General features: G+C 44.6%; 1 long non-coding RNA gene across 3 annotated transcripts; it reads left to right on the top strand.

Annotated features, from left to right (window-relative positions):
* The first annotated feature begins 8,848 nt into the window (after nt 1-8,848).
* LOC123356984 lies at nt 8,849-56,598 on the top strand. Of its 3 annotated transcripts, none has more exons than XR_006575478.1 (5): nt 8,849-8,980; nt 49,753-49,835; nt 52,693-52,778; nt 54,077-54,208; nt 55,240-56,598. It is a non-coding gene; the product is annotated as an uncharacterized LOC123356984 (long non-coding RNA). The 3 variants fall into 3 exon arrangements; XR_006575477.1 differs by lacking the exon at nt 8,849-8,980 and adding an exon at nt 12,011-12,135; XR_006575479.1 differs by lacking the exons at nt 8,849-8,980; nt 49,753-49,835 and adding an exon at nt 12,035-12,135.
* Nucleotides 56,599-72,089: the final 15,491 nt, after the last annotated feature.

A 72,089-nucleotide genomic window follows, 5' to 3' on the forward strand; every position in this document is an offset into this window, starting at 1 on the left:
AAGCAGGGATGTGAGCTAATTACTGACAGTAAAATGACACAAGAAATCTACTCTCAGTGACTACAGCTCACTTCACTGCAATGGCAAGGAAATGCAGGCGCAACAACTGTTTGTCCTTGCTCTGACTAAAAGCGCCCGCGTGGGAATAGATCAATACATCCAAGGTGGAACAGAGGTGGGGGCTCTTTCTAAAGGTTAAAAGGGCAGTCTAGTTTCACAATAAAATTGACAAGTGTGACCATAAACAGGTTACAGAAATCCCTGATTTCTCCCCCATTGTAGGCGTGCAAGCTACTGGCTGTCCTGTAAAGGAGGGGCTGCACTGCAATGGGAGCGCCCGGAGGCGTTCTACCTGGGTGGGGTGGGGATGGAAACATCTGCAGTCACTAAATATGTTTGGTCACCAAGCTGTGTCACCTGCATCTCTCCTAGCTACAACCAGCCTTCTGTTGTATTCACATGCCAGTTCCTCTATGTCCTCTGAGTGTGTGCACCCACACCCATCACACTACCTAGCTGTGCTTGTATCAGTGCCTTCTGAGACAAACTGCACAACCCCAACCAGCTGGTGTATCAGCAGAGGCCAGTGTCCCAAGGATGCGCATGCAGAGCGGCACCAGCAACATGCAGGGCTGCCTTTATTACCTGGATTACGGCAGCTCCTAAAGGCCCAGGTCAGGACTGGGGACCACTTGTTCAAACACGCTGTAAGCTTTTTACGGCAGGGATCATCTGTCACTATCCACAAGCTGCAACAAGTAGATGGACCAGGCAGGCAGAAGGAATGGGGATGGAGGGGATAGAAATGGTAATAAGAGCCATACACACGGAGAAGTCCTAACACCCGGAGATCTGGGAGGCAGGGGGACTGGGTATCCTGGTTAGGGGTTGTATCAGCACAGAGCAGTGACAATCACAGTGACTTCGCTATAGGAACATGTTGCACTAGGGCTCCAGCAAGACCAAGCTCTGCCCGCTTCCATGGCTACTTACCAAGTAACCTTCCTGCACGGTCATCAACCATCTGAGAACCAGCTGGGCCATTAACGGGTTACAAATTGGATCAGCCAGCCACTTCTGCACCCGGAGGGAGTGCGCCTTGGAGTGGGGATGCCTCCACCCTGTGCTCCTTTTGCACCAGCTCATTCCCACTGCCTGGAGTGAGAGAGGGGCCATGGCTCCACCCCTGAGATGGGTGCTGCGGATGAGTTGTGATCCCCGGTCCTAGTTGACTAAGGCTACATCTACACTACCCGCCCGGGTCGACAGGTAGCGTTCGACTTCTCAGAGTTCGATATATCGCGTCTCATCTAGACGCGATATATCGAACTCCGAACGCGCTCCCGTCGACTCTGGAACTCCACCACCGCGAACGGCGGTGGCGGAGTCGACGGAGGAGCCGCGGACTTCGATCCCGCGGCGTCTGGACGGGTGAGTAGTTTGAACTAAGGTAGTTCGAGTTCAGCTACGCTATTCGCGTAGCTGAACTTGCGTACCTTAGTTCGACCCCTCCCCCCTAGTGTAGACCAGGCCTAAGAATTGGTTGACTAAGGACTGGTCTAGTTATTACTTAGTCCTGCCTGGAGTGAAGAGGATTGGACTAGATGACCTACTGAGGTCCCTTCCAATCCTACACGTCTATGATTCATTTCCTATTATTTTTTGTTACTCTGTCAGGTCCAATCCCCACCCTGAGCTGTTTGTTTGTCTCCTCCACCTGTTACGTGTCACTTCTTAGACTGTTAGCCATTTGGGGCCAGGCCTGTCATTTATTAGATGTCTGTACAGTGTCCAGTCCAACTGTGCCCTCTAGACTGGTGTCTCTAAGCCAAAGGTTCTCACAACAAAATTTTTGGTGGCCTCAGAGTGCAGCCACCAACTCTCGCTGGTGGCCACTCTGACCATTTCCCCCAAAATAATTAACTTTAGGAAAAACAAATATGCACATATACATGTCCAAATCATTGTAATTTATTTAGGTAGGATTTTTTGTGTGTGCAGATTTAATAATAAAAATAACATACAGTTGTCTCTATTCTTTACTGAACCTAAGCAGAATAGAAACACAAATAAGGTGCTTTGCATATTCTTGTCTTTTTTTTCCTGTTTCTTTTGCTTTTATGTTCTTGTTTTTTTAAGACTCGCTAGCTACTAAGTCTGTGAAAAGGGTTAGTAACAAACATACAAATATCACTTTTCACAGCAGACTTACTCAGCCCTGGGGACAAATTAAGCCCTGGATGGGGGAGGTGGGCTTGGAGGCAGTGGGGGCCAGGGACAATGGGCCACTGGGGGAGTCGGTAGAGGCCAGGATGATGGGGGGATGGTGAGCTTGGGGCCAGAGCCTACCACCGCACAGCCTGGGAAAGGAGCTCAAAGCCCTGTGGCTGGAGCCTGCCACCAGCTGTCCCAGAGCTGAAGCCCACCCCCAGGAAGGTGGGGAACTCACTGACTGCCTGCTTCTCCAGCTTGCGTGTCTCCAGAGGGAAGCAGGGCCCGACTACTGCTCGCAGCCATGGGGGGAGGGGCCGCTTCACCTCCCCCGCCATCACCGCCCAGGAGGGTGTGGTCACAAGAAAAGCCCCTGGTGGCCGCATTTAAGAAACGCTGCTCTAGGCACCACTGCTCACCCTTCTGCATGCGTGCTTCCCTTCCTGTCACAACCTAGCCCATAAGAACTACTGGTGCTAGGCAGGCTGGGTCTGGTGACCCATGGTGGGATTGGAATGTTGTTGGTTTAAGAGGAAAGTTTTGTGTCAGTGTCAATGTGAGACTCTACACAGAGAGACGTGTTCACATTGGCTTTTCTGCACCACTGAGGGGAGCTAATTTGCTCAATACTGCCTTTTTTTCTCATGCTGAACCATTCCTGAAATGTGCTGCTTCTTCAACAGATTGACTAGCCAAAATGTTCCAGAATGTTTTGTTGCTATTGTCTGAATGGCTCCTCCCTCTCTGTTTGTCTGTCCATGCACGGAAGTCTGGAAGAACGCATCTGAGTGAGCAGATCTTCATCTGTCTCTTGTGCATTGTCTCAAATGCGGAAGGCAGTAGGTTTTGGAAGTGATCCCAGAGTTTGTGCTCATCCACATGTCAGAGTTTCTGTAGGACTTGCTGCCGCGTTTCACTCATTGTTTCTGGAGCCTACTCTGGTACTGACTTGCCATTCTGCTCCTCTGCCCCTGACTCATCCAAAGAAGTGAGCTGTAGCCCACGAAAGCATATGCTGAAATACATTTGTTAGTCTCTAAGGTGCCACGAGTACTCCTGTTCTTTTTGCGGATACGGATTAACACGTCTGCTACTCTGAAACCTTACTATATTGTCCTTGCTCATTGTGATGCCGTGTTAAACAGTGTGGTGATTAAAAACTAGCTGGAAGACATAGGGGCTCAATCCTGATCTGCCAAAGCCAGTGGCAAAACTCCCATTGACTTCAATGGGATAATGACTGGGCCCATAAATTCCATGATGAGGCCTGTGACCAAGACATGACTCTTGTATGTTGCAGACATGCCTCACCTAACTGCTCCCCGGAGGTGGTGTGCCGTGCCATGATGACTAGTGCCCTGCCTGAAAATTACACCTGTTAAATTTCACGTGGACCCTGCTGTTCAATGGCACATAAATAAAAGATGTGAATTGCTGACTTTGACATTCTCTCCACCAAAAACTCTGACCTTGAGAAAACAACAAAGAGAAGCTGTTCTGAGAAGTTTTCCAGTGAAGGCTGACTTCATTTGTTCCATTTTTTTTAATTTTTAACTTTTTGGGTGATCATCTTAATTTTATTAGAACAATGTGCCTGAAGTCCATCCCTCCTGCCCCCCTCCTTTGGGTATAAGTATGTGTGAGATTCAGTTAACACTTCCTGGATGTTAGCAAGAGGGCAAAATTTAATTGCAGATCAACATTTTACAATATCTTATTTTTTTCCTGTGTTTTCTCTTAAGTGAGTTCCACCTGCCCAGAATTTTTCTGTATCCAAAATTCCAGCTAGAACTAATCTCTATATAATCTGTGTATCTTTTAATGGGCATACGAATGCCAGCTATGCAACTAAAAGGAGGACATTTTTCTGAACCCACAATTGCTTACTCAAAAATTACCAATTTTCACCTGAATCCAATTTTATTATCCCCAGTTTGGCCTAGCAGATAGCAGTGCATTGACCTGACTGCTAGTGATTGAAATGAAGCAACAGAACAAGTACTTCTCACTGGCTAGAAGTATGCAAAAGGGAAAAAGTAAAATAAAAAGCCAGATCTCTGTCCCTTCACAACTCAACAGCTCAGGTTTTTAGGAGTATCTGTATTACAATAGCACATAGAAGCATCAGCTGAGACTGGGGCCCCATTGTGCTAGGTGCTGTATTAATGCATAGTTAGAAACAGTCCTTGCCCCAAAATGCTGACAGTTGAAACAGGCAGGGGGGAGGGGCAGGGGAACAAAGGTACAGAGAGATGAAGTGACTTGCCCAAGGTCAAATAGCAGATCATGCTGTAGAGATGATATGTTTGATATGATATGGGATATTTAGAGATGCTCCCTCATAAGAGACAGTATTATGAATATAGGAATTTAGAGATGTGCCCTAGAAGCTTGTGTTGCGAACACTGTAGCTGTGTACAGCAGTTCACCACAGAAGCTCTCTAGTTTGTTTTATTAAAAGTTTTATTCCTTTCTCATCCACTGGTTTGTTGCTTAATGAACCCCAAGATCATTACAATGCAATCTTTGGGGTTTTCCTTGAAGCCCCAGTTGGCAACACTGGTTAGGGATTTCACAAGGGCCTGTGTAAGCCAGATTGGGGTCAGGTCATATGGGCGATGCGAACTGAAACCGACACTGCTGGTTATGAACCTGACCCATAAGGTGTCTATCCTAAATCCCCAAGAAAAATCCCATCTCCTCTCTCTTCCCCCATGTCCTTTCACTCCAGGCCTTGACACTCCTTTTCTGTTTTGGGGTGTCCATGCTCCTGTCCCCCAGGGCTTCCAAGGTCAGGTGGCCTCCTCTAGATCAGTGGCTCTCAATCTTTCCAGATTACTGTACCCCTTTCAGGAGTCTGATTTGTCTTGTGTACCCCTAGTTTCGCTTCACTTTAAAACTACTTGCTTACAAAATCAGACAAAAATACAAAAGTGTTACAGCACGCTATTACTGAAAAAAATGCGGTGTGTCTAATTTTTACCGTATAATTATACAATAAATCAACTGGGGGTATAAATTTTATACTTACATTTCAGTGCATAGTATATAGAGCAATGTAAACAAGTCATTGTATGAAATTTTAGTTTGTACTGAACCCGCTGGTACTTTTCATGTAGCCTGTTTTAAAATTAGTCAAATATTTAGATGAGTTGCTGTACCCCTTGGAAGACCTCCGCGAACCCCCCGGGGGATACATACCACCTCGCTGAGAACCACAGGTCTAGATCTTCAGGAAGTGCCAGGCAACTGTTTCTCCAGCAGTTCTCTGGTGTGGGACTTGCTAAGGGCAGCTGCTTTTCCCAGTTAATACCAGAACGCACAAGCGGGTCTGAGTCCATCCAGCAGAGGGAGCAATATATCCTAGTCACTACAATAGAATGTTGACTCACAACAAAAAAGCCAGCCAGCACAGTGATTGGGTGCAGTTATAAATGTAACTAACTCAGCCACAAAGACTCATACAGTTCAGAACTCACCACTCAGCCCCTTGGCTTTATTTAAACTAGCCTCCTACAGTTACCCTCTCGTACTGACTCAGTGAGAACGCACCCACTTCCTCTAGACCTGCCTTTATAACCTGGGCTGCAATCTGCTGGTTAAAAATCATACTTCACCACTTTTAGCAATAGCATTTCAATAGGAACCTGTCTTTTTCACTAGTTAACTGTGATAAAGGGTCAAGTATCAGAGGGGTAGCCGTGTTAGTCTGGTTCTGTAGAAGCAGCAAAGAATCCTGTGGCACCTTATAGACTAACAGGAGTACTTGTGGCACCTTAAAGACTAACAAAAAGACTAACAGACGTTTTGCAGCATGAGCTTTCGTGGGTGAATACCCACTTCTTCAGATGCATGTGATAAAGGGATGATTGCATGCCCCAGGTTTCAGAAGCACAGACAGTATCTTGTAAAGCAAAATAAAGGGAGCACTCCTCTCATCTGAAATGTCAGCGTTCTACATTCTTTTCTGTGTTGCAGCAAAGAAAGCAAAATAAATAAATCTCTGTTTGTCTAGAATGATAAGTTCATACAGTACTTTTATTGTAAGACTGTGTAATATATGTAAGTACCTGAGCATCAATGAATGAGCTGTCTGTTGTCTACTGGGTCGTCTTAGGTACAGTTTATAGTGTCTTTATCTATCTATATATTCTGTCCCACTACTTTGTTGCTTTCTGATTCCAGCCAACCTCTTCCCCTTCCCTGCTTCCCACTGCCCCTGGTAGCTGAGAGAGCAAACTGCTCCTTGTACTGCCTCATTATGGCATATTGTTAATAGTGATGAAAGAGGTGCAGCTTGCACAGCTCCTGGAGACAGAGCAGTCCACAAAATGCCTTTTCTTTGTCCACCTGCCTGATCTATAGGAGTTGGGCCTATCTATTCAGGTTCTTATACTGCACTCATCTCTGTGGTACCTCAGTGATCACCTTGTACTTTGCGTTGTTCATCCCGATGGAGATCTGTAAATGCCCACCCCTCCCCTATTTTCATTATTTTATCCTCCTATGCTCAAGCCCCTGTCAGGACTGTAATTCACAGCAGCCAAGAACAGGTAAAAGTGTTCCTTCATTTGCTATAGAGGTGAGGTGGCTATTCAGTGGCATGAGGCTCTCTCGCCATTCCCTAGTGCAACTCCTCCGCAGCAATCTCAGTACCTACCAGCCTTCCGAGTAAGACCCCACGAGCAATCCAGCAGCACTGCCACTCAGCTACTGGTCTTTGAGTCTTATTTCCCTTCAGTATAGGTATTAATTACAGTTAGCAGGAAAGGTGAGGTTCACTCAGTCCTATGCTGAGCACACCTGAGAAGTGATTTCAAGTGCAAGCTGCAGGTTGAAGGCTCCATGTAGGGACAGAGCCTGTGAAAATAATAACCACACTGAGCACTAACATAGCAGATCTCAAAGTGCTTTACAAAGGAGATCAGTATCCCCATTTTACAGCCGGGGAAGCTGAGGCTCAAGACCAGGAAGTGATTTGCCCAAGGTCACCCAGCAGGCATTGTTTCCCATTCCAGTGCGCTAGTCACTAGGCACCACTGCCTAGTGCAGTTGGTTGGAAATTTTGTGTCAAACCCCAAATGTCTGTCAAAAAGGTTTTTTGATGCAAAAAAATTTTCACAGAGTGTGTCAGCTTTCCTCAAGCTGTCTGATTTTTTCATCAGCAAACTGAATGTTGATCTAAAAAAATCAGCATTAGAGATTTAGGTCTTTCAACAGAAAGTCAAAATTTTCCACTGAAAATTTTGTGAAAAAAGAATTTTGTTTCCAACAAAATGTTCTGTGGGAACAACCCTCCATTTTCCAGCAAGCTCTGCCTGAGAGCAATGATTGCAAAAGGGTCTGTAAGGAGTTCGTGCAGCTGGCCTTCTCCCCCAGCCTCAGATGGTCCCAGCATTTCCATAACACATTCTATTGACCCCGTTCCTGGCATCCAGATCCCTTTCCAGAACTCTGCCTTCTTGGCTGGCAGCACCCACAGCTGCAGTTTATCTACCTGCTCACTTAGCATGGGCTGTTTTTCTTTAGAATTGTTTCATGCTGGAACACTGTGTATTTTAATTGTCAGTAATCAGGCAGGCTCTGGGATGCTGGTTCCCTCTCCCTCCTTAGCTCTAACTTTAGAGCATATGGTGGAATCGCTCTCTGGTGGCCACATTTTTGTTTGCTTGGGTTTTTTTTGGACCTTAGTAAAACTGAGTCTGAACCTGCAAAGGGCTGCAATGGTGCTTTCAACTCCTCCTGAAGTCAATGACAGTGCTCAGCACAAGATCGGGTCCTCCTGTATTCCTGCCACACACAGACTCAGCTGAAGCAAAGATTTTCTGTATTTCATCACTGCACCCAAGAGAAAGTGCCTCCTTGAGGGAGCAAGAGGAAAAGCAAAGAGCAATTTAAAGAAGCCTCATGGTATTCCTTCTCCCACACCTGCTGTTAGATTAATGACTAGGCTGACTCTTCTATTGGGAATCTTGCAGCAACATTGCTGCATTGTAGTATTTACATGATGTAACCTTTTAAATCAGTGCAGAAGAAACAAAGAAGGGTCCAAGAAATAACATGCTGAATCCCAGGGAGAGAATCAATATTAGCAATATGCTGATAAAGTTGTTTCCAGTAACACGAGGTAGGGGTGGGAACCGAAACGAAATCAAACAGCTGAACTCACTGTTGGCTCAGATTCCAGTCAGCTGGTGACAGGTGTGGTGTTGGGGAAGAAGTGGGTTGGAAACCTAATAGCAGTCAGATAACTAGTGTGGTGTAACTTGTTAAAGGACAACTGCCGTGAGTAGGGGCAATAATTTCACTTTTTTTAAGTACACCTATGAGCATATTAAAAACTCTGAGTCTGATCTGGCAAATCCTCCCTCATGTGGGTTGTTCTATTGGGCAAGATTCTCAGGATCAGCTGAGCTGCACTAGGAGCAGTACCAGGGTGGTAATGATCATTCTAAGCCACTTTGGTGGCCCCTGGATCCATTGGCTAGTGCAGCCCAGTCCCATCCCCAACATGAGTTAATGCATGCTGAAGGATGTTCTTACATACACCCACCTGTGCACAGCCCCAAGCGTTCGTTCTTCCAGCCAGGGACAGAGAGAGCCAGAGCATATTGTTGTATTAATTTTGAAGGAAGGGTCAAAAGGTGTTAATGTGACCCTCTTGTTGTCTAACATTAAACAGGGTTAAACAAGGTTTGGTATACAGAGACACCATTAAAAATCTTTTTAATCTTTTCTTAAAGAGACAGAGGAAAAAAAGGAAAAACAGGTAAAGCATTTGAAATTTAAAATATTAAGTAGGGTTTTATTTCTTGTTTTCTTTCCCTCTAGCTGAGGAGAGTTTTAAAAGGAACCTCCTCTCCCATTTGACCGTTTTTTAGCTGGAATTAACTATAGTAATAATTGTCCTTTTTAGGGAAAAGAGAAGCCAGTTGAGATGGGTTGGAACTGTTATTGCTGCAATCTGATTCCCTTCCCTAAAAGACAAAACAAAACAAACACACATGAGGGGAGAGAAAAGAAGAGCAGAGATAGAAACTTCTGTTTCCGGTTGTAGTCACTGCCTCACAGCCAGGCTCAGGCCTGGCACATAGTATTATTACTTCTCTGACTCCTGGAAACTTGTACAAACACCGGGCTGTTTAGGGCATTGCTGTTAGCTGTCTTTTTCTGGTTTCACTCTTAAAGCAGCTTTGCAAAATATAGTCTTGGCCAGCTAAAAGGAGAGAGGTAGGTCAAAAAAGAAATAAGTGAGAAAAGGACACAAAAGGGAGAGTAACAAAGTCTCACATTCCAGGTGGTGGTTGGGATTAATCTGGAGCTGGTTGAGCTGGCAATGCTGAGTCCCTTCCTTTAGCCTAGTCTGGTCAGGACACATTTTAGGATTAGGACACTGAAGGCCCAAAAGTCTCATGGTAGATTTTGGGGTGCCAGGAGACAGGGGGGGGGGCAGCCAGGATGGTAAAGCTTGCTGCAGCAGTTGTTGGCAGACAGTTGCTGCGTCTGCTAATTTTTCTCTGAAAGTCTTAAAAAAAACCCCAACAACCTCAAAAGGGAATGATGGGTGGAATAGCCCATCCCTAGTTATTTTGTTTACCAATAAGACCTAATATCCAGCACACCAATTTTGGTTTATTAATTTTTAGTCCCATATTCTTCTTGTTTACCAGGCATGATTTTAACAAAATCTTTTAATTAGATTCTTAGGCCTTTTTGTTTGTATTAATTCAGGTTTTTTGTTTTCCTTTTGCACCTTTTCCCATTAACATTTATTGTTATAGGTTATTGTGAGAGTTTATGAACTTCTGCTCACTTGAGTTTTACAATTAGGGTAAATTTCTAACCCCAGTTGTTACAACGTAATCCCTTTCTTTCACAAACCAATTCACCATAGGACATTGGTCCATAAAATTACAGTTCCTAAAATAAAAACCGTATTTTAATTTAAGCACATAGACACAAAGAAAAAGAAAATGGCATTTGGTTATATTTTAAGGTTTGCAAAATTTTTATTCTTAAATTGGGATTTACAAATTGTATGTGATTAGATGTTACAAAAATTGCAGTTAAACCTTCTAGATGTTAACAAGCGAAGGACTTACAACTGACTCTATTTGCTGCTAAAACAAACCCTGAGCTGCTGCTGTTATAAGTTTGTAAGATATTTAAAAACAAACCAGCTTTTATTACTTCTTTGGCTGTATGCCCAGAATGGGTAAAACTGGAAAAAAACCTTTACCCTTCTTTTTGCCATTCATACATTTAACGCAGTACCTTTGCACAAACTGTGACAATTTTACACATTAGTGGTTAAACTTGCTTACTTGGAGAATTTTTTAGCCCGCATGGCATTTTTACCTCACCATATTGCCCCCCCCCCCTTTTTTTTTTAAATAAAGAAGCAATAAGATGATGTTCCTTTGGAAGCACTTTTGCATTGATGAGCCATTTTCAATCCCCAAAGGCAGTAAAAATTTGCAGGTATTTTTAGTCTCTGACAGACCCTACCCAACTGTTTCACCACTGACATTTGTGTGGACTACATGGCCATTGTGGCAACTTAGCCCCCCATGGGGATTTAACCTGCAACACTAGCATCAGGCTGTTTTATGTGCACAAGGACAATGATAACAAAAATTGCTGACATCAAAAACAAAACGGAAAAAAATTGTAAAACAACAACATAATTGCAAAAACAAGAAGGAAAGAAAACATTGCAGAAACAAAACAGTTACCAAAAGTACAAAAAAGTTTGCAACAGCTTTTGGTTCAGGTGGTTTGAAACTTAATTTACAGTTAATGCAGGAGCAGCCCTGAATGAAGCTGGCATGTTGTTAACAAGGTTGGGAAGAAGGTTTACCCATGACATTATTTTAGTAAATGTCTGCTTTAGCAACTTAACCTTTAGGAACTTAAGTCTGCTTTAGCAACAATTTAAAACATTTTATTTTTACCATTTTTGCTTTTTCTTAAAAATACTTTTTTCTTAAACCTCTCAAAATTATTACCAGTTACAGAAATGACAAACCTTAAAACAAAGCAAAAGGAAGTTGCTACAAAAATAATAACTTTAAAACAATTGTTCAACTTATTTTTAAAGCAAAAAACAGTTTGCTTTGCATGCTTGTTCCAAACAAGCTTGACACATTTCAGGATTTTAAAACAAACGCTTGTTTTAAACCAACTTTGAAAATGATTGTTTGCTAAAATACCAACTCCTGCATATGTATTAACCCTTTAGACCCAGCCTGGGATGTCAGAAATGTTGTATTAATTTTGATGAGATATATGGGCCTAAACAGTCAAAGGTGTTAACATGATCCTCTGACTGTCCAGTATTAAACAGTGTTAAACAAGATTCAGGGTTAGGCATACAGAGATCTCAGCCTGCTTAGTACCATGGCAAATACACCATTAAAAATCTTTAAAACCTTTTTTTAAAGATACAGGAAAAAAGAAAACAGATAAAGCATTTGAAGTGTAAAGTATTAAGTCAGGCTTTTGTTTTAACAACATTCCTTATTTACTTTCCCCCATCTGGAGAGCTATCAAAAGGAAACCCTGTTATTTGACAGTCTTTTAGATGATATTAAGGATAATAATTGTCCTTTTTGGGGCTGTGACAGAGTGCTAACTGTAGCACCCTGGTCACTTAGGTAATTGCCTAACAGAGAAGATTACAGATTTAACTGGTGGCAATTAACCAGTTCTGGAGGAGATTGTTGATGATTGGGCTAATGAGCTTAATAAGGGAAGATACAGAATTGGTAGGAACAGGTGGTGAGAGGGGGCTTTAGAGAGTGAGCTGGGTGTGGTAGAACAGGTTGGGTAGACGATGTCCCCTGATCCATGTCTATGTTATGTTATGTTCGGCTATGCTAGGAATAGCAGACCATGAGGAAAAGAAATGGATTTGTGTGGACTGTGAGTAAGAGACCACCCAAATGGGCTATGCAGTGTGGCACAGTGTGTAGCTGAGGGAACATTCTGGGATAGAGGAAAAATGAAGTTAGCTGAAAGGGGCTGAAGCTGCTGTTGCAGTCTGTGTGTGTTTCCTAAAAGATAAAGCAAGACAAATGTGCACAAGAGGGGAGAGAGAGATTTTTAAAAATGCAGCTTCTGCATTTTATTTGTAACCTCAGTGTGGGAGAACCATGTGTGTGGTACACAGTCTTGTTAGTCATTCTGAGCTCTAGCAACTTGTACCATTACTGAGCTGGTTGGGGCATTGCTGAGGGCTGCCTCTTTCTGTTTGTGCATTTTGCAAAGCTATGTTCTTGGCCAGCTGGGCCACTATTTTTAAACAAAAGGCAAAAAGACAGAGAGGTAGGAAGGAAAGAAATAAAGGGATCGAGACATACAAAGAGGTAAATGACAGGCTCACAGGTAGTGGTTGGAATTAAGCTGGTGGAGGTGGTGGTGGTATTTGGGTTCCTTTTTTTTTTTTTTTTTTTTTTTTTTTGTGTGTGTGGCTTGGCTTGGTGAGACCATCTCTCAGAACTAGCACAATGAAGGCCCAGCGGTGTTGTGGTAGCTTCTGGGGTTGCAGGAGATGGGGGTGTGGCAGCCATGAGGGTAAAGCTTGTTGCACTCGTTGTTGGCAGATAGCTGCTTCTGTTGTTAATTTTCCTCCAAAAGTCTCTGGTTCTTATGAACTCCAAAAGGGAGTGGAATAGCCCATCACCTCATTATTTTCTTTACCAGTAAGACCTCATATCTGACACCATTTTTGCTGTATTGATTTTTCTGTCCCACACGTTTCTTGTCTATTCAGCATGATTTTAACACAGTCCTTGAATTATAGTAGTAGGCCTTTTTGTTAATTCAGTTTTTGTCCCTCTTCTGCGCCTTTTCCCATGAACATTTATTGTTGTAGGTCAGGGATCGGCAACCTTTGGCACGTGGCTCGCCAGGGTAAGCACCCTGGCGGGCTGGCTTGTTTACCTGCCGCGTCCGCAGGTTCGGCCGATCGTGGCTTCCACTGGCTGTGGCCCACCGCTCCAGGCTAATGGGGGCGGCGGGAAGCAGTGCTGGCCGAGGGATGTGCAGGCCACCGCTTCCCGCCGCCCCCATTGGCCTGGGACGGCGAACTGCGGCCAGTGGGAGCCATGATCGGCCAAACCTGTGACGCGGCAGGTAAACAAGCCAGCCCGCCAGGGTGCTTACCCTGGCGAGCCACGTGCCAAAGGCTGCCGATACATGTTATAGGTCATTGTGAGATTTTATGAACTTTTACTTCCTCTTCACAGATGAGCTTACAATTAGGGTAAACTTATAGACCCAGTTACTATAATATGTACTAGCCATGTGTCATTTCACCCAGAAATACCTTCTTTGTCAGGTTTTGTGAATGAGGGGGTGGAGTGAAGCCTCTATACCAGCTCCAACCTCCCACAGGGTTTATATTGCTGACTTGCATTAATTGATATAGCAGCTTATGGTTAATACTCACCACTGGCAAGTGGGCACCCCAGTGCAAAGGGGCCTTTTCCCTTCAGCATCTCAAAAATACTCTCCCTGTGGCTAGACTGCCAGGGAGCTTCTGCGTGCTGTGTTCCATTTCTGCATGCACAGCTAGTTCTGGGTGAGAAAATAGACATGCAACTGTCTTGCATAGGCAAAAGCTGCCAGGTCAGCTCAGGTGGGGGGGGTGTGACGGGGGGGAAGAGTATGTGATTTATGCTCACAAGTGGCTGGGCACAAAAAGGCTGCGTTCCTATTTTGGGGAGCAAAAATGGTTACACCTACAAAACTAGAGGGCAGGTCTGAAAACTTGGCCCTGTATATGGTGTCTGTAACTCTAGCCCTTCTCTCCCCTTCATTTCTCACCTCTCTTCTGAGGGGCTTTCTTTTATAGAAAAATCCTATAGAATTTAATAGATAATGATACATTTTTCTACAGGCATTCTGGAACATCCTTTGGCTTGAAATAGAAAATTATATCCCTGCTACGGAATTCTGGGGTAGTTCAAAAAACCTAAAGGAAGGTTAAGCATTTTTTTCCCCCTTGGCTTCCATGGGTATTTAGTTTCATGTTGATGGCACCCTGTTGGTTTTACTCCCTATTAAATTCATTCAGCTGCTGCTTTGTACCCATTCATTTCCCAGAACAGCTATGTGTGGGGTTCCCCCCCCCATTGGTAAACCATCCCTAAATCAGACTAGAAGCTCCCCTAATCCTTCAGACATACAAATATCTGTCTAATCTTTTCCCTGCAGAGGAAAGCCCCAGTCATTAGCAAATGAGCTCTTGAGCCTTCCCAGGTATCTTAGAAAAAAATCACAAAAGAGGGGACAACCCATCTTTTCATTCTAGTTCCCCCCCACTAAGCCTCAGCCTCCTCACAGTGTTTGTGCCCTGGCTCCTCCCTGCGTATCTGTTGCTAAAATCCACTGCGACGGTACAGATGTATTGTGTGGTGCTGCCTGCCTTTTCCTTGGAGACTTGAGATTGCTGTGGCATAGGTAGCTACAACATTTCAGATGCCTTCATTTACTATTGCTCTGTGCCAGAAGTGTGTAAGAACTCTGCTGGTGTATGGATGGGGCAGCCATTTTGTTCTCTCAGTCACTGCTTGTAGTGGAGGAAAGGGGCAGCCTGCCTGCTCTAGGAAGGAGACTTTACCTTCGTTTGTTCTTGACTTTCCTTATACTAAAATAAGTCATTTTAGATTGCTCCTTATTTGTGGGGGAAACCCTAACCAATGGCTATCTCTGCACTCTCCTATCACCCAATGAGTGAGAGAGTGAGCATGCCTGGGGTGTGGTGGGATGGCTCAGAGTGGGGAGGAATTACATATTTACTTGCTCTGTAACATTCTGTATCTCAACTGACTGCACAAAATGGCTGCCTCAAGACTGCCCCTGTGAGAAGCATGGAGAGGAGCTGGATGGGAATTTTCCAACTCAATATTGTTTCTGTCAAAAGATGCTGATTTGTAGAAACTGTTCCCAGGAAAGATCAGTTTTGATTAATATTTCAACTGGATTTTCATTTTTTTTTTGAAAAAAAAAATGGCTTTGAAATTCTCAGTCTTGTTTTGACATTTTTGAAATGGAAAAAATCAGTTTTTCCATTTCAAAATAACTTTTGTTTCAAAATTTAAGCTAAATGTTTAAAAAAACAACAACAAAAAACCTTGTTCATTTAAAAGCCATTCACATTTAAACAAAACATCTCTAAACTATCAAAATGTTTTGTTTGATTCAAAACAATTTTTTTTGGATTTTTTCAGTTCACAAACACTTTTTATCCTGATTCACCATGGGGAAATTTTTTGATATCTCAATTATTCATGAGACGGGGAAACTCGCTTCCTCCCCAGTTCTAGTGGAGCCTCTTCTATGTGGAAAAACAGCACAGAGAACAGAATAACATCTGTTACACAACTCCAGATACCAAAAATCTCTTCCCCCCGCCCCTCCAATGGGAGTCACTAAATTCCTAAGGGTCATATATCCTCTTCTTTCTCCAGTTTTAACTAGAACTAATGAAAACCATATTTATATTAACATAAATAAAGCTGTTAGTGCTTTAATTAATATTAAGTCTTAGTGAATTCATTCCAGGATGTATAAATACAACTCTGCTCCTAGGTCAGGCTCTCTCTGGGCCTGAAGCTGGATGCCAGCCATAACAAGGACAGGAGGGTGAGCTGAGAAGAGAGCAGCAGCCTTAACTCTGGAAATTCTTGCTATTGTTTCTTTCCCCTTACTGAGACTTCAGTAATATTGGCTGGGGTGTTTTCAGACTCTCCCCCTTGTGGATACTGAGCATGGCTGGTCCTTCCTGGGCATATGGAGAGTGTTTGACTTGGGATTGAAGGGGTCCCAGGAGTCCAACTGTGGAGTCCACCTAGGGCTGGCAAGTGAAAAAAGCTCTGAGCAGGGAGGAGGAGAACACTAGTGGGAGAGATCTGTCCTGCTGTTAATTACCTGATCTCTTTCTCTTAAGTGGGGGGGCCCCCACACTGGAGGTGCTCTTCATTGTCATGGCTGCACTCTGTCTGCATGTATGCTCTGTGGAGTGACACACATGCACACAGCAGAGAGGGGTTAGCTTCTTGAGCTGAGAGGGGATTCAGTTCTACTGACAGTAGTGCATTCAGCAGAATGCTCTGAATGCTCCCCAGCCCCCTTAGATATAGTGAGAGGGGACAGGAGGGGAAAATGCCAGGGGAAAAGAATGGGGGGGGGGAACAGAGAGAGGAAAAATGCTTTGGACTGAGAGAGAGCACAAAAATGAGGGAAGAGCAAATAGATAAAAGAGCTAGGGGGCATCAGGGCTGGCTCCAGGGGTTTTGCTGCCCCAAGCAGCCAAAAAAAAAAAAAAAAGTCGTGATCGCGATCTGCGGCAATTCAGTGGGAGGTCCTTCACTCCAAGCGGGAGTGAGGGACCCTCTGTTGAATTGCTGCTGAATACCTGAAAGTACCGCCCGCTCCACAGTTGCTGCCCTAAGCACCTGCTTGATAAGCTGGTGCCTGGAGCCGGCCCTGGGGGGCATGGAAGGAGGGGGGAGAGAGAGGGTGTGTGTATGGAGAGCCAAGGAGAATGGTTTCTTTACCTTCACCTAGGGCTTGGCTACACTTGCAGATGTGCAGCGCTGGGAGTTACAGCTGTGTTCGTACAGCTGTGTAGGGAAGGCGCTGGTGTGTGGCCACACTCACAGCTACCAGCGCTGCAGTGTGGCCACATTTGCAGCGCTGTTGGGAGTGGTGCATTATGGGCAGCTATCCCAGCGTTCAAGTGGCAGCAACGTGCTTTTCAAAAGAGAGGGGTGGGGTGGAGTGTGACAGGGAGCGGGGGAGAGAGAGAGAGAGTGGATTTTTGGAGCCGACACTGTGTGTCATCTCCCTGCCTTGCAAAATCTGAAAATTTCCTCAACCCCTTAGTCTTAACTGCAAACAGCCTGCAGACCAGATAAGCAGCTGCTCCAACGGACTCCCTTTCTCCCCCTCCCCTCCGCTGTTTCTCTCCTCAAGCAAACACTCATCCCCCTGCCTGCCTCATTCACAACAAGGTAGTGGGTTATCTCAACTGATTGTTCACAGTCAGTTACAGATTGATCACAGCAAACAAGAGCTGTGTTTGTTTGTTTTTCAGATAAGCAGCTCCTGGAGCCCCGAGTTCACAACAAAACAAAGAGAGGCATCATAACAAAACAAAGAGAGTAATTTAGTTAAAAGCATTCTGGGATATCTCCTAATACCCTGGAGGCCAATAACATCGCTGGTGTGTGGCCACACTTGACGAGCAGCGCTGCATCACAAGCACTGCACTCGTTATACCCCAAGCAGACCAGGTGTACAGCCAGTGCTGCAGCCAGGGAGTTGCAGTGCTGGATGTGCCTTGCAGGTGTGGACAGTTACTTAGGGTAGGTCCATACTTACCCGACGGGTGGCATTCGACTTCTCAGAGTTCGAACTATTGCGTCTAATCTAGACACGATAGTTCGAACTCCGGATGCGCTCCCGTCGACTCCAGAACTCCACCACCGCGAACGGCGGTGGCGGAGTCGACGGGGGAGCCGCGGAGTTCGATCCCGCGGTGTCAGGACGGGTAAGTCAGTCGAATTAAGGTAGTTCGACTTCAGCTACGCTATTCACGTAGCTGAAGTCACGTACCTTAGTTCGACCCGCCCCCCCCAGTGTAGGCCTAAGTTGCAGCGCTGTAAAGCCTCCACCAGCGCTGCAACTCTCCAGTGTAGCCAAGCCCCTAGTCTTTCCTCACTCCCAAATATTCCCCCAGAGGTAGGGGGGCTGGGTGGAAATGGAAGGTCAAAGATGGGCAAAATGGGGATGAGAGGGGGAAGAGAAGGTGGAAGTGAGAGAGAATGAGTTGATTGTGAGACAGAGGGAGAAATTTTTAAAGAAGAAATTAAGGGGGGAAATGAGTGGTCAAAACAGAAATATGTGAAAAGTTTGGGTGTTGGGGGAGGAGAGAGCAATTGGGAAAGAGGCTGAATGTGAGAATACAGGTAGGGAGAAAAGAGCAAATGTCTTGAAAGAGGAGAGCAGGTTTTTAAGGAAGATAAAACTGCCAACTCATGAACATGGAAAACATCTGGAAGATGGTTCTGAGGGTGAAACATGGCCAGTGAAAAGCAGAATCAAGGTCCTATAAAGGAGGAAGGGAAGAGCAAAGAGACAGAACCCAAATCCGCAGACACTTAAGGTATGTCTACAGTACCCACCGGATAGGCAGGCAGTGATATATCGACCCCTGAGCACTCTCCCGTCAACTCCTGTACTCCAGCGCCGCGAGAGGCGCAGGTGGAGTCAACAGGGGAGCGGCAGCAGTCGACTCACCGCGGTAAAGACACCATGGTAAGTCGATCTAAGTAGGTCGACTTCAGCTACTGAAGTTGCATAACTTAGATCGATTTCCACCCCCCACCAGTGGTTTCCCCAGGAATTAAAATTAGGGGGGGTGTTCGAATTTACAGGGGGGGTGTCAGGACCAATGAGATATATAAAAGAGATATGAATAAAGTAAATGTTTTGTTAGGATTATGCAAATTTAACGTAAGAATAATGCAAGTTGCACCAAAACACATAACAGGTCTAGATTTCTAAAAATATATACATTTAAAAAAAAAGTATTTAATTTAAATTGACTTTTGAAAAGTAAGCCATCATGGGGTAAGAGGAAAGTCCTCTCATGGATCAGTAACTGGTTAAAAGATGGGAAACAAAGGGTAGGAATAAATTATCCGTTTTCAGAATGGAGAGAGATAAATAGTGGTATCCTTGAGGGGTCAGTACTGGGACCAGTGCTGTTCAACATATTCATAAATGATCTGGAAAAATGGGTAAACAGTGAGGTGGCAAAATTTGCAGATGATACAAAACTATTCGAGATAGTTAAGTCCCAGGCAGACTGCGAAGAGCTACAAAGGGATCTCACAAAACTGGGTGACTGGGCAACAAATTGGCAAATTAAATTCAATGTTGATAAATGCAAAGTAATGCACATTGGAAAGCAATCTCAACTATACATACAAAATGATGGCATCTGAAATAGCTGTTAACACTCAAGGAAGAGATCTTGGAGTCACTGTGGATAGATCTCTGAAAACATCCACTCCATGTGCAGCAACAGTCACAAAAGCAAACAATGTTGGGAATCATTAAGAAAGGGATAGATAATAAGACAGAAAATATCATATTGCCTCTATATAAATCCATGGTACGTGCACACCTTGAATAGTGTGTGTAGATCTGGTCACCCATCCTAAAAAATATATATTGGAATTGGAAAAGGTACAGAGATGGGCAACTAAAATGATGAGGGGTATGAAACAGGAGGAGAGATTAAAGTGACTGGGAATTTTCAGCTTAGAAAAGAGATGACTAATGGGGATATGATAGAGGTCTAGTATCAGAGGGGTAGCCGTGTTAGTCTGGATCTGTAAAAGCAGCAAAGAATCCTGTGGCACTTTATAGACTAACAGACGTTTTGCAGCATGAGCTTTCGTGGGTGAATACCCACTTCTTCAGATGCAAGTAGTGGAAATTTCCAGGGGCAGGTATGTATGTATATATATATATATATATATATGCAAGCAAGAAGCAAGCTAGAGATAATGAGGTTAGTTCAATCAGGGAAGATGAGGCCCTGTTCTAGCAGTAGAGGTGTGAAAACCAAGGGAGGAGAAACTGGTTCTGTAGTTGGTAAGCCATTCACAGTCTTTGTTTAATCCTGAGCTGATGGTGTCAAATTTGCAGATGAATTGAAGCTCAGCAGTTTCTCTTTGAAGTCTGGTCCTGAAGTTTTTTTGCTGTAGGATGGCCACCTTAAGATCTGCTATTGTGTGGCCAGGGAGGTTGAAGTGTTCTCCTACAGGTTTTTGTATATTGCCATTCCTAATGTCTGATTTGTGTCCATTTATCCCTTTTCTTAGAGACTGTCCAGTTTGTCCGATGTACATAGCAGAGGGGCATTGCTGGCATATGATGGCGTATATTACATTGGTGGACGTGCAGGTGAATGAACCGGTGATGGTGTGGCTGATCTGGTTAGGTCCTGTGATGGTGTCGCTGGTGTAGATATGTGGGCAGAGTTGGCATCGAGGTTTGTTGCATGGATTGGTTCCTGAGCTAGAGTTACTATGGTGCGGTGTGCAGTTACTGGTGAGAATATGCTTCAGGTTGCCAGGTTGTCCGTGGACGAGGACTGGCCTGCCACCCAAGGCCTGTGAAAGTGTGGGATCATTGTCCAGGATGGGTTGTAGATCCCTGATGATGTGTTGGAGGGGTTTTAGCTGGGGACTGTATGTGATGGCCAGTGGAGTCCTGTTGGTTTCTTTCTTGGGTTTGTCTTGCAGTAGGAGGCTTCTGGGTACACATCTGGCTCTGTTGATCTGTTTCCTTATTTCCTCATGCGGGTACTGTAGTTGTGAGAATGCTTGGTGGAGATTTTGTAGGTGTTGGTCTCTGTCTGTGGGGTTAGAGCAGATGCGGTTGTACCTCAGTGCTTGGCTGTAGACAATGGATCTTGTGGTGTGCCCGGGATGGAAGCTGGAGGCATGAAGGTAGGCATAGCGGTCGGTAGGTTTTCGGTATATGGTGGTGTTAATGTGACCATCACTTATTTGCACCATGGTGTCTAGAAAGTGGACCTCCCATATAGATTGGTCCAGCTTGAGGTTGATGGTGGGGTGGAAGCTGTTGAAATCTTGGTGGAATTTTTCCAGAGTCTCCTTCCCATGGGTCCAGATGATGAAGATGTCATCAATGTAGCGTAGGTAGAGAAGGGGCGTGAGTGGACGGGAGCTGAGGAAGTGTTGTTCTAGGTCGGCCATAAAAATATTGGCATATTGTGGGGCCATGCGGGTGCCCATAGTGGTGCCACTGATCTGGAGATATATATTGTCATCAAATTTGAAATAGTTGTGTGTGAGGATAAAGGCACAGAGCTCAGCAACCAGTTGTGCTGTGGCATGATCAGGGATACTGTTCCTGACAGCTTGTATTCCATCTGTGTGTGGGATGTTTGTGTAGAGAGCGTCTACATCCATGGTGGCTAGGATGGTGTTTTCTGGAAGGTCACCAATGCATTGTAGTTTCCTCAGGAAATCAGTGGTGTCACAGAGATAGCTGGGAGTGCTGGTGGCATAGGGTCTGAGTAGAGAGTCCATATATCCAGACAGTCCTTCAGTGAGAGTGCCAATGCTCGAGATGATGGGGCGTCCAGGATTTCCGGGTTTGTGGATCTTGGGTAGTAGATAGAATAACCCTGGTCGGGGCTCTAAGGGTATGTTGATTTGTTCCGGTGTTAGTGTAGGGAGTGTCCTGAGTAGATATAGAGGTCTACAAAATCTTGACTGGTGCGAAGAAAGTGAATAAGGAAATTTTATTTAATCCTTCACATAACACAAGAGCTAGCAGTCACCCAATGAAATTAATAGGCAGCAGATTTTAAAAAAACAAAAGGAAGTATTTCTTCACTCAATATAAAGTCAACCCAGGGAACTCTTTGCCAGGGGATGCTGTGAAGACCAAAACTATAACAGGATTTTAAAAAGAACTAGATAAATTCCTGGAGAATAGGTCCATCTGTGGCTATTAGCCAGGATGAGAGGGATGCAACACCATGCTCTGAGTGTCCCTAGCCTGTTTGCCAGAAGCTGGGAATGGGCAACAGGAGATGGATCACTTGATGACTCCCTGTTCTGTTCATTCCCTCTGAAGCACCTGGCCTTGACCACTGTTGTAAGACAGGGTACTGGGCTATATGGACCATGGGTCTGACCCAGTATGACCATTCTTATGTAAAAATTAATTATAATAAAAATGTTTAGTACAGAAACTCCCCAACATAATGACCTCCCAAGATAGCAACAATGTGAGATAACAACCTTGGCAAATACTGCATTTTTTAAATCTTGGCCTACTGGGAAACATATAAGTTTCCATTCCCAGTCACAAATCTAGCATTCTGGAGCAAAGTGACTAAAATATAGTCCAGCAAACAAATGTTTATTTAACATGCCCCTCACTTTTCCCTCCACCGCACTCCACTCACCGGTGTTGTCCTTGGTCAGTGGAGACTCAGAGTTCAGAGGTGCTTTCACGTAAGTACACCTCCCAGGTGGGGGACAAAAAGGCACAGTTTGCTCTGGACACGGCTGTTCGTTGTGCCACCGTTCACTCCACCACTCTGTTGCCAATGGCCCTGCACAGTCACCTTCTGCTGTCACCTACCACTGTGACCTCTGCAAGTTGGTCTCTTGAGGTTCCACCAGCTCTCAGTGATTTCAGCTGAGATCTCAGTGCGGAACCTCGCTGCTAGTGCAGTCTGGGCTGTCTCTTACACAAAAACACTGTACCCACAGGAACACTGTCCCCACAACAGGACTAAGCACTTAGACCTGATTGTCAGTGATTTCGGCTGCAGTGGTCACTTAACAGAACAAAAGACTATCTATTGGAGCCTAATCAGCTCTGTCTTTAAACAGTGGAGAGGACAGGTCCCCACCCTCTCTCTTGATGCCTTCAAATCATCACAGGCTAAGTACAGTTCTATTGCCCTTTATTCATACAATAAGAACAACATTTCATTTCCCCTTACCCCCACATTCAAGTGGTTTGTAACCCAACTCCAGCCAAAATCTATCACTTGGACAACACAGCTCTGTTTGCTGGATACCTAGGTAGATTAGGTGTGAATGTAAATATAATCTGGCCCTGAAGCCTTAGCCCTCAGCTCATCACTACCTGTCAGGGAGAACTCATTTAGACTTCGCTTACAAATCATCATTTGAAATTATTAGGTTGGCCAACATCACCGAAATGAATGCACTGACATCATAAAAAACAGCTGTATAAGGAAGCAAGGAAGCTAGTCTATGTTCATACTTTTCAAATCTATTATACTTTTTCAGATACACATATTTTATCATACACTGTTGAAGTATTAATGTTTCAGTTTAAATTCAGATTTCCAAACAGTCACTAAATGGGTATGTAACTAGCTCACAAAACTAGGGGGGGTGTTGGGAAAATTCAGGGGGGGGTGTAGGGAAATCACTGCCCCCCACCCCAGCAGGGCTGGCTCTACTGTTTTTGCCGCACCAAGCAGGGCACTGAATTGCCGCTGCAGACGGCGGGGGCAGTCCATGTGCCGTTAGGGTAGCATGCGTGTTCTGTGGCGGCGGCAATTCGGCGGCAGCTTCTGTCTTCAGCAAAGACAGAAGCCGCCGAATCGCCGCTGCGAGCAGCTGAACATAGAAGCTGCTGCCGAATTGCCGCCACTGTGGAAATGCCCGTGCCAGCGTAAGGGCACACGGACTGCCCCCGCCGTCCGTGGCAGCAATTTGGCGCACTGCTTGGGGTAGCAGAAACACACGGACTGCCGCCCCTTGCAGATTGCCGCCCTAAGCACCTGCTTGGAATGCTGGTGTCTGGAGCCGGCCCTGCCCCCCGGTGTAGACCAGGGCTATGTGAAGGAGCTTGTAGCTGGGTTTTCTTTAATAATCATGGACTCAGGGATCCAAATCCTGATCTCACACTAGAGCAAACCCAGGGTAATGCCATTGATGTTACACTTATGTATGGTGTCAATGGGACCAGGGCTTAGCGGCACAGAGAGAACCACATTTCTCATTGAATGCTGGTGCTTTGTATCAATAGTGAGCATTGGCTGACTGAGGCTTGCTCCTGAAATCCTTACGTAGGTGACCTTCCTAGTGGAGGGACACTAACACTGCATGTACTCTTATGTCCAACACCAAAAAGCAAAAGCTCTGCATTTACACCTGCTGTGATAACCTTTGCTCCCTAACCCACCTCAGGTGTACAAGGTATAAAAAGACCCTCCCGGCCTGCTATATCTGACTTTGCCCAGGGCCCCATATAACCTATTATCACCTCAGGGTGATCCTGCTATTTTAACTTGGCTTTGCATAGTAATATTTTAACTAGCCATTGACAGAACAGATCCACTGGCGTATGCCACTGATGTGTACTAGCATTTGTGCTGACTGCAGAACAGTAGGGCTTTGCATAATATTCTTATGACACATCGAGCATTATACCATATGACAGCCCCTCTGGAGCCAACCCCCTGCCTGCATACAAGTTTATCTACTTAGTTGTAAATCTCTCAAAACAGGGGTTTCTGCAAAGGAGCAGGTTGCACACCTTTAGCAGTTGTGCTACCAGTTCTTCTATAGGGACAAAACTGCAGTTCCATTGATAAAAGAACAGAGTTTTTCTAGCCCTCAACTGTCTCCTGTTTTTTCTCTAGCTTTTGGCTGCTGTCTTCCAGCTAGGGTGACCAGATGTCCCGATTTTGTAGGGACAGTCCTGATATATGGGGCTTTTTCTTATATAGGCTCCTATTACCCCACACCCCCTGTTCTGATTTTTCACACTTGCTGTCTGGTCACCCTACTTCCAGCACTATTCCCCAGCTGACAGGTGGGTGCATGAGTGAACATCCTTGAGGTAACTCTCTCTGTGCCAGCCTTCCGTAATCACAGTTACACAAGTCTCATGTATAAAGGGATGAGGGACTTGGTCTGCTGGGTAACTACTGAGGCTATTGACATTACATGGTCCTGACTGGCTGTAAATGGAACTAACTCAGATGTGATTTAAGGAAAGTACAGCAGCATCTCACAGTTATGAACAACCTTAGGAACGAAGGTTGTTCATAACTCTGAAATGTTCGTATCTCTGAACAAAACATTATGGTTCTTTCAAAAGTTTACAGTTGCACGTTGACGTAATACAGCTTTGAAACTTTACTATGCAGAACAAAAATGCTGCTTTTAACCATCTTAATTTAAATGAAAGAATCACAGAAACCAGGGGCAGCTCCAGGCACCAGCACAGCAATCGCGTGCCTGGTGCGGCAAGCCGGGGGAGCGGGTGGCGTGACGGTCGTCGTGAGGGCGGCAGTCAGGGAGCCTTCAGTGGCATTTCTGCGGGAGGTCTGCTGGTCCCGTGGTTTCGGCGGTAATTCGGCGGCGGGTACGCTGAATCCGTGTGACCGTTGGACCTTCCGCAGAAACGCTGCCGAATCCGCGTGACCGGCGGACCTCCCACAGAAACGCCGCCAAAGGCTCCATGACTGCCATGCTTGGGGCGGCAAAAAACATAGAGCGACCCCTGACAGAAAGTTTCCTTATCTTGTGAAATCATTTTTTAAACGTTCCCTTTGTTTTTTTAGTAGTTTACGTCTAACATAGTACTGAACTGTATTTGCTTCTCTTCCCACCCCACCCCCCGGCTGCTGCCTGATTGCGTACGTCCGGTTCCGAATGAGATGTGTGTTTGACTGGTCAGTTTGTAATTCTGGTGCTCATAACTCTGAGGTTCTACTGTAAGTGTATGAGTTATTGGCTGGGTAGTGTTGCCTTCATCAATATGCGTGGGCATAGACAACTGGGGTTTTTGGGGGGTGGAGGGTTGAAGACAACGGAAATACTGAAGTTGAAACAGAAGTTATCTCATTTTATTAGAAGTGGACAAGTTTAATCATGGTGCAAAATTACTCATTAAAGCCTTTCTTTTTTAAACATAGCAAAATAATGCCTTGCATATCTAAAAAAGTTTCAAACAAATATCTTCATCCTGAATTACTTTAAATGGCTGCTTCTGCAATATCTGTAAGTTATCAGTTTTATCCTTGTGTATAAGTAAAAATCTTATAGCAGTAGATCTGTGATTGTTCCATTGTGGATTAAAGACATATTTTAATGAGACATACAGCACTGAAACTGTGCTCACTTTACAGCCTTGGGTGCTAGTACCACCAAAATTATTTTTATCAACTTCATTACTTTGGAAAAGTTTGGCTTGACTGAGCAAACAGATATTTCAACAATTTTTCTCTAAGCTGACAGTTGTTGATCTCAGATTTCAATGCAATAATGTTTTTAATTACTGATACAATTGCCTCCACTGATGTAATGATTGTATTTACATGATCTCTTCACGAACATTCATGTTATAGTCCACGTGAAGTGGTATAAGGTTTCATCTCCCTTCTTTGTATACCACACTCCAGAAATGTTCTCAGAAATATCCCTCATGATATTAAGCCATGATTTCCATCATCTCACTTTGAATAATTGGACTTGTCTTTTTGTCTCAGAACTTATAATTTCTCTCTTGATCAGTCCACAGGCTAGGTGGGTGGATTCTGATTTTCATGTCGCTTGTTGTTGGCTAGAGGTGTTGGATTGAGTCATATGGGTCGAGGGGGAGGAGAGGGAAGAGATGTTGCTTTATACATCAAGAATATATACGTGTGTTCTGAGGTCCGGAAGGAGAAGCGAGGCAGACCAGTTGAAAGTCTCTGGGTGAAGATAAAAGGTGGGGGTGGGTGGGGAGGGAAACAGGGGTGATGTGGAGGAGACATTTCTATATCAAATAACACAAATATCCTAAACATGGGACCTGGGAGTAATGGGGGACTTTACTTTTCCTGCAGATATCTGGGTAGTTAATATGGCAAAACACAAAATGTTCAATACGTTCTTACAATGTACTGGAGACAACTTTTTATTTCAGAAGGCAGAAGTAACCAGGGGGACAGTCATTTTAAGACTTGATTCTGACCAACAAGGAGGAAATGGTTGCAAATCTGAAGGTTGAAAGCAATTTGGGTGAAAATGTTCATGAACTGATAGATTTCATGATTCAAAGGAAAAAGAGTGAGAGTAGTGTAATAAAGATAATCACAGGAATGGAAGGGAGCTCGAGAGGTCATCTAGTCTAGTCCCCTGCACTCAAGGCAGGACTAAGTATTATGGACTTTTAAAAAAGCAGACTTTACCTACAAGTTCTCTGAGTTTAAGGCCCCACGGGAAGACAATCTAAGGGAAAAGAAGTTCAGGAAAGCTGGTAGTTTATCAAAGAGACAATATTAATGGATCCACAGCAAACTGTATGAAGGAAAGATAGGAGGAACAGTAAGAGGCCAACATGGCTCCATCAGGTCATTTAATGTCCTGAAAATGAAAAAGGAATCTACAAAAAGTGGAAACATAGACAGATTACTAAGGATGAGTACAAAAGAACAGCACAAGCATGTAGGGATAAAATCAGAACGGCTAAGGCACACAATGAGTTACAGCTAGTAAGGGACATGAGCATAGGCAGCATGTGAGTCTTTCCTTTGGGAAGGTTACAGAGCACTGGAAGCTCCCTAGAAGGCTCCCCTGAGGCCTGTTCCCCTGAGGCCCCACCCCCACTCCACCCCTTCCCCATCCTTACACTGCTGTCCAGCCCCAGCCTTATGTTCTGCTGCGGGGCTCCTCACTGCCCCCTACCTCCTTGGCTCCTCACTGCTCCCTGGGTACCTTACTGTCCCCTCCTAACCCCCAGGGGCTCCTCGCTGCACCCCCCCTCAGATTCCTTACTGTCCTCTTCCCACCTCCCTGCTCATTACTGCCCCCTCCTCAGGGCTTGTTGCCCCCATCATGTCCCCCAGGACACAGTCCCGTCCTTTCCCCTTTGAGGCCCTGGGGAAGGGGAGAGGCCTGGGCTGCTGCCGGGGGAGGCAGAGCAGCTTGGGGTGCAGCTGCCTGGGGAGCTTGTTTTATGCCGGTGTCAACCTCGGGAGGCAGGAGCTCCACAGCCAGTGCCGCTTCCCATTGGAGGGTGGAGGGCAGCGCAGCTCATTCACTTCCCACCGCGGAGGGGGTGCTGGGCTGCAACCAAGCCAGGGAAGCACCACCTCCCTGGGTCAGCACGGAGGGGAGCTGTGCATGGGTGTCCTGCCTGGCTGAGCACAGTGTTGCAGACAGCCTGGAGATGTGCCTGCTGGTGGGCAGAGCTGGAACCTCACGCTGGGGGCAGGCAGGTGGGAAGAGATGGCGTGGGGGCTGGGCCTCAGGAGAAGAGACTGAGCAGGAGCAGTTGGGGCGGAGCGTGGGCAGGGTCCCAGTCTAGGGAGCTTCTGGTGACCTGTGCCACATCTGGCATTTGCTCTCTGTGTAGCCAGGCTTTTTTACTGTAGGGAGGCTTAGCCTCCCCAAGCCTCTTATATACGCACCACCTATGGACACACAAGGCAATAAGAAGAGGTTCTTTAAATACGTTAGAAGCAAGAGAAAGATGAAGGAAAATGTAGGTCCCCTACTTCGTGTGGAAGGAGAGCTAATAGTGGATGACACAAAGAAGGCTGAGGTGTTTAAAGGCCTATTTTGCTTCAGTCTTCACTAAAAAGGTAAACTAGAAAGAACAGATACTTAACACAGTATTATCAACAAAGGGGAAGGAATGTGAGCCAAATTAGAGAAATAATAGGTAAAAGAATATTTAGATAAGTTAGATGTATTCAAGTTGGCAGGGCCTGATGAAATGCACCCTAGGGCTATGTCTGTCCAGCAATAAAAACCTGAGGCACTGAGTTTCAGAACCTGGGTCAGCTGACTTGGGCTCACAGGGCTCAGGCTGCTGGCCTATAAAATTGCAGTCTAGGCATTTGGGGTCTCAGAGCCTGGGTTCCAGCCCTGAGCCCAAACATCTACACGGCAATTTTATAGTCCTGCAGCCAAGCCCTGTGAGCCTGAGGCAGCTGGCCCAGGCCAGCTATGGCTGTGCTGCTAGTCTTTTACTGCGGTAGATGTACCCTCTGATACTACAGGAACTAGCTGAAACAATCCCAGAACTGTGAGTGGTTATCTTTGAGGACTCATGGAGGATGGGTGAGGTCCCAGAGGGCCAAAGAAGGCCAAACACAATACTGATCTTTTGAAAGAGGTCCTGGGGAATTCTAGACCAGTCACTTCCATACTTGGAAGGATACTGGAACAAAATATTAAACAATCAATTTGTAAGCACCTAGAGGATAATAGGATGATAAGTAATAGCCAATATGGATTTTTCAAGAACAAATCATGCCAAACCAACCTTATTTCCTCCTTTGACAGGTTTACTGGCCTAGTGTTTAGGGGGGGAGCAGTAGACATGATATATCTTGATATTTTGTAAGCCTATTGACACAGTCTCACATGACATTCTCAGAAGCCAGGGTTCTCACACTGGGGGTCGGGACCCCTCAGGGGGTCATGAGGCTATTACGGGGGGGTCACAAGCTGTCAGCCTCTACTCCAAATCCCACTTTGTCTCCAACATTTATAATGGTGTTAAATATATAAAAAACATGTCTCCAACATTTATAACGGGGGGTACACTCAGGCAGGGCCGGCTCCAGACCCCAGCGCGCCAAGCGCGCGCGTGGGGCGGCGTTTTAACGGGAGGGCAGCAGGCGGGTCCGGTGGAGCTTCCGCAGTCATGCCTGCGGGAGGTCCAATGGAGCCGCGGGACGACCGGACCTCCCGCAGGTATGACTGCGGCGGGTGCACTGGTCCTGCGGCTCGTGTGGACCTCCCGCAGGCATGACTGCGGAAGCTCCACCGTAGGTGCGGGACTAGCGGCACGTCTGCGGGAGGTCCCGGCAGCGTGAGCAGCACAGCGCGCCGCCCTGCTTGGGGCAGCGGAATTCATAGAGCCGCCCCTGCACTCAGGCCTGGTCTACACTAAGGTACGCGACTTCAGCTACGCGAATAGCGTAGCTGAAGTTGAACTACCTTAGTTCGAACTTCTTACCTGTCCGGACGCCGCGGGATCGAAGTTCGTGGCTCCCCCGTTGACTCCGCCACCGCCGTTCGCGGTGGTGGAGTTCCGGAGTCGACGGGAGCGCGTTCGGAGTTCGAACTATCGTGTCTAGATTAGACGCGATAGTTCGAACTCCAAGAAGTCGAACGCTACCCGTCGACCCGGCCGTAAGTAAGGACGTACCCTCAGACGCTTGCTATGTGAAAGGGTCCACCAGTAAAAAAAAAAAAGTTTGAGAACCACTGTCATAAGCAAACTAGGAAAATGTGGTCTCTAGATGAAATTACTATAAGGTGGGAACACAACTGATTGAAAGACTGTACTCAGAAAGTAGTTATCAATGGTTTGCTGTCAAGCAGGAAGGGCATATCTAGGGGGCCCAGCAAGGGTCAGTCCTGGGCTTGGTACTAGTCAATATTTTCATTGACTTGAAAATGGAGTGGAGAGTCTGCTTATAAAATTCGAGAGTGATTCTGAGATGGGAGGCATTCAAAATTATCTTGACAAATTAGAGAATTGGTCTGAAAACAGTAAGAAGAAATTAAATAAAGACAAGTGCAAAGTACGTCACTTAGGAAGGAAAAATCAAATGCAGAACTACAAAAGACAGGCAGTAATGCCACAGAAAATGATGTGGGGTTATAGTGGATCACAAACTGAATAAGTCTACAATGTGATGCAGTTGCAAAAAAGTTTAATCTCATTCTGGGGTATATTAACTGGAGTCCTATGTAAGAGATGGGATGTAATTGTCCCATTTGGCTTGGTATCGCTGCAGCTGAAGGGCCGTGTCCAGTTCTAGATACCACTCTTTAAGAAAGATGTGGACAAATTGTAGAAAGTCCAGAGGAGAGCAACAAAAATGATAAAAGGTTTAGAAAACCTAACCTATGAGGAACAGTTATTGAACAAGGCCAGTTTTTATCTTGAGAAAAGAATCCTGAGGGGGAGCCTGATAACAGTCTGCAAATATTTTAAGGGCTGTTATAAAGATGATGACTCGGTTATTCTCCATGTCTGCCAAAGGTAGGACAAGAAGCAATGGGCTTGATCTGCAGCAAGGGAGATTTAGGTAGATATTAGGAAAATCTTTCTAACTAGAATGGTAGTTGAGCTCATGGGTGGCAGGTGAAGCTTCCCCTTGGGGAGGCTAGCCCCCTGCCCTGCCTCTTCCAGATGAGGCCCCACCCCCACTCACTGCTCTCAGCCCCACCCCCCTATGGCCCTGCCCACAGTGTTAGGAGGGGCCTGAGAGCTCAGTCCCTCCCCACCACGACCCTGGGCAAGGCGTGGGGGCTGAAAGCTCGGTCCAGGCCATGAAGGGAGCTGAGAGCTTGGCCCCAGCTGGGACCATGGAGGATGAACAGAGCTGTCTCAGCTCTGGCTGGAGCTCTGAGCCTGGAGCTCCTCCCCTGTTTGGCCCCTTCTGCCTGTAGCCCCACCCCTTCCCCAATACCTCATCCCCATTCTGTCCCAACTCCATCTCTTTTCCCCCCGAGGCATGAGGTTTAGAGAGGCTCAGCCTCCATTACGCACTGCCCCAGTGGAGCTCTGGAATAGGCTTCCAAGGGAGGTTGTGGAATTCCCATCACTGGAGGTTTATAAGAACAGGTTAGACAAACATATGTCAGGGATGGTTTAGATTTACTTGGTCCTGCCTCAGTGCAGGGGCTTAACTAGATGAGTTCTTGAGGTCCCTCGCATCCCTACATTTCTGAGACTCTATAATTTTATGCTCAACTTTAAAGTTGACATGGTTTTCAGTTTTGGATAATTTCGCCAGCTATTTCTGTTCTAAATCAAATGTGAATGACTGCTTTGCACACCACAAAGAATTGTAGACATCTCTTTTGGAAACATTTGCAGCCAAAAGAACAGCATAGCCACACACTGGATGAACAGGCTCTGTCTCCAATTTCAGAAAAAAGGTCTAGTTTAAATTTCCAGGATTGCCAAACCCAAATGTTCAGAAATGATGAATCAGCCCTTCCTCCCATTAAATCATGAGGGAGTTTTTTTTAAATCTCATGATTTTAAAGCCAAATTCAGGTGGGGTTCTTTTTCATTGCCTTTGGGGTTCTGGGCTTGTGCGTTAAACTCAAGGAGCATTTTCAAGCTTTTTTTCCTGCACCATGAGGACTAGAAACTTTTTTTTGTTTGTTTTAAATGCAAGCTGACATTCTCATCCAATCAAACCCCCAAATGTTGCCAGGCTCATGATCAAAATCAAAGAAGTTGGCAACACTGAATCTCCTGACCCTAAGGCATCATATCAGTGCTAGAATTCAGTCTTGAGCATTTGGACAAAATATTCTGCACCACCCTGCATTACAGTCTTGTCAGATTAGGAAATAGATTTCTTATCCATTTTAAGAGACAAGGTGAGTGAGGTAATATCTTTTACTTTTAACCAGGGCTGACGAGAGGTGTGGGGAAGCCAGTACAAATTACTGGGGTCTGGTGGTCCGGAAGGGGGCCTGGGGCCTGGCTTCCCTGGCACGGTCCAGTCCGCCCCGACCTGCCCTTGCTGCGGGGCCTGAAAAAAATTTTTTCACCAGGGTCTGAACCTGCTCTCGGCGGCCCTGCTTTTAACTTCTGTTAGTGAGAAAGACAAGTTAATATCACTAATATCTCTCTAATACCCTGGGACCAACATGGCTACAACTACACTGCATACAGCAATGGACACTATTTTACAGTTAGATATCAAAAGGATACATTTGCCTATTCAGTTTCCTCTTTCTGCTCTTCCACCCTTGTGCCTTTAATGTTGATCCAGGCTGTGACATTACCCTGGCATGTAATCTGGACCGGTGATCTGCTAGGTCACTCCAATCCTTGACTCTAGAAGCCAGCCTTACTGTGTCTGCTGTAAGAACCCCCATTCCTGGGCTGTTCACGTACAGCCTCTGGCATGTAATGCTCCTTGGATTGTGCAATTGAATGACACTAGCCAATATCTCCTGTCCCTTGGAACCTCTGTCTTTCAGAGTCCAGTTATGTCTGCTGGATGCTGCAAGCTTATATGAGTTTGTCTATTTAACAAAGAAATTGATATGTACCAGGCTTTGACATGCTCTAAACCAAATACACTGCTTCAGGTAGAATAAACAAACAGGTTTATTAACTACAAAGATAGATTATAAGTCAAAGCACAACAAGTCGGATTTGATCAAATGAAATAAAAGCAGAACGCATTCTAAACTGATTTTAACATTTTCAGTGCCCTTACAAACTTAGATGCTTCTCACCACAGGCTGGCTGGTTACCCTTCAGCCAGGCTCTCCCCTTTGATCAGCACTTCAGTTGCTGGTGGTGATGTCTATAGATGGAGGTGGAAGTGAGAAGAGGAGCATGGCAAATGTCTCTCCCTTTTATCATGTCCTTTCTTCCCTCTTGGCTTTGCCCCGCCCCCTTCAGAGTTAGGTGAATATTACCTCATCGCAGTCCTAAACTGACCAAAGGAAGGGGGGTGATTCACTCAAGAGTCCAAGGGATCCTTTGTTGTTGTCTAGGCCAGTGTCCTTTGTTCCTGTGAGGCTGGGCTGGGTTTGTCCCATACATGCCCTGATGAGGTGTGAACTGCCCCTCTGCTCCTGGAGAGTTTTTGTCTGGGCTTGATTTAAGCCATGAGGACACATTTTCAGCCTCATAACCATATACATGAAATTACAACCTATAATATTACAATAACAATGATTACCATGACAACAGTGCCCAGTACATCATGAGCCTTCTGAAGACACCCGACATGACAAACTTTGCATTAGATACCACACAATCATATTATAAGGATGAACATGGGGGTGCTGGGTGTTCCCCCAAGGTACAGAAGTCACACAGGTTAAAGATATTTATCGGGGCTCATCTATGCATACAGCCCACTCTATACCTAAACTGCTATAGGATCTTATTGATACAGTCACTCCTGATTCTTTACTACTTCTTCTGAGTTTGGTGTGCAATGAACTGTTCCCCTGAAGTTCTGTTTGTTTTATGCAAGTTGAAATCCCACTGAAGTACCAGACCTGGTAGACTGGGCAGCAGTGAAAATGTGTGTTGCCCATCAGGCCTGTCCACACAAGCCTGCCGTAAATTGATTATTATACAATGATGTGTGTGTGGAAAGGGGTGGGGGGCATTACAGTGTATACCTGACCTGCAGTGTCTCTTGGTTTAAGGAATAGCTGCTGAAGTTGGCAGGCCTCTAAGTTTTCCTTTATTTTCCTTTAAATGAGCCGTACCCTGTTCTAAAACAGTCAGATGGAATCTTTCACCCTTTTGATCTAAACTATTTCTATAGAAGAAAAATTGACATCAAATACTGATTTTTTTATACTGATTCAGCTTCAAACATTCTTTTGTCATTGCAATGGTGATTTCCTCTTAAATGGCAATATATAAAGAATTGAAGAGGATTTACTGATGTATGTGTGTGCCTTTAAGAAGCTACTCTGGGTCTTTGAAGCAGTATGATGTCCATGTGGTGATGCAGGATTTCTTAACTGACACATAAAATACTGTCTTCTAGTCTCTCACACACATGCTTGTGCTGTGGTTCAGTGGTATGAATTAAATTCACTGCTGCTCATGGCTTCAGTATCCCACTAGTACGGCTTCTGGAAGAGAATTTTAATGGCGCCTGTTGAAGTGCAGAAAACATTGTGGCATTCTGGATTTATCTATGCTGGATGCAGCAAGCTTCTTAGTTAGGAAACTAACACCTTTCATTACGCTGAAAAGAAATGAATGAGTGAACTGTGGAAAATGATGGGTGCAGGGATAGACCTACCCAGGGCTTGGCTACACTTGCAAGTTAGAGCACATTAAATCAGCCCTGGGCATCCTAACTCCTGAGGTGTCCACACTAGCAAGGCACGTAGAGCACCTGGACTCTGCAGCTGGAGTGCTCATGGGTAATCCACCTCCACAAGAAGCATAAAGCTTGCTGCACCCCAGCTGAAATGCCTGGGTCTCAGTGTGGATGACATGTTGCATAACTGCGCTGTGATTGGCCTCCAGAAACGTCCCATAATCCCCTGAAGTCAAGTGGCCACTCTTGTCATTGTTTTGAACTTGGCTGAAGGCATGCGGATATCCCCTTTCAAAGCTCCATTTCTGACAGCCGGCATGCTTAGCTGCTCCGGGACAAAGCAAACCATTACTGTGGAATGCTGCTGCTGTGAGTGTGTGTGAGAGAGAGAGGTGGGGGGAGGGGGATCTGCTGCTGTCTGAACTTACAAGACAGCATGCTGACACACTCTCTGCCCCCAAAAACACACTCCCCCCACATACACACAACACATTCCATCACCAACCCCATTTGAAAAGCACGCTGCAGCCACTTGCACACCGGGATAGCTACCACAATGCACTGCTCTTTGTGGCATTGCAAGAGCTGCTAATGTGGCCACGCTTGCAGCTGACAGTGTAAACACATGGCAGCGTTTTCCCTGCTACAGTCTCCGAAGGCTGGTTTACCTTCCAGCCTCTACACCTGCAAGTGTAGCCAAGCCCCTAGTCTTCAGATACCTGTTTAACTTGTATCACATCAGACAGCCTCCATGTATTGCAGACATGGAAAGGAAATCATCAATTACAGAAAAGTACAGCAATTTGAGCAAGGCACTGGAAATCTTTGGCCTACAGTGGCTGTTACTTGATATTCTGTATTAATCGCTCCCATCCTTCTAACCAGACAAGCAGTATAGATATTCCCCCTCCCCTCAAATCTCGCTGTGTCAGTTCCTGATGGATTGTTTTGCTTCCTGACAAACTGATCTTTCACTCTCCTTTGACTCGGAGGCAGCAGTGGTTCTTCCATATACTAGACTGGCAATAAGAGGATGGTGAAAGAGCAGAGGTGCTCTCCTGCATACCTAATATACAGAACCAGGTAAAATTTATAAGGCATCTGACTAAGGCCTGGTCTACCCTGGGGGTGGGGGTGGGGGGATCGATCTAAGATACGCAACTTCAGCTATGAGAATAGCGTAGCTGAAGTCGACATATCTTAGATCCACTTACCTCCCGTCCTCACAGCGCGGGATCGATGGCCGCGGCTCCTCCATCGACTCCGCTTCCGCCTCTCGCCCTGGTGGAGTTCCGGAGTCGACGGGAGTGCGTTTAGGGATCAATTTATCGCATCTAGACGAGATGCGATAAATTGATCCCCGATAGATCGATTGCTACCCGCCGATCCGGCAGGTAGTGTGGACATACTCTCAGATATGGAGGTAGGCAGTGCCATTGGGATAATAGATTTGAGCTGGAATAGACAATACTAATGCATATTGATTTTGAGAAACCTTCACTGGCGATAATACTACTTCACTGGTCAGTCTATACCCCAATCTGAGTTCTAGTAGAGCATTAAGATCTGTGGCTGTTTGATTGTTGTCCCTAAAATACACTGGCAATCCTTCTAGGAGGCAAACAAAAGTTGTAGAAAACATCCCTTGTTCCCCTGTGTTCTTGGAAAGCCATCAAACTGTTCAACATGCAGGGCTGAGAAATTTCATTTCAGATCTTGGCCAAATTTGGATGCCAAGTATCATCTTGGCAAAGACAATTCTTTCATCCTGTGATTAGACTGAACCCAAACCCGATCCTTTTGTCTGCATCATTTCTGGAGCCATGCATCATTCAAGATACAGCTCTGATGTGGTGTGATGCACCATTAGAGGTAAGCACTACTGTTATAGCCTCATCCAAAGGGTAGGGCTTCAGGGTAAGAGTAACTTCCTGGGCACATTATGATTCATAGATTTTTAAGGCCAGCAAGGATCATCCTCCTGCATAACAAAGGCCACAAAAGGCTGAAAATCAGCTAACACGTACTGGTTTCTGGAAGCAGCTTTGTTGGCATAGGGTATGAATGCTAGACTGGTACTAAATAGCTTTTCTTGGCAGTGTTTTAGAAAGATTCTCACTGGGGGCACAATCCTGCCAGGCACTAAGTACTCCCAACTCATGAGATGCTCCCTTTGGGGGAGAATGGGAGGGCTAGGCAGCCCCCTTTAATCTGCCTTTTTAGAGGACTCAGATTAAATAGACATGGGTTCCCCTTGCCATCACCAGTCCTGTACAAGTTAAAAGCTGTGAACCTGGACTTTAAAGTATTTATCAGCAAAACTGAATAGAGCCACTAGGGTGACCAAATGTCCTGATTTTATAGGGACAGTCCCGATATTTGGGGCTTTTTCCTATATAGGCACCTATTACTCCCCACCCCCATCCTGATTTTTCACATTTGCTGTCTAGTCACCCTAAAAGCCACTGTGATGCTGATAAACCTGAATGAGGGTGAAAAAAAATCACTATTTCAGGCCCTGGAGCAGAAGTTTGTTTACCTGTTTCTGTGCACAGCTCCCAGCTGGGCTGGGTCTATGCTAGCCCTTTCTCCCGACATGGACATCACATTCTCTTGACGTTTGATGACTGGCCATTTATCACCCCCATCCAAAGTAAATTTACCGTGAAGGCAGCTTTGCATGACTTTGAGTGGAATTGAATTTTTTGGCCCATTCCTTTTTTCACTCTGTTCGTTTTAAACTTTACCCAGGTCCAAATTTTCCCCATGTGACATTAGCAGCTCTCACTGGAGATGTCTTAATAATGAAATAGAATAGGGGATGCGTGGGGGGCATGCAGGGTCACCCCCACTCCCCGGGATGGCTCCAGGCACCAGCACAGCAAGCGCGTGCCTGGAGTGGCAAGCCGCGGGGGGCAGCCTCCGGTCGCTGAGAGGGCAGCAGTCAGGCAGCCTTCAGTGGCATGCCTGCGGGAGGTCCGCCGGTCCCGCGGCTTCGGTGGCAATTCGGTGGCAGGCACGCCGAAGGCGCGGGACCGGTGGACCTCCCACAGAAACGCTGCCGAATCCACATTAGCAGCGGACTGCCTGCAGGTGCGCCACCGAAGGCCGCCTGACTGCCATGCTTGGCGCAGCAAAAAACATAGAGCTGCCCCTCCCCCCAGATTTGCTGCTTGGCTTGTAAGAGCATGCTCACACGGACTGAGCATGCTCAGTAACACTGCTGAAGCTGGCTGCCCTCACTCCGCCCTCCCGCCCCCCCACCCCCATCGGCAGGCACTGGTCCCTGGGCACTGCGTCAAGAGCATGAGCTTCTGCTAGAACAAAGGCGTTATCTTGAGTATCTGCTGAAAATAAAGTTCTACACAAGGCTGAAAGCCAGGAGCCTTTTCTTAGAAAACGGGCACAGTCAACAAGGGTACTTAAGCTCTAGCCCACAGGCAGTTTTTGTAGAGGCATAGCTATTTGGTTAGTGGTGGGATTTTTTACCAAAATAATTATACCGGTACAACCCCTAGTGTGAGCACAGTTGTACTGGTATAAAGGTGCCTTATATACTTTAGCTGATTCCCCTTTCCATATGGGAACAAGCTCGACCAGCATAATCATATTTACACTGGTGGAACTGCAGCCACACTGCGGGCTTTGTAGCCCTTTAAAGATCTACTGTTTTAACTATATCAGTATAATTAATGTGTAGATTAGCCCCAAGGCCCTGGTGATTCTATGAGGTGGTTTATAGTCTTCTTTGTCTAGCGTGGGTTAAAAAATTAAAATCAAATATAAAGGGGGAAATAAGCAAACATTGTCCATACTCTTGTGCTAGTGACATATAATGGGGCCTTATCCTACCAAGGCTGGCTACTGAGTGTGACTCTGACTACACAGTGTTGCCAGCTCTTGCAATTTTATTGCAGGTATTGTGATATTTGGTATTTTTTCTTAAAGCCCCAGCTCCTGGAATTATGGAGTTGTGTGAGAATCTCAGCTTTCATTTGAAAAAATTAAACAAGTGTAAAGTGCTGGCTCATCACTAGCCCATGAAGTACCCACTGCCACACCCAGAGTCTCTTTCCAGGCCCAGTTTTATTTCCCAAACGTAAGCAAAGCACAAAAATAGTTCCTCAGCCCACCCTGGGCAACAGCTTCAGTGGACTTTCCCCTTTGCCTTCCTGCAGGATTCGTTCTTGCTTTTTCACTGAGGTGGCCACTCACATGTTCCCAGAATATCAGACATTCTGGTACTTCTGAACACGCCCCTGCCAGAGTTACCCGCCCCCCACCAGCATGATGCTGTGTGCGAGGTCAGGCCGCAAGGGAGGGGACCATCTTTAAAAGCGTCCCACCCCCACTGGCATGACCTCCTACACAGCATGGGGGGGGTGCCATTTTTAAGAGTTGGAGGAGGCAGAGCACGTTTTCCCTGTCTAATACCGGACAAACCATGTCCAGTACCAGAGGGGGGACAACCATCTCAAAAGAGGACCATCAGTTGGACAGGTCAGTGGCCTCCCTATTGAGTGCCACCTCCCAGGGCTTTCTCCCTGGAGATTCTCTTCCACCAGCAGTTTCCCACTGCCTCCCCTCCCAGGGAACTCTGGCAGCCTCTCCCAGGGAACTTCCTGCTGCTCCTGCACCCCTTCCTTACTGGGAGCCTGGCTCTTTATAGCCCCAGATGATGACACGCCCCGTTCATTGGCCAATCTGGGATCACCTGTTCTAGCACAGCGAAGCTGGACCTGCTTCATTTTGCCAGCCACTCTTTGACAGCAAGTTTCTAGTGCTCCTGGTTATGGAGAAAAGATGGACTATATGGCTCTAAAAAGGCAAATACCCAACCCCCAAAACTATTTATCTCCTAGTTGCTAAGACAATCTCATGGTTTTGCGGGGCCTGACTCATGATTTTTGAATTCTTGTGATTGGCAATACTGCTACTGTGAGTAATTTCCATAAAGTCAATGTAATAAGCCTGTGCTGATTTCCCGATCCAGGGCTGGTCATTGCCGGCCCTGGCCTAGTGCAGGGAAATCATCCTAGGTGCTATTCTAACCTATGCCAGGAGGTCCCCAAAAAGTCCACTCACCAACAGGGAGGCTAGATAGAATGTAGCACTTCCAGTATTGCCTACCCCAAGAATTCAAAAATCTGAGTCCCCCCCCCCCGCCCCAATCATGATATTGGCTTAGCAATCACGAGAGTTTTTTTTTCTTTTTTTAAAAAGCACAATACATTTTGGGTTATTTTTAATTTCTTTCTGTTTTTTTTTGTTTTGTGTTTGTTTTGTTTTGTTTTTAAACCTACAGACAGCACTCGGGTCCTGTTTTCAAGCTTTTCTCCATAACCATGAGGACTTTTGACAAATGAAAGCTGCAATACTTTCCTATGCACATGACTCCATGAGTTGGTGCTTGAAGAAAAACATCCAGTATCATGAGACTTGCAATAAAACAGCAAGCATTGGCAACAGTGCGGTGGTTTTCTAGACCCACCCCTCCCTGTCTAATGGGCTTTCCCCTAGGGCTGGGGGGTGAGGCACTCTGGCTCTGGGCCAGCTGAGATTTCTCTAGCACTGCAGGAATTCTCAGCCATCCAGATCTAGCTGCTTCCTGGCCACTTTGTGCTACCAAAAAGATACAAAGGGGCTGCCACACACCAGATAATCTATTCCGTTTTTCTAAAGTTCTTAGTGCAACCAGGGAGAAATTATTTAAATGTTTTGTTCATAATTTTTTTCATAATCTGATCTGAAGAAAAGCTTTTGCTTTTGTTGGTCATGAGGGTGGCGCAGCACAAAGAGATTAAAAAGAGAGGATGTTTATTCAGCAAGCAGTAACATGCAGGTTAAAAAGTTGAGCGGAGGAGCTCTCTCCTGTAGCTTTCATTTTAATTTTTGTTTTTAAATGATTGATCTTAGCTTTTCTGAAGGTACTTGGAGGCAAGCCAGGCTGCATGTGTGTCTTTTTATTAATGTGGTGCTATGGCTCGTTATCCACATCCAAATCCCTCCTCTAAACTCTCCTTTGCTGTGATGCCTGCAAAAAACTTGACAACAACCTCTGGTGTGCAGAGACCACCATGCTGACCAATTTCTCCTTGTACTCCCCATCTATCTGGCTAGTCATCTGTTGTCTTTTGGTATGCTCTTAGGGACCATCTTTTTATTGTTTCTTTGTGCAGGGCCTAGCACAATGCGGTCTTAGACCATGGCTAAGGCTCCTAGGCACTACAGGAATACACGTATGTCAATAACATAAATAAGTAACAGAGGGGTAGCCGTGTTAGTCTGGATCTGTAAAAGCAGCAAAGAATCCTGTGGCACCTTATAGACTAACAGATGTTTTGCAGCATGAGCTTTCGTAGGTGAATACCCACTTCGTCGTATTCACCCACGAAAGCTCATGCTGCAAAATGTCTGTTAGTCTATAAGGTGCCACAGGGATCTTTGCTGCTTTTATAAATAAGTAAATACATAATTTTAATAATAAAATGACACATTCAGTGCTATTCTAATTTGAAGGTGCCAGAGCTTGAAATTCCTAATATGCTCTCGGATAGGTCATTCTTGAGCAGGGCACCGGTCTTCGAAAAGCACCTGGCCACTGGTGTGCCTAGTGCCATTTAACAGCATGTGGCACTTTCCACCCATAGTTCTTGCACCTGTCCCCAAAAGCAGATCGTATCTTTGTGTTCTATGTACAGGTAGGAAAACAGGCACAGAGATTCCAGGTGTTTTGCCTTAGGTCACTCAGGAAATCAGTGGCAGAGCCTGGGATAGAACTTGTGTGCCATTATGGGCATTTTTTTTTTTGTCTTCAAACACAAGGCCAAATTCTATCGGGCACTGCACATATTCATCCACCAATAAATTCATGCCTGAGGGCAGGACCATGGGGACGAAGGGGCCTGTACTTTAACTTCACCACTTCCGCCTCCCCAAAGCTGCAGGGAGGTTGTTCTATGGGCCTTCTGCAGCAGGCATTGTAGAGGGAGCCAGGGCTCTTTGAATAAACCCCTAATCAATGCTTCCTGACTTGGTTGGGACGGGAGGGAGGTTGTGTGTAGAACTGTGCACTGGAAGAGTCGTCCTCCTGATGTTTGAGGTACTGGAATGGGGTTGGGAATACTGATAAGCATTTCAAGGGTTGTTTGTTTTCAGCTAGGATTATCAGCTGGTATTATGAAGGGGTTAGCAATTGGATGTTTGACACAATGGCCTGAATTCAGAGCTGATCTGCAGTCCGTGCAATCCCAAGGACTTTCATAGGATTGCAGTGGGTGTGAGTCAGCACTGAATTTGGTTCAATACACGGTCTCCAGTGGTTACACTGTACTATATGGTGTGTGGAGCTTGCTATGTTAGTATGAAAGTGATCAGAATTGCATATAAAAGTCACTGTATGCAAACAAGTGTCAGTTTCCCATTGTTCATTACTCATTAACAAATTTATTTCAGCATAAGCTTTTGTGGGCTACAGCCCACTTCATTGGATGCATAGAATGGAACACACATACAGGAGATATTTATACATACAGAGAACATGAAAAGGTGGAAGTATGCATACCAACAGGATGAGTCTAATCAATTGAGATGAGCTATCATCAGCAGGAGAAAAAAAACTTTTGAAGTGATAATTGAGATGACCCATAGAAGGTGTGAGGAGAACTTAACATTGGGAAATAGATTCAATTAGTGTAATGACCCAACCATTCCCAGTCTCTGTTTAAACCTAAGTTAATTGTATCTAATTTGCATATGAATTCGAGTTCAGCAGTCTCTCTTTGGAGTCTGTATTTGAAGTTTTTTTGTTGCAAAATTGCCACCTTCAAGTCTGTCACTGACTGGTTAGAGAGGTTGAAGTGTTCTCCCACTGGTTTTTGAATGTTATGATTCCTGATGTCAGATTTGTGTCCATTTATTCTTTTGCGTAGAGACTGTCCGGTTTGGCCAATGTACATGACAGAGGGGCATTGCTGGCACATGATGGCATATATCACGTTGGTAGATGTGCAGGTGAACGAGCCCCTGATGGCGTGGCTGATGTGATTAGGTCCTATGATGGTGTCACTTGAATAGATATGTGGACAGAGCTGGCATCGGGCTTTGTTGTAAGGATAGGTTCCTGGGTTAGTGTTTATGTTGTATGGTGTGCGGTTGCTGGTGAGTATTTGCTTCAGGTTGGGAGGCTGTCTATAAGCGAGGACTGGCCTTATTCTAATGTTCCTTTAAAGAAACACCAACAGGAGCCTGTTTGGAGTGTCTAGAGGGGACCCTGCATTTGGCTCTGCTTGTTTGTTTTCAGCTGCCTTTACTCATACTGAAGTCTTGTCTTGCTGTGATATGCAAAACTCAATAAAAACAAACAGCATGCAAAGAGGAAAGGCCTGCCCCTGCTGCCCTTCCTCGCCTGAGAAGTCCCATGGATCCTACACGGGAAAGGGCTGTGAGTTCAAACTCAAAATAAGGTCCCTGGGCCAAATCTTGCAGAAGACAGGTATGATTTGAGGCAAGCTGAGCACTCTAGGAAATGTGCACAGAAATCACAAAGTTGAAGGACTAAGTTCTGCAGTCCCTGGTGTACAGCCAGGTCAAAGCCCACCACCACTGCAGAATAGGGAGAGAAGATGTTCAGACAAAGCCTGCTGCTTTCCCCAAAGAGTTTTGTCTTTGTACATCTGTGCTGCATGCACCCCTCTGACCATGCCCCAATATACCCATATCTCCCTCCTTCTCCAGTGGTGCATGAGCATGCAGACCGCCCATAGGTGGCAGGTGAAGCTTCTCCTAGGGAAAGCTAGCTCCCTGTCCCCCCTCTTCCACCTGCGGCCCTACCCACACTCCACCCCTGCTCCACTCCAGGCCCTGCCCCTGGCCCTCCGCCTCCTCGCTGCTGCTCACTGCATCCCTCCTCTCCCCCCCGCCCTGAGGCCACCACATCCCTCCTCTCCTCCACCCCCTCCCCTGTGAGGCCCTCACCACTCGTGCGCTCCACGTTCCTCCCCTGCAAGGCCCCCACTGCTCACACTCTCTGCATCTCTCCTCTCCTCCACCCTCCTCCCCCACCGGAGTGGGGGCAGGTAAGGAGGGATGCAGTGAACAGCGAGCAGGAGGGTTTCAAGAGGGAGAGTGTGGAGGACAGGAGGGAGGCTGTGGATGGAGGGGTCTCATGGGGTGATGGAGGGGGGCGGTCGCCAAAGACACTTCTTGCCATTTGGTCTAGGGCCGGCCTTGCCAGTGCACTATGTGGCTTTGTTGTCTCTTTACTGCATTTTTTAAATGTTTAAGCCCACTATTGCTATACAGACACAGCAGCCATTTTGTTCTCAGAATTGCAGCAGACTGTATGGAGGAAGCACACACACTATACTTCTCTCTCTCATGAAAACTCTGCTTTTGTTCTCTTCTGTTTTCCTTAATTTGAAACAAAACTCATTTTAGACTTATATGATTTCACCTATGCATTTAGGGAACCCCCCAAAACAAAACAACAACAAATAAACCTAAGAACTTGACCTCCTCTACAAAGAAAGGCAGTTGAGTGAATGTTCATTACAATTTACAGAATAAATGTGTCCAAATTTAGGCTACAGCATACATTTAAAAGTAATTTATAGACTCCTATAAAGGGGTTTATAATAAAAATGCCAGTATTATTTAATTATGCGACACAAATTATGCCATTATGATAATTTTCTGTGTTTTAGATGGAAAAATCATCGTCAAGGATTCCTGGATATAAGAATCAGTACTAATGTAGGCAATATATGTACAGTGCATTTGTTCGGGCTGGTACCTTTAGGTTATTCATCCTTTCCATGTCTCTGTGGTGCTCACATAGTTTTATTGCAAATTTTCATTTATTAAGAGATTACCTGACTGCAGTTTGTTTTATTATACCGCAGATGATGATTGAACTCTAAATGAGCTGTAAGACCTCTAGAAATGGCTGAATAGGACTTCTTCATAGGAAGCCAAATACTAAACAATGGCTTCTAGTCAATCAAGAGTGAAATTCACTCATGTATGGGGTGTGTGTAAGGTCCTCCAACAATGTTAGCCATCTGTGTGTGGATGGTGGTGTGGTTTGGGATTATTAGGATGTATACCAGTACTGGAGAACTCTAAAAAGCAGGTCTTTATGCCAGTCTTAAATAGGCCACCTCATTGGGCCTTGGCTAGAAAATGAACAGATGCTGCTGAATCTACACTTTTGTAGACACAGTGACCCAAAAACCAGGCAGAAGAACAATGTCCACTGTACCAGCCCAGATGCTGGACTGGTGGCTGCAGAGGAGCTGTGACGGAGCGTGCCTATGATTCAGGCATAAATTAGAACTGATCAGAAAATAGATTATTTGTTGTGGTGAATTCTGACTTTTTGGCAAAATATTGAAAACCAGTGCTTATTTTGAACTGAAATATGTTTGTTTTTGGCAAAAACAAAAAAAAATCAGTTTTTGAGTGTTTGGTTTTTCAACTACGTATTAATATTTTCCAGGGAACACAGACACTTTCTGTGAAAATGTTTTTTTAATCAAAGCCCAAACTTTCCATGAAAACAGTTTTGATGGAAAATATTTGAACAGCCCTAGCTCAAATCCACTGTGCTCTGTCTCTGCCATAGAGTTCCCCCTCACTAATGTTGTGTAGTTGGGCTTTGTTGGGGGGGGGGGTGTGGGGCGGGTGTGGATGTGTGTGCAGTGCAGGGGGGATTACAGCCCAAATCAATATGAAGATTGAAGAAGACAAAGCAGTTGTGGAAAAAATATTTCATCAAAGCACTGAAGATGTCACTCTGTTGTAAATTCATAGCATGTCTATTGCAATTATTTCATCACTATCAATGGAGAAGTATATTATAATATACTAAATATATACTAAAAATAGATGAAAAATCAGAACCCTATTGTTTTGATCCCAATTTCATATATAAAGGAAGTAATCATTGACAAAATTATCTTCCCAACAGTGCTGTGATGTTAGCTTTGGTTAACACAAACATTTTTTGTGTATCAAATACATGAAGATGAATGTATAAATTAATATCCCGAGCTGGGCAAATAATTCACAGTGAATAATTTACTTGACAAAAATCCTAACTTGTTCTATCACAGATTGTTGGCAAGCAAATTCTAATAATCTTGAATGTATTTATTCATAACTATTCCCTAAATTTCTGCAATTAATACTTTGCAATTTGTGTGTTATCAAGTAGTTAGCTGTATTTAACATTAGAGCTGTTTTGATTGGTCATACAAGTCACATGGTATGAGTCGGTCCCCTGATGGGATGAATTTAGCTGCTAAAATCAGGACTCTGGTGTTGTGATTTATTGTGCCTATTAATTCAAAAATTGCTTTCTGGAAATATTGTACAGCATTCATTTTAAAATTCTGTGTTTCTGAGAACATTCCTGCCAGTAAGCTTATTAACTGGAACTTTCATGCAATGCAAGTACACCTCTACCTCGATATAACGCTGTCCTTGGGAGCCAAAAAATCTTACCGCGTTATAGGTGAAACCGTGTTATATTGAACTTGCTTTGATCCACCGGAGTGCGCAGCCCTGCCCCGCCCCGGAGCGCTGCTATACCGCGTTATATCCAAATCTGTGTTATATCGGGTGGCGTTATATCGAGGTAGTGGTGTACAAGTCCACAAGAATTCATTTTAAAATTCAAACAAGTACTCATGGACAACGTTTTGCAGCATTTCTCCAGCTTTACTAACATCAAGAGCCATGTGACCAGAGCTGGCTGGAAAAATTCAGATGAAAAGGTTTTTTTCATCATAATTTGCCCATTTATTTAAATAAAAATATTGAATAGAAATGGTTCAATTTCAACTAATTTCTAATGGAACCAGGCAGGGTTTTGAAACCTGCTTGGTTTCCTTCCAGCTCACTCACTGGCTCCTCTGTAGCATAGGCTTCCAGGGTCCATGTCAGCCCTACAATGCAAACTTCCCTGGAGCTTGGGATCCCTGACCTTCCAGGGTCTGTGGCTCTGGGGCAGCCTGCCATGCTGAGTGCCTTGGAGCCAGAACCTCAAAGCTTCCTGACTCCCCGGCCAGCTGGGTTGCCCCACTCCTGGCCGGGGGGCTGAAGGAGAACCAGGAGCCTGGATGTCCCAGCTGAGTTGGAAGCCTCAGAACTTGGGAACCAGCACTTTGGGGTGCTTTTTTTGGAATGCCACTGGACCTAGAACAATGCTATTCTTTGTCTACACTACACAGTGAATATGAAGCGAATTTTAATCTCATCCCTAGTCTGTATTTTTTCCAAGGGAAAAACAAGCATATCCTTTCTGTGAACTCAAACTCAGTTTGGCCCCATTCCTGTGATCAACTCTTCATAAACTTACTCTCCCTTCCACACTTGAGAGAAATGATGGTGCTATATTTCACTGCAAACACTGACACAACATTTAAATCTGCACAGAACATAGGCTTAGGAAGGATTTCTTTGCTGGTTAACTTTTGAAAGCTCCCATAGGTGAGATTTACCATAAGTAAGAATGGTGAGTTAGTTTGAGAATAAAACAAGATTGAAGCTAATCCTTTGAATGTATTAACCATTTTAGGATTTAAATAAATTTGCTTCTGGTCTTGGGGCCTCTAAGGGAACCTCTCCCCCAGTGCATTGTTGTAGGAAGTGTGGTTTAGTTGTCGGATAGGGCCTTGGGAGTCAGTTCTGTTCTTAAGTATCAGAGGGGTAGCTGTGTTAGTCTGGATCTGTAAAAGCAGCAAAGAGTCCTGTGGCACCTTATAGACTAACAGACGTATTGGAGCATGAGCTTTCGTGGGCGAATACCCACTTCGTCGTTCTGTTCTTGACTCTGTCACTCACTTGTGGTGTAGCTGAGTGAGTCACATACCTCTGTACATGTTTTACAGATAATCGATATGTGAAGCAGAAACATGTACCTATTTCATTTAGTATCAGCTTTCGTTATTGCTTGTAAAACACGTTGAGATCTCTGGATGACAGGTTTTCTACAAGGGTCTGTCTATATTACACACTTATCAAGTTCAACAAAATTGTGATGCATGGAGTTAGCTGACACAATGCTGACTGACTGGTCACAATTTGGCCTGCCTACACCGGTGATGGTGTCCGCTAACTTCACTTTTCACAACCATATTTGACCAAGTTCACATTTTCTAATGTAGCAAAGCCATAAGAGCAATGTATTGTTATAATCAGTAAAGATGTTTAACTCCTGAAAAGAGGGCTTTACAATGGGAATGCCTGACACAATTTTGTGTATAGTGGTGGTATAATATATACTTTTGTGGCATATGTTTAAGTAAATTCAAAGTACTGTAAGTGGCACCTGAACTAACAATAACCATTTTACGTGTATTTACATCATTTGCATTCTGGTTAAAGTCTTGAAAAGAACGTGGAGGAGAGACACTGGGCAGAGTAAATGTTATTAGCAGAGTAAATGTGGCAGAGGGTTTCTGAGAGGGTATCGGGGACAATGTAAACACAATGGAGAGGAAACAGCATCTTAAAGCTTTAATTGTGTGTTTGGGCAATAGTAAAGTCAACTGTGCCATTTCCAGTATAAAATCCCTGTATCCAGTACTAAATAGCATTAGAGTCTAAATAAGGATTTGAATACAAATGCCTTCAGCTCCAGAGACTAAAGGATCTGTTTCATGAAACACAATATGTGCAGCCAACGTGAAGGGGAATCCCAGATCTGCTTTTTTTAAGCTTAAATCTTGATTCAGGATGCAAAAATTGCACAAGTCCCTACAGAACTCTAATTCTGGGCCTTGGCAAAGATTCACTGCTCATCCCCACTTGACTATGACTGAGCTGGAGGTCTCACCATTTGCCACACCTCTGTATGGAAAGCTGCCCACAGTGATGTCAATGATGCAAGAGTGATTCAGCTGAGAATGCTGAGGGAAAACACTGAAATGAGGACACGAGGGAGGGCTCAGAAGCTAGCTGACACAAGGTGTTCTTAAAGGAAAATGCACAGAGTTTGGGCTTATAGCTGCCCTCACTCTGCCAAAAGGCACTGAATGTTGTGGATTATGTGGGTTTTATCCAATAGGGAAACTCTTTCTCTGCATAGCACATGTCAGCCCAAGAGACAATGTCCTATCTTACATGTATTTTTTCTAGTGGTCTGTGCTTCATTCAGACAAAACTGCTTCTTTAGCAGAACAAACACACACAGGGCTACCACTTTTATGAATCAAGAAAACCATATCATTTTGTCTGACCACTTTTACACATGTATCTGAATTCATTTGCTTTGCATGCACAAATGTGCACCATTTGTAGTTTAAATCAGTCAGCAGGAGGCCTAGCTCACTCATTTGGGAGATGTCTAGACTAGCAAAAAGGTGTTTTTAAAAAGATAGTAGCTAGCCTATTTGAACAAACGTACTTTAAATGCCTAGTGTAGGCAGGACAAGCTGTATTTTGACCTGTGTCGGCTGATTGAGATAAAACCTAGGCCTTCAGCTGGCTAATACACATGAAAATCCGTGTTCTGCCTATGCTAGGCATTTAAAATGTGTTGGTTAAAACACATTTTAACTTTTTTCTTAGTTGAGACTTACGCTAGTGTAACCCATTGGTCAGTGTGTGGTACCGATCCATCTCTGTGCCCAATCTGCAGACCATATGAGTAGAGTCGGACCTTGCAGGGATTATAGGGTCTCTGGCTCTGGGTCAGCTTCCCAGACAGGCTGCCTTGGAGTGAGGGTCCCCAGGGCTCCCCAGCTCCTTAGCAGCTCACTAGGTGGGCTGTCATGGTTCCAGGGCTCCCTAGGACCCAGAGGACTCAGGGACACCAGCTCCCCAGAAAGATGGTGACCAGTTCTCCGTCTGGCTGGCTACTCGGGGAGTCAGATGGCTGGTTCCCCACCTGCCTGGCTTCTTGGGCTGCCCTCCTGGAGTGGAGGTGGGTAACTCAGCTCCTTGGCTGCTGGCCAGGAAGCCAAGCAGCTGTTCTGTGAAAAATCTGAGATTATTGTTTTTCATTCCACTACAGAACTAATTTTCCCCCCCAAATCTTGGACATTTTTGCAGAACGAAAAATCTCATTCCAGCTCAGCTCTATGTGTAAATCTGTTATAGTGCCAGCAAGCTAAGATGAGTTGTCTCTTTATCTCAAACTGTAACAGCTCCTGCTTTTAGCTGTGGACTTCCCCAGTTTAATCCCCAGTGTGTCAGCCAAGATGGCAGCTGTTACACTGTCATTCACAAGGTAGGTGCAATGTCACTCTTGTGTAATCCATGTTGAGTAGGTGAATGTTCTTTGGCCACAATTCCTCTTCATTCTTCAGTTTGTTGTGTAACTGGTGGATTGTGTCTAGGAGATAAGATAGTATATATGGTGCCCCGCTGGGAGGTACCGATTGCAGGGCATCATGGCTAAAAACGGGATTGTCCTAGCCATTGTGCAGGTTATAACTCTAAGTCTTTCTGTAAGAACGCACAATTTGTTTTAGGGCAAGAGGAGTTCAACTCCTGGTTTTTCAGTTATATTGATTTTTTGGGGGAATAGGGAAAACCAACAACCTCAATTTTGGATCTTTCTGTTGGGGGCTGTCAGGACAAAGCACCATTTCCCATAAAGCCTGCAGGAAAGCTGCACATAATTTAATAATGACCGTTGGTACACCTCTACCTCGATATAACGCTGTCCTTGGGAGCCAAAAAATCTTACCGTGTTATAGGTGAAACCGCATTATATCGAACTTGCTTTGATCCACCGGAGTGCGCAGCCCCGCACCCCCCGGAGCACTGCTTTACCGTGTTATATCCGAATTCGTGTTATATCAGGTCATGTTATATTGAGGTAGAGGTGTATTAGCTTTGCATGCAGCCCCTTCCAACTGATGAACCTCAGAGAGGGGTGGAGGCCCCGGGGCTGCCAGAGGCAAGGTGAGAGGCTGGCAGTTCGGGTCTTGTGCAGTCAGAATATGCTGAGGGGTAGTGCAGAGGCATTGGGCTCCAGTGGCTGCCCTAACAGCCATGCATTTTGCAGAATGATCCTTCTATAAACTTTTCACTCAGAGCAAACAATCCCAGTGGGAATTCTGTCAGGGGAATCTCTATCTAGTTATTTCTATGGCCACCATTGCCATACTATCTAACACCTCCAAAACATTAATGCATATAGCCTCATGACACCCCTGAGGACTGGGGAAGTAGTACCCCCATTTCACAGATAGGGAATTGAGCACAGAAAGATTAAATGACCTGACCAAGGCCACACAGGAAGTCTGTGGTACAGCTGAAAGTTGACCTTGGACCTGCTGAGTGCCATTCTAGTGCCTTAACACCAGATCATCCTCCCTCTCCTCACTGGGTTTGCAGACTCCTATATGGTTACACCATGGGAGGGGATGATATGGGCTTTAATCAAATCTGTGCTGGGATCCTGTATGCTACTGCTGCTTGCTTCCTATTTATTTGCACATACTTTGATCCTCAATGAATCTAAAGTTGCTCTCAGACACCAGTGTCATGCTCCAGGATTTTGATTACCCCATCTATCAGTGTGGTTTGTCACACTAAAAGGAACAGGAAGTAGACAGACAGCTGTTGTATCAGGGCTGCAGACAGAGCTGAGACCCTGAGTTTGTCATTAGAGGGAACAAGGCTCGAGGGGGATGAGAAGTTAGCTGGATACAGATTCTTGTAGTAAAAATTTCAAAAGCACCTACCTAAATGACTTAGGCCTTGTCTACACAGGAAGGTTTTACCAGGTACATTGTTTGCACCAGGCATTAACTGCCCTCTGCACACCCTGCCTGAAGAAGGTGTCCTGTTGAGGTAGAAGAGTGAGTTTAGACCTCCAAGAACTGCCTACAGAGCCCACCCAGGATCAGCTGCTGGCAGACCCAACAAGATTTGCTCCTCCAGTGGCTAGAAGGGCCGGGAGCAGGGAAGATAAAAAGGACTGGCTGCTTCTTCTAGGGACAGTTCTAGGTGAAGCTAATATTGGGGAGGAAGGATCTCCCCTGTTGGAACCCAAGAGATTAAGGAGAGCTGGACCTCTTTGACTGAGTCAGCAGAAGACTGATTTTGGTTTACTTTGTAGAATTTAAAGTCCAATTGGCCATTCTGAGTTGGTCATCAATTGACTTGAAGGGAGCTCACCTCATGAAATGGTCCATTGGTTCAGGTGAACCTGTGACATGCTGATATAGATGTACTGGTATAACCCCTGTGTGGGCACTCTTATTCTGGTATGAAAGTATTGGTGGCAGGGGTGCCATTTAGGGAGGGCAGGGGGAGTTTCGTACTAGAGGTCTGCTTGTGGCACATGCCCCAGCCACCCTGGGCCAATAAGGAGCAACAGAGCCTTTAACCCACAGGAGGAGGGGGATGGCTCCTCCAATGAGGAGCTGAGGAGGCATGTCCTAGCCGTGATCCCTCCAATTGGGCACTAGGGTCATGGGGGCTCTCCTCCAGTGAGAAGTGAGGGTGGTGATTCAAACTGAGTCTGACAGCTCTGAAGAAGGGGGCTCGCACAGCCTAGCCTGCTGGGGTCTAGCAGCAGCATGGTCGATGCTGGCCCGGGACAAAGAGGAGGGGCTGTGTGTAGGGCCTCTGAGGGTAGGGCAGGGAAGGAAGGGGTCAGTCAGGATGTGAGCAGAGAGCATAGGGTCCCCAGTGGTGGTGATGGGGGAGCACAGGGTATCCTGTGCTGGGGGTGGGAGGGAGAAGCAGAAAGTCCCCATTGGTAGTGGTGGGAAGCAGAGGGGGAGCACAGGGCCCCCACTAGTGGTGGGGGGAGTAGTGGAGTGGGAAAGGGGAGTCAATCTCCAGGGGTGAGTCCTGAGGGAGCAGGCAGTGAGTGTGGGAAGAGCAGCTGATGGGAAACAGTCCCTGGGGCAAGGATCCTGAGGGAATGGGAACTGAAGAATGGTGGGGGGCTAGGAGCAGCTCAGTGGGTCTTGGGGTCTGTTTGCCCTCAGAGAAGCAGGGAGCACCCTCATGTCTCTCTGGGAAGAGAATGGGGACAGACCTTCTCATCCAGAGACATCATGTCCACTAGCAGCTGCACCTTCAAGGGAAGGCGTATGTCTATGCTGTGCTGCAAATTCTGTCAGCGGGTGCTGAGCTCTTGGGGGATGAAGGATGTGCTGCTAGCCAACACAGAGATCAACCTGTATGCCACCAACATCCCAACCGCCTGGTAAGTCCTGTTCAGCTGTCACCAGGCAGCATCTCAACAGCTGACTAATGTTACAGCAGCGCCTAAAGACCTTAATCAGTAGGAATCCCTCATTGTGCTCAGTAGCATACAAACCAATAAGGCGGCCCAGTTCCTGCCCCACAGATCTCAATATAATCCTTATAATTCCATATCGCAGGCAGGCAAGTAGTATTATTCCCAGTTTACAGCAACGGGAACTGAGGCACGTCATCCAAACACAGAATGGTACTTTAAAAATACATATATACAAATGCTAAATAATAAACAAGACTCAATTTTTTTTCTCAACTTTAAAATGTGGAATTTTCTTGGTGTTTGGTTTTAAATATTTTCCTGTGAGAACTGCAACTCAATCACTGTAGCGTTGTGTTTATGAGCCTTCTGGAAAGTAATTGGCCTTTAAACAGAAGTGAAAGTGACTTGAAAGTGTCAGTTTGACTCCTGTTTAAAGTCAGTTTCTAGTCTATTATTATTTGTAGTAGGTAACACCCTTAGAGCTCCAGTCAGGTGCAGTATAAACTCATGGGGCCTTGCACTAGTACAGGGGTTCTCAAACTGGGGGTCGGGACCCCTGAGGGGGTCACAAGGTCATTACATGGGGGGTTGCAAGCTGTCAACCTCCACCCCCAAACCCTGCTCGCCTCCAGCATTTATAATGGTGTTAAATATATTAAAAAGTATGTTTAATTTATTGTGGGTGTCGCACTCAGAGGCTTGCGATGTGAAAGGGGTCACCAAGAAAAAAGTTTGAGACCCACTGCACTAGTAGGAAGTTTCCAAATGTTAAATGATCTATTCCAAGCTTGGTGAACTGCAAAAAGTAAGTAGCCTAAAGGATAGAAAGTAATCTAGATTTTTCTGCAATTGTTTCAATTGTTGTATTCAAGAGTTAGTAACAAAGTAATAATATACATTAAAATTTTAAACCGAACCAGTGTCCCTTAAGTGACTTTGCCACAAGATGTCAGAACATGTTAGTATTAGAACTGGAAATGTATCTCAGCCCGGATCCCCGTTCTGCTACTCTACCCTCAAGACTGCACACTCTCTTAGCTAATGGCTCAGAATTAGATGATGGATAATAAGAATATTCATTGGCATATCTTGTATGTCCAGCCTGACAAAAATAAATGTGGGTTTTTCTTTAAAGTTCAGTTGTGATCAGAAAAGCGACTCTGTGATGACATTTTTGCAATGAAATACATCTACTTTCTCTGTTTCAAGTCAAATCTGTTCATTTTATGGATACAAACATGTTTTTACTCTTATTGGTGCAGGAACTAACGTCAGTCAAGGAAAGCAAACTGTATTCTGTTTGGCCTCATACATCAACAGAACTGTTGAATGCATTGCTGGTGAAGATGAAAGAAGCAGAAAGAACCCAATTTGAATCTCAGAGTTAAGCAAGGGTAGGAATTAAAAAAAATGTCTTGTTAACGGATCAAATTTAATCTGGAGTCAGAGAATGAGTAACTATGTGTTAAATCTCCAAAACAGATACCTCAAATCTTGGGATTGGGAATATCTTGCTGTATTATCCCAATTGTTCTAAATTTACATATAAATTTAAAATATGGCTTTGTTTGTGCATATATTTTTTTCTTTCTTTATATAGGAATTAGATACAGTGCTCCTGTCAACTAATTTCTAAGTTATCTGGAGGGGGGGAAAACCCAAAGCAAACCAAACAAAACAAAAACAACCCTAGAGTTTTCAGGTGCCTAAGTAATCCCTGGAATCACGGGTAAAGTCACCTCCCCCCCTTACCAAAGTCTGAAATGGTGCCCCAGTTGTAAGTTGTTTGTGTGTGTGTGGGGGGGGAGGGTAGGTTCAGTTTATCTTATGTGGCTTGGGAATGGTCTTAAACTAAGCTGAAAAAAGCCACTTTTATGCTGGAATAAGAGTGTCCAAATGGAGGAGTTATATGAGTTTAATCATACTGGTATATTTATACTGGTATAACTGATAAAGCTTTATTGGGCGGACAAACTCTCAGTCTCTCCAGAATATGGGGAATTAAGCTCCTAGAAGCACTCAACTGACTTGAACATTTTACCCTTTGTCTTGTTCAATACATTTTTTTTTAAATAATTCACTTCATTTTCTGTTCCCCTAAGCTCCCACCCTTCCCCAGCCCCAAAGGCATAACTTTAAATGTAATCATGAGTTGGAACAACTGAAACCTTTAATCTGGTGCAGATGCCTAAAAAGGTTTAAATGTATAGATTTCCCTGGTATAGATAGCCTAAAATTGCCTTGAAGGGCTACGCAGTTGCTTGAAGTAAGTAAAAACTGAAGAACCGCAGGTGATTTCCAAATCCGTATCTGTTATTTCTCCATAAGGAATGTTAAAGCAACCTTAAACAGTTAAATAACTTACAAAGTTGAGTGGGTTTTTTCCTTTTCCTTCCTTCCTTTTTTTTTAAATATCCAATTGCAGATGACCAGAACTCCATGATGCTGAGAGATCAGTCCTGTCCTTTCCTTGGTGCAATTACATGACCACTTTAGGCTCTCAGGCGTGTGAGGAGGGAGAAGAAAAACAAGATGTGCAAGGATGTAAGTCAGGCTATAACCATGAACACCTAGTCAATGCCATCAAACAGCTGTCAAAGGAGATGCTACCATCTTCCTTGCTGTTGAAAGGCAACCCAAGAGCCCCTGAAGACACAGTGTCTGGGACATGTAGGTGAGAATTCTTCAATCTGTTCTTCAAATCTCAATCATCTAGATGTTTGCCTACAGAAAGGGCAACAGCAATTCATTGTATTAAATATAAATGAATACAGTAGAAATTCTTCCCTGGATATTCTAGATACATCACTGTTATTGCCCATCTCAGAAGGCTCATTGGGTGATGACTTGCCATCTTCTCTTTTATTGTCCAGTTCATGAGTTAATCCTTCTGGCTGCTGTATGAAGCTGTAGGCAATTAATAATAATTCATCACTGTTTGCTGAAAGCATATTGTGTTGTGTGAAAGAGATGTAATCTCAAAATATATGAGGTGAAGCAAGGAGTGGAATTTGAGTGTTATTGCACTGGGGTTTTATTAATAGGTTAGTGACTGTAGAAATAACAACAACAAAATCTATGTGTATAATTTGAAGGCAAACTCTCCCCTCTACTAATCCAGCCTTTCAGACCTGCCGTAAACAATTGCATTTCAAGGGAAAGTTGCTGAGAAAAACAAAGTCCATTTTTAAAAAATAAACATGATAGAAATGTCTGTCTAAAACCTCTAAGCCCTGAGTTGTTAGGGGAAGATAACAATTTTATTAATTAGATGATCAATTATTACAATATTAGGATACACTTCTTGGGCTGGTCCACTGCAGCTTGTGTTTGTTTGGGATACTTTTATTATCCAATTTGACCATCAATAATGAAATTGTTCCAGTGAGTTATTTAATGTAATTGCTATAATTCTCTAATCTGAATATTTACATCATCGTTGTGGGCTGATTACAAATACATTCACCGTATTTTATCTATGTTGATTTTCAACATCTATACCGATTGTGTTCAGAAATAAACTGCCGCGCGTGAGCAGTGAGAGTTTGCTCGTATTTCAAACTTTGTTTCCAATGGTTCCCTTAAAGAGACTAAACTGAGTAAAATAGATTGGCATACCTGAGCTAGTTCTCAGTGAACGCAATGCCCAGCACAGAGCAGAATGGAAAGGGGAAGCAATGAATAAAGCAATTATAGGAGCTGATAGGGAGATCCTGGGCCTGATCCAGCTCCCACTAACACTGAGGCCCAGATTGGTAGGTACCTAATGATCTTGGAGCATCTAGGCCAGTGGTTCTCAACCAATTTGCCATTGTGGGTTGCACCCAATACTACCTGTGTGCAGGGGCAGCTCTAGGAATTTGGCCGCCCCAAGCACGCTGGTCCCGTGGCTCCGGGGGACCTCTTGCAGACGTGCCTGCGGAGGGTCCGCTGGTTCCGCGGCTCCAGTGGAGCATCCGCAGGCACGTCTGCGGGAGCTCCACCGGAGCCGCAGAACCAGCGGACCCTCCGCAGTCATGCCTGCGGCAGGTCCACCGGTCCCGCAGCTCCAGTAGACCTCCCGCAGGCATGACTGCGGAAGGTCCGCCGGAGCTGCCTGCCACCCTGCCGGTAAAATGCCGCCCCAAGCGCGCGCTTGGCACGCTGGGGTCTGGAGCCGGCCCTGCCTGTGTGTTCCTGAGGATGTCACATGGGCTGCAGCTCTGTGCTGATTGGGCTGCAGGTTGAGAACCACTGATAGGCCTAAGAGTATTGCAAAGGGGTGGAGTATCAAATGCACCTTTCCTTTTATGGCTATAAATCAGACCCTTAATTCTACAGTGTAAACTGTCTCTAAGTTTCCTGTGTAATACCACCACTTTCACATACATCTTCCAAACCTGTAATAAACATGTTTATCCACGTATGGAATATGCACCAATTGCTGTCACTCATTAATGAGTGCACAGTTGACTTGCACAACCTTGAACCACACTGTGTGCGTGAAGTATGAATGAGAAGTAAACAAGTGTATTTCTCTCTTTGTTCTTTTGTACAGAGCAACCTGTTAATGTGTTATAAATAAAATGTTCCTGTGATAGTGACTTTAAAGAGCCATTTTAGGGTGCATGCCACCTCTTTGCTTACATGACATATAGGACTCCAGACTTGAAAACTGTCTAGTGCCTCAACTGGAATCTGCTATTCCCACCAGCCTCCTTGCCCCAGCCCACCTTTGCTCTCTGAATTAGACAGCTGAATGTGAAACAGATTTACTTAAAAATGCATACAAAAGGGCAGGGGGCGTATTAAACTTGAGAGGGATGACAGTGCCAGTCTGACTCATGGTTTGCCAGTCATAAAATAGTGTCACTGCACTGGTAACTCATGTAGCTGCTTGTTTGCTCAGCCACAAACCAATGTGTTATGTATGCCGTATGTGCATTGCACTCAAACAGCTAGAAAGCCCAGTTAGCATAAAATTGTGCGTGTTCTTACATATAACATCACATTGGTATTCTTGCTGTTGAGCTCATATTTGCTTGCTGTAAGGAGCCATCTAGTGAGGGTTTACTGTACATAAAAGTGAAGAAACTTCTTTTAGCATTTTCATCTAGGCATGGAACTCTCTAGGTAAAAGTGACCAAACATTTTATTTTTATGTGCTAATTCTGTAGTCTTAACTATGGCAAACACTAACATTGCCATGTAGGAGTGGTGTGTTGTACTTAGTGATCATGTGGTGACCTTTCCTCTTTTTAAGAAATACTAGATCATAAACTATATATTGGTCTGATTCAGACTTGGCATTACTCCACTGACTTCACTGGAACTGCAACAGGTTTGAATTTGGCTTACTGCCTTTAATTTCCTTGCCTGAGCATTTTAGTAAACACGTGTGGAGCTCCAGCTACACCATGTGCCTGCCCACTTGAATTTCCCTGACAGACCTTGAAATTATTATTTGCATTACAGCAACACCTAGAGACCCCCACTGTACTACACGCTGTACAAACATATAGGCCAAGACAGTCTCAGATTGCTTACAATCTAACTAAACAAGACAGATAATGTTGGGGAGAAGGAGGCGAAAGGCTATATTATCATCTTATTTCACCAATGGGGAACAGAGAGATTCAGTGATGTGCCCTAGATCACACAAGAAGTGTATGGCATAGCTGGAAATTTACCTCAGTCTCCTGAGTTGTGATCCAAGGCCTTAGCTAGTTAAGACCATCCTTTCTCTCTTACATAAACACAGGCAACATAATATACAGTCATTTGAACAGTGATCACTCTTGTTTAATTTTTTTCTTTATAAACTCCCAATGAAATTAAACAGAACAAAAATGCTACAATACAGCTGAGAATGTCAATGCAACAAAAACAGGAAACTCTAAGGATATATCTATACGTGTTCGATGTATTGGGAATCAATTTTTCCCTTCTCATCTGGACGCAATAAATCGATCCACCAATCGACGCCTGTACTCCACCTCGGCAGGAGGCAGGGGCGGCTCTAGGATTTCTGCTGCCCCAAGCGGGGCGGCACGCCGCGGGGGGCGCTCTAGCGGTCACCAGTCCCGCGGCTCCGGTGGACCTCCCGCAGACGTGCCTGTGGAGGGTCCGCTGGCCCCGCAGCTCCGATGGACCTCCCGCAGGCACGCCTGTGGATGCCCCACCGGAGCCGCGGGACCAGCGGCCCCTCCACAGGCACGTCTGCGGGAGGTCTACCGGAGCCACGGTCCCACCGGACCTTCCGCAGGCATGCCTGCGGGAGGTCCGCCGGAGCCGCCTGCCGCCCTCCCGCTGGGACGCCGGCCCAAGCGCGCGCTTGGCGCGCTGGGGTCTGGAGCCGGCCCTGGCAGGAGGAGTAAGTGGAGTCGACAGAGGCACCGCAGCAGTCGACTCGCTGCTGTGAGGACAGCCAGGTAAGTCGAACTAAGATACTTCTACTTCAGCTACGTGAATAGCGTAGCTGAATTGCATATCTTAGTTCAACCTCCCGCCCCCTGCTAGTATAGCCCAGGCCTATGTTAATGTACCCACATTAACAATGACATGGCCATGTTGCAAATCTATATTATCAATTTAACAGCCTATGGTGTACTGCAAAATGCTACTGTAGACATGCTATTAAATACTAAACTGTTAAGTCTGTCATGAGAATGGAAGTGCCTTGCCTGCTCACTAGGGAGTGAGATTCTGTGCTGCGCTCCTGGAGGCCCAATACAGAATGCACATCCCTGATATGGGGGAAATACAGATGGTTTGAAGTCACCTTTGTGCAGGAGTGGAGATGATCTGTGTCTGCTGATCGTGTGGGGGGGGGCGGGGTGCAGAGTGAGGGCAGCAGTCTTCAGCAGTGTTACTGAGCATGTTCACTACAACTCAAGCAGCAAATTGGGGGGACATGTGACCCCGTTTGCCCCTCCCCACATGTGGGGTCTAAAACAGCATCCTGTGTAAGTCAGAGCTGTCTTCCCATGCCCTGCTTTACCCTAGCAGCCTGAGGGCTGCTTATGGGATGCTCCACAATCTGAAGCATTCTAGAATCTCCCTAGAGGGGTGCATTATGGGCAGTCCTGCTTTGCCCCATGCACACCTCTTGTGGTGGGAGTTTGCAAAGGGGTAGCACACAGCCACTTACAGCAGCCTTAGGCTGTGTCTGCACTGGGGGGATTGCAGCATAAGGCCAGCTCCTGTACTCTGCCAGAGTGGGACAGAGGGGCTGGGCGGAGGAAAGTATCTGCCCCTAAAAAGATTATAATGCCATTGTTATGTTTTTCCATGCACAAAGAACAACTATTCTAAAGCTGGGACTATTTTAGATAGAATCAAAGTAAAGTCTCTATGGGAGAGCACAGTATGTGTCTCCTCTGTACTGACTGTAACTCTGAGAACAAAATGGCTGCTGCAGAGTTCTTAGACATTTAATGGTGCAGTACACAATAAACAAAGCCACTGGCTTTTCATAGCTACATTGTACACTGGTATAGTTAAAGTGGTGCAACTTTTGTGTGTAGACAAACCATTAGCCTACAAAATTCACCCATTGTTCCAGAAAGAGGACATCACCCTGAGTTATTTTCTGCCTGTCTGTCGTTTTACACTCATCATTTCTGGCTGTTTTAGAAAGTGCAAACAAAGAGCAGTCGTTTTAAAACATCCATATTTTAATGGGGTAAACAATATTGATTGAATATCTAGTTAATTTAAGAGGGAGAATTTAGTGGTTGTAACTAAAAGTTTAAAAAACAGACAAACAGAACCGCACAAAATGTATTTGGTATGATCATTTCATCACAGATTTTAAAAGTTTAGTTTTATATTTGCAATTTGGTGAGCTGAGAGAATCAGCTGAATTCAATCAAATTGGTTTGTTCTTTGTCTATCTGTGGTCACCATAGCTACCATTTCAATCTGTTAACATATGTGGTATTATTTTGTTCCCTTCTCTTAAACTCTTTATTCACAGATGCTGTCAAGATTTCCCTTTGTACATAGCTGATCTGTTTGTGCCAGATTCGGCTCTGTGCCTTTTCAAATGAGAGTCTTGGAGATGGCTATTGAATGATTAGATACTCAAATAGTACAGCAATGGGGACTAGGCATAAGTACGTAGGTGGAGACAAGTCTATGATTCCAGTGGTGAGTAGGCCCTGGGGAGAAATACATTGGGAAGTAGGGTGATCAGACAGCAAGTGTGAAAAATCGGGATAGGGATGGGGGGGGTAATAGGATCCTATATAAGAAAAAGACCCAAAAATTGGGACTGTCCCTATAAAATCAGGACATCTGGTCACCCTATTGGGAAGACAATGTCAGAGGTCTATCTTTTGCTTATATGATCTATAGATGTAGGCCTTTTTAGGTGTGTGGGGCCAGAACTTTAGCTGGTGTAAATCAGCATAGAGCCATTACATTCAATGGAGCGTCACCGACTTGCACCAGCTGAGGATCAGCTCCTGTAATGGTGTTCATTATAAAATTGTTTTGTCAGAAGCCTAGGAGCCTACAGTTAATACATCTGAACAACTACGTAAATGACATTTGATATCTTCTATTTTCTTTTACTACTTTCAGCTCCATAGAGCAGGTTCACACTGCCACTGAATATTGGTATGTATCTGCTCTGTACAGTGTCGATGATCAGCAGTATTTAGCTGATATAAAATTATTCACATTTCAGATCTGAACTGGCATAGCATGAAAAATAAGCTTTTTTTTGTGAATGGGAAGACAATTAAGGCAACTTGTTTTTCTCTCTGGCAGTGTAAGAAGCAGGTAACAATACTGAGACTAGTACATGTACTATACAATTTGTAATGTGGAAGCCACAGGGAAATCAATCAACCTGAATATATACTGAGAGTCCATTTTCACAATGAAGCTCTGGCTATAATATTTTTCCCTTTCATGTAAGGCTTTTTAAAAACCTTTGGTTAAAACCACATTGGGCCTGATTTTCAAAGGTGCTGCTGAGTGCCCACACCTCCTGTTGACTTTAACAGGAGTTATAGCTGTTCAGCACTTCTGACAATCAGGTCCCTAACTCTAATTCATGCAGAGAGTAGCTGGAGAAGCTGTCTCTGAAGCAGTATTGTAATGAGGGGATAATTCTGTCTCTCCTTCGTGCCTTTCAGTATAGATGAAAGAGTGATGGGGAATAACATTATCTGCACCAAAAAAGAGATTCTGATTTCCTGATCCTACCTTCCCACGAGCAGGGATGATATCATATCACGATTCACAATAAGTCACAGCTGCTTTTCCAGTATAAAGCATATTTTGGAGGATTCCTAGCTAAGCTATACAAATTCACTTAGCATGTGTGAATAGAAACCAAATTGACAAGATAGGCCATAACAGTTCTGAAAGGCCCATTAGTGCCTGTCGTGTGAAAACTCTATTTTTAAAGAGCAAGTATTATTCACATTTACACATGAGACTGTAACTGCTCCTTTTAAATCACTACTGCCAATCAGAGAAACAGATCTGAAGAAGAGCTCTGTGTGGCTCTCAAGCTTGTCTCTCTCACCAACAGAAGTTGGTCCAATAAAAGATATTACCTCACCCACCTGGCCTCTCTATCCGAGAAACAATCAGAACCAATACCACGATACACAGACGAACCAGGGGGCAGATTCTTGTTCTTGAATAAACTGATGTCAAACCAGAGTATTTCCAGTGGAGTTATGCCAGTTTTATGCCAGTCACTTTAGATTTACATTGGTGTTATTCTGATATGTGATAATGATGAGCATGGTATAAATGTTTAGCTAGATACATAAGCCCCTTCGTTTTCAGTTTAAACCAATTTTTACCGAAAAAATCCCAGGTTTTAAAAAAAGTATTACTTGTTGTTTTTTTCCAATTTTCACCCTACTTTTATATCATTCCAATATATTAAAAATAACGAGTTTTATTAGGAAAATACAATACATTGCATGATATATATATATTATGATACTACATTAGTCTGTGTGTATATGCAAACCTGCTTGTTGAAGTAAGGCTATGTATTAGTCGAGAAGATACACACAGTAAACAAACAGGCATGCACACAAGCTCTGAAGTGCATGCACATCTGCACGTACTGATGAATCTCATGCCCACCATGTATACTTTTCAAGTGGTTAGTAGATAACAGTTTAAAAGATCTGATACACTAAAATGAGAAGAAAACAAAATTCTGTATCAGAATATGTTTCAGAACCCAATGAAGTATTCAAAAGTTTTTAAAAAACAAAAACAGGAGAAACGGGTTAAGTGGATGTGCTGCAAATTATTAAATGTAAAATATTTTCAGGCTAATAGTTCTAAGTCTTTATCAGTAAACTGTTTATTCAAATGAAAACTTTTATTTGGAGGTTAGAGATATATGGTTTTCTTAAACTCAGAAGTGGCATTGTGTTTTGAGTTCTGTTTTAGTTCTGCAGCAAACCACAGTGAATTCCATTCATGAAAGCATTAATCTACTGAATACTTTTCCCCCCTGTCCTTCTGTCCACCAAAATAAACCCCGATATTTACCCAGAAAAATTATTAATAGTTTTTTGCACTGATTTTCATCTGTTTTTGTTGTTGTTGTAATAAACACTGATAAATTCCTGGCAAAAAATAAATAAAATAAAAATTGAAAATGAAGGGCCCGATAGAAACATCAGAAGCTGGCCCAACCCTCTTTGTTTCCAGAGATGAATCTCCACAACAGGTTGTTGTGAGAGTATAACTTTTTATCAAAAAGAACCCAGTATGCAAGAAACAACATTTTAGCCGCATGGTTGCTGCTCTTGTGGAGCATGAGGGAAATATCCAGTATTTTCAGTCTTAAATGTAAGAAAAGCAAGGGACTCAGGAGTGTGCAGCCATTTGTTTTATTGTGATTTTAAAAGGTACTGTCATGACATTTTCTTAATTTTTAAATTGTTCCTTAGATGCCGATAATCCCTCAGACATTTGACACTAAATCAAAGTTTTACTGGTTTATCTTCTCTCAGTTTGCATGTGTTTGAGGTTTTCTTTAGAAAATAGCACTGATGCTTTTGCTATTTTGACCCTACAGTCTTGACAGCATGCCTTAGAGTCAACAATCTGTTCATAGAAACACTGGGCCTGATTCGTCTCATGCTGGTGTAAGAGAAATGCAGTGACTTCAGTGGAGTCACTCCCAATTTATACTGCTGTGAATCAGAACAGCCCATTGTTCTGGGGCCTATTTTTCATGTAGATTCCATTCACTCTTACAATATCTTTCTTGCTCCTTCTACATTTTTGGTGTTTTGGAGCAATTTCAAGTGATTTTCTAATGCTTACAAAGGGCCAGATTGCCACCTCCTACAGAAAAGCCTGTGGGAGGAGAGAAACTCAATATAGTTCCCCTTGCAGAACTTTCCCTTCCCTCGGTGGGAGGAGATGAGGGTGGATGGGGAAGCAAAGGGGGTTGTGGTTATAGGAGGCCTCCCATCCTCCCAACTACACAAATCAGAAGCCCTTTAGTATGGATTTAGGAGCTGTCCTCCAGGCACAGCTGCTGCTCAGCAGGGCCTCCCTTCCTGGTTCCTACTTGAGCTACCCTGCTATTGGCTACTCAGTAGCAGCTGCAAAGGTGGCCCAGAAGGAGGTAATGGAACTCCCAGCTGTTTTACTTGCTGAAAATCTGTACAGAGCTCTCGTTTGTGCCCTAGAAATCTATGGAGCCCTTTACCTGTGGTGATCCAGTGGTAAGACAGTTGCACAAGAGTGGAATCTAAGGGGTTGCAGAGATGGCACTCCTCTCCCTCTTTGCTAACTTGCCACTTCTCACATGTGGATCTTTGCAACAAGATCCTGGCCAGTGAAAGCACTGGAACTACTCAACTATGAGATGATAGTACATAGGAGTTTTTATAGTTGGTCAGACTAATGTGCCATCTAGTCCACTATCCTCGCCACCAAAAATGGTCAGTACTATATAGATGCAAGAAACCCTGCAGTAAGTAGGCCGTTCTAGGATACCTGCTCCCTGAGGAAAATTTTCTCCCAAGCCTCAGTAACTCAAGATTGGTTTAAACTCTGATGTATGAGGGATTATATCCCTTCCAAAGCTCTTTTTTAAAATAACATTTACTCTGATAGCTCTAGATGTTCTTGTAATTCATACAAATGTCTAATTGTCTTTTGAATCCCATTAAACTCTTGGCCTCAGTGATATCTTGTTGCAAAGAATTCCACAAACAAATCATGTTCTGTATGAAGAAGCATTTTCTTTGATCAGCTTTGAATTTGCCACCTTTCAGTTTCATTGGTCAGGTGTATGTGATGTACACTACATGTTCCGTTATTGCACTAGACCGGGTGGTATGAAGATAAAGACATTGGCTGAAATCTTAGTCTTCAAACTCCCATTGCCTTCAGTAGGGCCAGAGTTACACCCAGGATCTCTGTATTTTGTTATATACTATTGAAGATAAGGAGAACATGTGAATTGTAATAAAAAAGTTTATGAAAAGATAGTGACGATCCTCAAGGTCACCTGTTACATTAGCCTGCACTAAACAGGCTACTTAAAAGAAACTCAATTTGCATTTTGCTTAGCCCACCAAGGCTGGTCTATGCTGTGTGATATATTTGAAAACATGAGTTTTTCATTTGAAATGTAATACTTCTGAAAGGTGCCAGATTGTAGCCTGAAGCCCTCTGTTTATCTATAGATTAGATTAAAGCAAAGATGGCAGCCACGCCAGATTCCCCATGGTGACTAGCTAATCTGCCTCAATCCTGATCTGGAGTGACCACCTCTAGAGGGGAGAAGATACCACTCTGTGTGTACATTTAGTGCTTCGCTTCTCTGCTGAGGCATCCAGCAAGGGCACCAGTGTATGTGATGATAATTTTATATCCGTGGCACTTCTACCTCCCCTAACTCTGTTTCTTGCTTCATTCCCAGCATTTTCCCTCTTTTCCCATCCCCACAGCATCTCTTTTGGGCCCTCCTTTTGTAAACTCTCGCTATCCCATCCTAGTGTCAACCACCTCATCTCCTTCACTATTACCCATCTGCAGGGATCAGGTGGGGTAGGCGGGGAAGGTGGTGGTACTCTTTCAGCCTCTGCTCCCAAAATAAACTCCACCCATGTGATTGGCCAAAATAAGATGCCACACCCAATAGACTGTGAAGATGTTCAAAATATCATTGTGTCGCCGCTTCGCTCCAATGAGTTCCTTGAATCTGGCTCTCTCTTGGTAAGGCTTGAATATGCCTTGGGCACTGCTACACTCCTTGGGCTTGGCTCCTTCGTGACTGGGGGAAAAAAATAAGTGGTGGCTGTGATGCTGGCAAACCAGGTGCCAGCTCTTGCCAAGGCTTTAGGACTCAGTCAAGCACTGACAAATTCATTGCTGGAAATCGATCTGTTTCACCTGTGTGTTAGTATGGTTAAGCGGTGCGGGCCGAGGGACTTACTGGCCGCCGCTTCCAGCAGCCCCCATTGGCCTGCAGCGGCGAACCGTGGCCAGTGGGAGCCGCGATCGGCCGGACCTGCAGACGGGGCAGGTAAACAAACTGGCCCGGCCCGTCAGGGGCTTTCCCTACACAAGCGGTGACCCCAGTTTGAGAAACAGTCACTGCCATAGGGAAATATTTAAGTTTTTGCTTTATAACTGTAAAAAAATGTTTGCTCTGAAACTTTGAACCCAGTCAGGAGGGATCATCTCCTGCCCATCAAGAAGGCTGATCAAAACTCAATGGGCCATTGTGAGACATCACAATACAAAGACTTTGTTAGGTGCCCCTTCACACCTATGAAAAGGCTGCATGCAAAAGGGCTCGTCCCATCAGCTTCAGTTCTGGAAGAAGGAAATAAAAATAGCTGACAAAAAAAATTCCCTCTCTTTTGCTGTTTGGACTCTCGCAGAAGCAGAAATCCCCATGGTCAACCTGAGTTAGCCCTAAAAAACATTCAGAGCTGACAGATTATTACAACTGTCACCTTTTAAAACCATAGACTGTAACTGGTTTGTCTATATATGCTTGCCTGCTTTAAGCTTGTAGTAACTCTCTCATTTCTTTCTGTTAATAAATCCGGAACTAGTTTACTATAGGACTGGCTACAGGCATTGTCTTAGGTTTGAGAGCTAAGGCACAACTTGACCTGGAGTAAGTGACTGCTCTCTTGGGACTGGAAGCAACCTGAATATTTTGTGATTGTTGGTGTAAAGCAGCCATCTATCACTAAGTCCAGCTTGCCTGGGTGACAAAATAGACTGGAATGCCCAAGGGGTGACTACATGGGAAGAGTGTTATAGTGTGTTAGGAGTTTACACTTGTTACTGGGTTGGTGAAATCTAATTATAGAACATACAACCAGTTTGGGGCCTCTGTCCTGCTTCTTGACAGTCTGCCCTGAGGCTGGCATTCACGGTCATGAGCCACTGCAGACAGCGTGACATAAGCATCTCCCAAATATCACCCATTTTTTCTTATCAAAATGAAATATCACTCCTGGGAAATTGTGCAGCTTTGGGACCCTCCGTCCCTTTTGTTACCTGAGCAGTTAAATAGTTTGCAATGTTTACATTTAAATTATCTTCCCTGGACATCTGAGTTAACACATCACTGAGACTGAATGCCATAGCTCACACCTCTCAGTGCTATTGCTTTCTGCATGGTTACAGAACTGGGTTACACTAGGTTCACATTTTGGGAGCTTTCTCCACAACCATAACAGCTAAAGGCTATTGTATCTTGCTGAGGAGCTGAGCTGTGTCAGGAGAAACCCTTTATTATGAACAGGAACTGTGCACAGAACTGAGATAGCAAAACTTCCTACTACTCTGTGTAGTTTCAGACTGCTATTGCCCTGCCCTGGGCTTCTTTGTTCTAGCCAGAAGTGTGTCACAGGAAACCAAAGACTGCGTCTAGAGAAGGGGTTCTCAAACTGGGGGTTGGGACCCCTCAGGGGTCACGAGGTTATTACAAGGGGGGGGCGGGTCACGAGCTCTTAGCCTCCACCCCAAACCCCGCTTTGCATCCAGCATTTATAATGATGTTAAATATATAAAAATTTGTTTTTAATTTATAAGGGGGGTTGCACTTAGAGGCTTGCTATGTGAAAGGGGCCACCAGTACGGAAGTTTGAGCACCTCTGGTCTAGAGTGTATAGGAAGTGTGGCATCTCTGCACTTCCAGGAAGACATACTTTACAGCACGGAGATTTACTTTGAAAAAAAATTAAAACTGAGATTCTGGAGAACAAGATAGTAGCTTCATAGAGGTTTCAATTGGTGTATGGGAAGAACCAGCTGTTTCTGGGCCCTGCCCATCTGCCCCTCACCTTTCACCTGGCACTTCCCTGATTTCCAGTCCATCAAAGTATATGACTTCTCCACTGCTCTCAGCTCCCTCCTCAATTGTTAGTTCACTCAATTGTCTCCACCATTCTCGACTCCTTTTCTCCTCATAAAGTCTATCCCACTAACCTCATCACCATGCTGACTTCGCTACACATTTCTTCTCTTTGTTTATGTCTACACTACAACACTGTACCACTGGAATGTAGGTGTGACCTACATTGGTGGAAGGGTTTTTTTCTATCAGTGTAGTTAATCTGCCTCTCCAAGTGGTGGTAGCTAGGTTGACAGAAGAATTCTTCTGTTGACCTACTTGTGTCTACACTGGGGGTTAGATACACCTAACGGTGGTGCTAAAAGTGCAACATTTTTCACAGCCCTGAGCGATGTAGTCAAGTTGAACTAATTTTTAAGTGTAGACTGGGCCTTGATTTCAATGGGAGCTAGGTGCGCAGGTGCTTTTAAAAGTCTCACCAGGCACCTATCTGTATATTTACGCACCTAAATACCTTTGAAAATCTGACCCTTAGCCAGGGCGGCTCCAGGCCTCAGCACGCCAAGCGCGTGCTTGGGGCGGCAAGCCATGGGGGGCGCTCTGTCGGCGCCGTGGGGGTGGCAGGCAGGGTGCCTTCGGCGGCTTGCCTGCAGGAGGTCCGCTGGTCCCGCGGCTTCTGGACCTCCTGCAGGCACGCTTGTTAGATGCTTGTCTATGTGAATGATGTTACCTTTGTAGCCCTCCGGGGTCGCAAGGAAAAGTTTGGGAAAGTGCAGCGATATCTGCCTAAGTCTGCAGACAGCTCAAACAATAGTTCTGACCGACATCAGCTGGCCCGTTCATCTCGGTGGAGCATTAACATGGACGCTCACTGCTGTAACATAGACCCAGGTATAAACTCCTCTGCTTGGGTGGGTAGAGAGGGAGTCCCCCTTATCCAGGACAGATCTCAGGCTTGGGAAGGGACCACGGCCTGTGGAAACAGGAATGGTAATGGGTTCCCCGTTCATCAGTGTTGTTGTAGCTGTGTAGGCCCCAGGCTATTAGAAAGACAAGGTGGGTGAGGTAATATTGTTTAGGGGACCAACTTCTGTTGGTGAAAAAGACAAGCTTTTGAGCTGCACAGAACTCTATGAAGAAGAGTTCTATGCATCTCAAAAGCTTCTCTCTTTCACCAGCAAAAGCTGGTCTAATAAAATATTTTACCTCATCCACCTTGTCACTTGTATTCTGTGCAAGGGTAGGGACATATGGGACTTAATCCTGCTCCAGTTCAAATCAGTGGGAAAACTCCTACTAAATGCTACTTAATGTAAGTGTAATACAATTCGATCAAGTTTGAAAATAATAAGTGATTTATAAAATTGGCAGTAAGTGTTGTTTGAACAGTTGTTGGGAAAGAAAAATTATCAATATTTTATTATTAAAATACATAATACTATAATATAAACCATATTTTAATTTTGAGCCCTAATTTTGAGCATACAGTCACCAAAGGAGATATGAAAGAGATATAACCATAGAAAAAATACAAAATTAATCTGTGACCCTGCAAAGACTTATGCACATGCTTAACTTTGAGCACATGATTAGTCCTGAGTTAAACAGATCTACTCAAGTGTGTAAAGGTAAGCACATGCAGTAGTCTTTGCAGGGTTCAGGCCTCAGTGTCAACATAAACTCCTTTTGAATCTAACTCAAATTCCTTTTCAAAGGAAAATCAGAAACTATTCCCAGCACCCACATTTCTGAAGTAGAAATACTGGAGCGTAGAATACAGAAAAGGATAACTAACATTCTGCTAAGTTTGCATTTTTGTCTCTCATGAAGTGTGTGTATTATACTGTAGAACTAACACATTTTGAACCAAGAAATATTTGCAGTTGCTATGCTGGAAGCTTGAGAGGATCACTTATTATTCCTGTGATTTAGAACATCCTTTTGAAAAAAAAATGTGGAACCAGAAATTGCTGTTGTGAAATTAGTTTTTTGAATTCATGAAAAAGTAATACATTTTTACTGCAAAAATAACCAATTTTACAATATACTGGGAAAGAATATAAAACACTGTATGGATTTTTTCTATACGTGCATGTATATACTGTGATTTTATATATATATACACCACTACCTCGATATAACACGACCCAATATAACACAAATTCGGATATAATGCGGTAAAGCAGTGCTCAGGGGAGGCAGGGCTGTGCACTCCGGTGGATCAAAGCAAGTTCAATATAACGCGGTTTCACCTATAATGCAGTAAGATTTTTTGGCTCCCAAAGACAGCGTTATATCGAGGTAGAGATGTATCTAGATATAGATAGATATATAAAAACACACACAAACTGTATGTGTATTGAATCGAATCTATCTAAAAATACACATACAAACTGTGTATATGTATCTATATAATAAGACTCCAGGATTGTCACTGCGGAGCCTAGAATGTCTGTTAAATCAGTCTGAAGCAATGGGAACAGATACAAGCCTGGCTGAGAGCTCTTTTTGTTTAGAATATCACCAGATTCAATCATCACTGGGATTCGTGGTCCGTTACTGTCCTATTTTTATGTTGTTAGTAATTTTGACTTTATGAATTACACCTGTGTGAAAGCACAGGCTTGCAGCTACTAGTACATGTATACTGAATTTGAGATAAATATCTATCTATATACGGATTATACAGTAGAACCTGAAAGTTACTAACACCTTGGGAATGGCGGTTGTTTGTAAGTCTGAAATGTTTTTAATTCTGAACAAAACTTTATGGTTATTTCAAAAGTTTACAACTGAACATTGACTTAACACTGCTTTGAAACTTTACTATGCAGAATCAAAATGCTGCTTTACCTTTTTTTTAGTAGTTTGTTTAACACAGTACTGTACTGTATTTGCTTTTTGTTCTCTGCTCCTGCCTGATTGTGTACTTCGGGTTTGAAATGAGGTGTGTGGTTGACTGGTCAGTTTGTAACTCTGGTGTTCATAACTCTGAGGTTCTACTGTATATATAAAATGTATACATTGAGGGCTGGTCTACACTAGAAAATTAGATTGACCCAGCTACATCACTCAGGGGTGTGAAAAATCCACATCCCTGAGCAACATAGTTAAGCAGACCTAAGTCTGCATGTAGATAACGCTAGGTCGATAGAAGAATTCTTCCATCGACCTAGCTACTGCCTCTCAGGAAAGTGGATTTACTACAATGACAGGAGTAAATGTATACACTGATGCGCTACAGCCGTCACTGCAGCTGTGCTGCTGTAGTGTTTTAAAGTGTAGACATAATTTGGGTATATGTGATGGTGATGAATATAGACAAGAGGACATTATTCTGAAGGAAGCTGACGTATATTTCACAGGGGCCTGTTTATATATTTCTTTCTTTGTCCGATTTCAAGGGAGAAAGTATAGTGATGAAAATTAAACAAGACCTTCTTTGATGAGATAAGCAGCTATCTAGAAGTAAAATCATTTTGGGGTTGTTTACATGGGGACACACAGGCCTGGTCTACACTAGAAAATTAGGTTAGTATAACTACATTGTCTAGAGGTGTGAAAAAGCGACACCCCCTGAGTAGCATTGTTAAATTTACCTAAATCCCTGTGTAAACAGCACTGGGTCAAAGGAAGGTATGTCGCTGTGGTGTTTTAAGGGCTTGTCTTCACTAAGGGGGTAAATTGACCTAAGTTACGCTGCTCCTTTCCAGCTACGTGAATAACGTAACTGGAGTCGACGTAGCTTAGGTCGACTTACCCCTTCCACTCTTCCATTGACTTATCTTACTCTTCTTGGGGAGCTGGAGTACTGGAGTTGACCAGAGAGCACTCTGCTGTCGATTTAGCGGGACTTCACTAGACTTGCTAAATCAACACCCAATGCATCGATTGCAACAGTGTGGATCTCCCTGGTAGTGTAGACAAGCCCTAAGGAAAATTAATCCAAATTAACTTTTAGACTCCTG

The sequence above is a fragment of the Mauremys mutica genome, unplaced genomic scaffold (assembly GCF_020497125.1).
Source record: "Mauremys mutica isolate MM-2020 ecotype Southern unplaced genomic scaffold, ASM2049712v1 000147F_np12_subseq_1:194132_obj, whole genome shotgun sequence".
Classification (NCBI taxonomy): domain Eukaryota; kingdom Metazoa; phylum Chordata; order Testudines; family Geoemydidae; genus Mauremys; species Mauremys mutica.